This window comes from Budorcas taxicolor, chromosome 19 (genome assembly GCF_023091745.1).
Source record: "Budorcas taxicolor isolate Tak-1 chromosome 19, Takin1.1, whole genome shotgun sequence".
NCBI classification, from domain to species: Eukaryota; Metazoa; Chordata; class Mammalia; order Artiodactyla; family Bovidae; genus Budorcas; species Budorcas taxicolor.
This window is the reverse complement of record NC_068928.1, coordinates 19,413,459-19,485,031: the sequence shown is the minus strand read 5'-3', so window position 1 is coordinate 19,485,031 and position 71,573 is coordinate 19,413,459. Positions and strand designations below refer to the sequence as shown.

At 46.2% G+C, this 71,573-nt stretch overlaps 1 protein-coding gene across 3 annotated transcripts; it reads left to right on the top strand.

Annotated features, from left to right (window-relative positions):
- The first annotated feature begins 43,165 nt into the window (after positions 1–43,165).
- LYRM9 (LYR motif containing 9) lies at positions 43,166–58,437 on the top strand. Of its 3 annotated transcripts, none has more exons than XM_052657678.1 (5): positions 43,166–43,185; positions 52,606–52,759; positions 53,612–53,754; positions 55,241–55,333; positions 56,183–58,437. In XM_052657678.1, exons 3-5 carry the CDS (start codon positions 53,629–53,631, stop codon positions 56,192–56,194), a joined length of 231 nt encoding a protein of 76 aa, XP_052513638.1. In that variant the 5' UTR covers positions 43,166–43,185; positions 52,606–52,759; positions 53,612–53,628; the 3' UTR covers positions 56,195–58,437. The 3 variants fall into 3 exon arrangements, with proteins under 3 accessions (XP_052513638.1, XP_052513639.1, XP_052513637.1); XM_052657677.1 differs by lacking the exon at positions 43,166–43,185 and adding an exon at positions 51,970–52,104; XM_052657679.1 differs by lacking the exon at positions 52,606–52,759 and having other exon boundaries at positions 43,170–43,185.
- Positions 58,438–71,573: the final 13,136 nt, after the last annotated feature.

The window sequence follows — 71,573 nt, the reverse complement described above, 5'->3', positions numbered from 1 at the left end:
GTGGCCCAGAAGGGCCCTTCTTGACCTCTAGTTCTAGCCCATGCATCAGGGCTGGCCCAGAGCAGCCTCCTCTCCCTCATTGGTCAATTCCCTTCATCAATCAAAGAAGAAAGTTTCTCTACTTGCCTCGAGTTGCCGTCTTACTCTTGCCCTCCTCTATTTCACCTCGTGAGTCTGTCTTTCTTCATGAGAAAATTGAGGCTTTCAAACATAGGAGACTCCAACCTTGCCCACTGCACCCCATCCTTTCCTCCTTTCCTTAGGAAGCTCTTTCCTCCCGTTCAGTGCCTGTCCTTGGTTCTCAATTACATCCCCTCCCATTCCAGTTTGGGTCATAGCCTTATCAGTTTTGGAGGGGCTTCCTTGGTGGATCAGACAGTAGAGAATCTGCCTGGAATGAGGGAGGCCTGAGTTTGATCCCTGGGTCAAGAAGATCCCTTGGAGAAGGGAATGGCTACCCACTCCAGTATTCTTGCCTGGAGAATTTCATGGATAGAGGAGCCTGGCGGGCTGTAGTCCATGGGGTCCCAAAGACTCAGACACAACTGAACAACTAACACTTTCACTTTGATCAATTTTTGCACTCCTCCCATTTCCCGTGTCTCTAACCGTTTCTACTGCTCAGCCTATAAATATGGTCAAGATTTTTGCCTTATTTTGCGTGTGTTGGCTCTTAGTTCCCTGAGCAGCGATGGAATCCATGCCCCCTGTAGTGGAAGCTTCCAGTCTTAACCACTGGACCACCAGGGAAGTCTCCATGTTTCTTTTCCAATCTTATTTCCCCTGCATTCAGAATCCATCAATGTATACATTAGGGTGGGAGAAATATCTTGAATTAAATTAATGAAAGTCTATTTTTAAAACAAGATTTTTGCTTTTTAATAAAACTCTCCCTAACCCAAGGCCCGCTGTAGCCACTCTTCAAAGTTTCTCCTTTCTTTGCCCTTCCAGTTCCTCAGAAGAGGTCTGTTTACCCCCTGCCTCTTCTCAACTTTCTGTTCACTCTTGAACTCGCTGAAACTCACTGGGGTTCCAGCTCAGCTGTACTAAATTGCTCTCATGATGGTGACCACCTTAACTGACAAACCCATCAGACAGTTTTTGGTCTATAACTGACTCCTTGACACTGTTGAGTAACATCCTCTTCTGTGACAGTAAGCTTCCTTGATTCTCCTCCTAGACCCTTGACTGTATTGCTCAGGATCCTTTTGCTCACAGATGACAGAAGCCCAAGATGTATGGGTTTGAAAGAAAGATGTATGGATGGAACTCAGGAGTGACTGAACCAGGGACCACGGTGGCAGGACTCTCCAGGCCCGTCACTGCTTCTCCTTCCTCCATAGTGGCTTCATTCTCTCAGACCAATTCTCTGCATGTGATAAGAGACGTGGCCATCAACGGCTCCTGGATTTAAAAGTCTTAGAGAGTCTGATAATCGCTTTCTTTGACCTCAAGGTAAAAATCTCAAGGAGGGCCTCTGCTTTACTTACCTTGAGTCAAACACCTACCCCTGGACCAATCACTACAGTAGATTAATCACTGTAGTTAGGAAGGCAGGGTTTATAAAAAGATGGCAGTTTCTAATGGAAGCACCTGGTTAGAAGAATTATTTCCAGAAGAATGATGCTTCTATGAGCAAGTAGAGTGCTGCTAAGTCACTTCAGTTGTGTCTGACTCTGTGCGACCCCATAGATGGCAACCCACCAGGCTCCGCTGTCCCTGGGATTCTCCAGGCAAGAACACTGGAGTGGGTTGCCATTTCCTTCTCCAGTGCATGAAAGTGAAAAGTGAAAGTGAAGTCGCTCAGTCGTGTCCAACCCTCAGCGACCCCATGGACTGCAGGCTTCCAGGCTCCTCCGTCCATGGGATTTCCCAGGCAAGAGGACTGGAGTGGGCGCCACTGCCTTCTCCGAAGTAAAGTGCTAGATGCCCATTATATTGTTATTTTTTTAAATCTCATTTTCATCTTCCTGTACCACCCCCTCAATGCCAGTGTTCACCGAGTATGTTAGTCAAGATGTGGTATAGCAGTGAATAACTAGAAAAAACAATACTGACTTGAACAAAATATCAATTCAACTAACTTTCATACAAATGTCCAAATATCTGTAGTCCAGAGCTGGTACAGGATCTCTATTTCAGGAAGTCCTCTTTCAATTACTGACCTACAATTCCCTGGGATTGATCCTCATCTTTGTGATTCAAGGCAGCATCCAAGTTCCAGGGAGCAGGACAGGGGAAAGTTGTCGACAAAAAGTAGAAAGGGCATAAACGGTCTCTTAAGAAAGTTTTCAGGAAGCTGACATCTGGCATCCCACTAGCCAGAATATGGCCACACCCTGATGCAAAGGAGCCTGGGAAATGTAGTCTTTATTTGGGGAGGCCATGCGCTCAGCTAAAATTTCTATTGCTGTGTATGGGAGAAGGAAAGAATGCAGATGGGTAGAAGTCTCTGCAGCAGCAGTGTTCCATAACCAGCCAGCTGGTTCCTACTCAGTGTATTCTTCCTGGTTCATCTCATTCACACTCAAGGTTTCAGTTTTTACCCATATATTAATGACTTCCATCATCTTTCTTGACCCTGACTATCTCCCTGAACTTTAAATTTTCATATATCCAACTATTCACTGGACACTTGGATATCCTCGTGCCCCTCGAACTCAAACTGACATCTTTCCCACACAACTTTCCTTCAGCTTAAAATATGTGATCACCATTAAGCCTGAGTTATAGATCATCCCAGGGTTTTCTATAGAGAGGAATTGTGACAGTCATAGTGAAGAAAACTGGGATGTTGGAATTGGTCAGACCTAGATTCAAACCTAGCTCTGCTTCTCATTGGCTTTAAGAATTTGAGTAAATTACTCTATCTGTTCAGTAGGGCTGCCGTACAAACTGGGTGGCTTAAGCAACAAAAAAGTAATAACTCACATTTCTGAAGGCCAGAGGTCCTAGGTCAAGGATTGGCTTTTTTAAGGGTTTTGAAGGAGAATCTGTATTGTTTGCTGGCAATTTTTAGTGTTCTTAGCTTGTAGAAGTACCATCTCAATCTCTGCCTTCATCTTCACATGGCATTCGCCTTGGGTGCATAGATCTCCAGCTTTCTCTTTTTTCATGAAGACACCAGTCATTTTTGATGATTTTAACTTGATTTCCTTTGTAAAGACCCAATCTCCAAATAAAGTCACACTCTGAGGATTAGGACTTTAACACACAATTTAGGGGGGTACAAAATCACTGCAGATGGTGACTGTAGCCATGAAATTAAAATATTTGCTCCTCTGAAAAAAAACTATGACAACCTAGACAGTATTAAAAAGCAGAGACATTACTTTGCTGACAAAAGTCGGTCTAGTCAAACTATGGTTTTTCCAATAGTCATGTATGGATGTGAGAGTAGGACCATAAAGAGGGCTGAGCCCCAAAGAATTGTTGCTTTTGAACTGTGGTGTTGAAGAAAACTCTTAAGAGCCCCTTGGACAGCAAGGAGATCAAAGCAGTCAATCCTCAAGGAAATCAGTCCTGAATATCCATTGGAAGGACTGATGCTGAAGCTGAAGTTCCAATACTTTGGCCATCTGATGCGTAGAGTTGATTCAGTAGAAAAGACTCCAATGCTGGGAAGAATCAAAGGCAGGAGGAGAAGGGAACAACAGAGGATGAGATGGTTGGATGGCATCACCAACTCAATGGACATGAGTTTGAGCAAGCCCTGGGAGATGGTGAAGGACACGGATGCCTGGCTTGCTGCAGTCCATGAGATTGCAAAGGGTCAGACACGACTGAGTGACCTAACAGCAATTCAGCATGTAAATTACTTAATCTATCCTTGGAAGCTAATAATACACTACATAATAAGGATGCCGATAATGAGACCCATGTTGCAGAGTTGTTCTAAGATATTGCAAGTGAATATTCTAGGCAGCAGGTTAGTGATAGACACCAGTTTCCTTCTACCTGACTATTTGCTACATTGCAATTTTGAGACTCCTGGAGGAAAAAAAGAAGTTTCAGGGCTATTATGTAAACCAGAGGATGAAACTGTAGTGAACATTTATTATTCTCTTTGGCCTTCCAGCTTCTGGCCTTCTCCAGTGTTTGGGGCACTTTCCACCTAATGAGTTTTAGTTTTTAGTTTTAGTTTACCTACCTCTGGAAGTCAAAAATACCAGCTCTCTGATCATCTCAGGTCAGTTGAAAGTGTGATCTGCACACTTTCTGTATACCCTTCAAGCCTGGTTTCCTAGCCTCTCCAGAGAGGCCGTGAACTACCAATATCCTTTAATAAATTCATTTTCTGCTTAAATCACTCAGAGATGCAGTTAAGAACATGAACTGATATGAAGCCCAAAAGGTAGAATTTTAGACACCAGAGACTGCTCTGTCATGGGAAAAGCCTGCGTAGGGCACCTGTCTATTCAGCTGAGGTACTGCCTTACACTCAGTTGTTGTTCAGTTGCTAAGCCGCGTCCAGCTCTTTGCAACCCCATGGACTGTAGCCTGCCAGTCTCCTCTGTCCATGGGGATTTCCAGGCAAGAATACTGGAGTAGGTTGCCATTTCCTTCTCCAGGGGACCTTCCCAACCCAGGGATCAAAACTGTGTCTCCTGCATTGGCACCTGGATTCTTTACCATTGAGCCACTTTATTGGTATCCAATTAAAGTGACCACTTATCATTGGAAAGACAAAGATGTGATCAACAAAAACAAGGTGGTATCAGTCACCCTCAGAGAAGGCAATGGCACCCCACTCCAGTACTCTTGCCTGGGAAATCCCATGGACGGAGGAGCCTGGAAGCCTGCAGTCCATGGGGTCGCTAAGAGTTGGGCATGACTGAGCGACTTCACCTTCACTTTCCACTTTCATGCACTGGAGAAGGAAATGGCAACCCACTCCAGTGTTCTTGCCTGAAGAATCCCAGGGACAGAGGAGCCTAGTGGGCTGCCGTGTATGGGGTCGCACAGAGCCAGACACGACTGAAGCGACTTAGCAGCAGCAGCATCAGTCACCCTATCAAAGTGACAGGTGCGAGGGTGATGCTGGATGGTCTGGCAGAGCTGATAGGAGAACTATTCTGGTATGCTTCTTCCACCAAGTATATAGAACCAATGACAAGTCAAGTGGTGAGTCCATCTCACCAGCTCAGAAAATTGGCAAATAACACTTAGGAATGGAGTGAATAGGGTAGAAGTGAAAGAAATACTAACTTGCAGTCCAGGAAGGGGGAGATTATTCCAACTTGTGATGCACTTTGCAGAAAAATTCTAGCATTTGGACAGATTTCTTAGATTATAAAGCATCATTTTCTTTCCCGTTGCCTGAGATTTTATAATTGATTCTGTAATTTTATCAAATCTTTAATAATTGTATGAGAACCTGTATAAAGTTTATGGGAGAATTTTAAAAGTGGAATGTGAATGGCAGAAACTCAAGAATCTATGTGAAGTTAAATAAAATCTTCGGTCTCTAGAGAGGTCTGATGTGGAGACTTACATAGATATAGAATTTCAGAGTTGGATTGGGCCTTCTCAGTCATCCATTCAGGTCCTTTTTATTTTACAAATAAGTAAATTAAAGCCCAGAAAAATTAATAGCCCAATGTCATAGGGCCCACTTGGGACCTGTGCCTCATTCTTGAAGAATTCTGATGCTCACATGATGAGCATAATTAAATATTTAATTAAATAATTAAATATTCTTAATTATATCACTGTCTCCAAAACCTACCAACCAATAAAACCAATCAACCAACCAGCAGATAACATACTGGAGGGAATTCCCTGGGCATCCAGTGGTTAAGTCTCTGCACTTTCAATGCAGGGCATGTGGGTTTGGTCCCTGATTGGGGAACTAAGATTACCACATGCCAGTGAGGCCAAAAAAAAAAAACAAGAGAGTGGCAATGCGGTCAGTGCAGGCCGATTTTCTGTGCAGGACATTTCCAAGGAAATGGCAGGATTAGTGTGTTTGAAGTTGGATGTGTGAGTCTTATCCTTAGAAAGTTCCTTCTGAGTCCCACATGTTATCAGACAGGCAAGGACATTTCTCATTCCAAGCTGTTTGCAAAGATCTTAAAGAAGGTGGTTATTAGACAAACAAATTGCAAACTTTTCACTAACATGAGATGAGTGTGCTTGGTCATGTCCAACTTTTTGCAACCCCGCAGACTGTGTAGCTCACCAGATTCCTCTGTCCATGGGGTTCTCCAGGCAAGAACACTGGAGTGGGTTGCCATTTCCTTCTCCAGGGGATATTCCTGACCCAGGGATTGAACTCAGGTCTCCTGCATTGCAGGCCAATTCTTTACTGTCTGAGCTACCAGAGAAGCCTAACATAAGATATAAGAATATAAATTATCTAGCTATTGTCTACTGTCTGGCTAGCATCATGTGAGCATCAGAATTCTTCATGAAATGTGAGCTATAATCAATCCTCCAGCCTCTTCAGCCTGGGCATAAAAAACACAGCCCTCTTATCAAGAAGTAATATTCTTTTTCTGCTTCGACTTTCACTGGGTAGGTCCAACCTCTGGCTGGTCGTTCCTGGCAGGGTATTAATATGTGTTCTAATTCTCTTGTCCAGCTCCCCCCACCTCAGTTCCATATTCCTTCTCTGAGACTCCAGCTTGTCATGGGTGTTTCCTGCTGATACCAACAGAAGACGTGTGGCTGCTCAGGCCTGTCAGCATCTATGCTGAGGTTGCCAGTGTTCAGTGTTGAAAGCTGTTGTATCTGTGCCAAGGGTGCTGTTTCCTGTGGCAGTCAGATCCATTTCTGAGTCATTGCTGGTTGTCATCTAAGCTTTGAGAACCCAGGCTGGAGTATCAAAGGCAACAGCTTTTGCTGACTTCCTTAAAAAGTCATTAGAAGTCCCTTGACCTTGGAACTTACTTGATCCCCATACGAATGGGCTGACCCTTCCAGGTAACCATATGAAGGACAACCCTGAAGAGTCACTTGACTATCACATCACCCCTCTAATCTCTGTGTCTTTGAACCAAACTGGGTTGCCTTAACTCTCTATAGTAGAGTCAACTCCTGTTAGCTGTGTGACTTTCAGTAAGCAGAGTAACCATTCGAGGTCTTGTATTCTCAGTTTTGAAATGGAAAAAATACTTATCTCATTGGGTGGTTGTGAAGATTAAATGAAATCAAGTATTTCACGCACCAGGCATGGAGTAAATATTCAATAGCATTATAATAAGTTATTCTTAGAAAACCCTTTAGCCCAAACCAGTTTTCTGAATACATTTGACTCCTCAGGTTACTGTTATTATTTTTTCCATCTGTGAGCTCCATGTGCCACGCTCAGTATTATCATTCACTGTCTTGTGTATTTCTCAAGACAGCCCTTGGAGGCAGGTACTATTGAAAGTCTTGGTTTAAGGCTGAGTAAATTGAGGCCCTTAGAGACCACATGGGCTTTCCCCAAACCATCTATTTGGTAAACGATGGAGCCAAGATTTGAATCCAGAACAAATAAACTGCAAGCCTTGTGACCCTTACGTGCTTTGATATATTGTCACTCTAGGATAAACACAGCTTGGTCTCAAGCTAGTCCCATGCTGTAAGGCTTCTTGTTTGAGGGTTGACTTTTTAAAAGACAGTTATTTATTTGGCTGCCTCAGGCCTTAGTTGCGGCGTGCTGGATCTTTGCTGCCTCATGAGGGGTCTTCCGTTGCGATACGCACTCTCTAGTTGTGGTTCACTGGGTCAGTAGTTGCAGCGTGGGGGCACACAGACTTAGTTGCTGAATGGCATGTGGGATCTTTGTTCTCCAAGCAGGGATTAAACTCCAGTTCCCTGCGTTGCAAGGCAGATTCTTAACCATGGGACCGCCAGGGCAGTCCTGGGAGGGTTGGTTTTGTTTTAGTTTGTTTTGTTTTTCGGACTACATAACTGAAGAACATTCTGTAATGTCTCATTAGTTTAACCAGAAAATCCCCAAAGCTGGGGTTGTGGTCTTCTAGCTTGTTTGTCCAGCTATGCTGGGACATGAGTACCTCTCTTATTTTCTGATTCAAGCCAGAAAAGGCGTCTCCTTAATTTTTCTCAAAACTAGCCTTGGCTTTCTTCTTTCTTGGCAAAGGTACAAGGAAAGGGGCAGACACTTCACACTCCTCCCTCCCCACTTTTTAAAGAGATTTGCACAAATGAGATGTTAATTTGTTTATGAAATTGTCATGCTTTGCTTTATATTTTTGGAATAGCTTTTTGGTTTGATATCATTTCAATGTTGCAAGAATAGTACATGAAATTCGCGTATAACCTTCCCTCAGATTCACCAGTTACTCACACTTTGTCCCATTTGTTTTCTCTTTCTGCCTGTTTTCCTAAACCATTAAGAAATATAGCTGAGACATCAGGTCCCTTTTACTCCTAAAACCTTCAGCGTATGCTTCCTAAGAATAATCACGTAACAACAGTGGTTACCAAAATCAAGACATTTTACATTCATATAAGAGTATTATCTAATCAATAAATTATACCCCAATTTTTTTATATTATCAAAATAAAGTCTTTTACAAATATCTCACCAGGTCTCTAATCCTCTTCAGGATTTCATAGTGTGTTCAATGAGCAAATAATCTTGGACAGTTCCTCAGTCCTTCTTTGTGTTTTTTGTTACTTTGACACTTTTGAAGGTCAAAGCCCAGCAATGTGGCAAAAGGTACCTGAGTTTGTACTCATCTACTGTTTTCTCACCGTTTGGTTCAGGTTATACATGTGCAGCAGAACCATCACTGAAATAATATCATGTTATCTCTGGTACATCATATCAGTGGGTACATGATGCTGTTTTGTTTTTTTTTTCATTATTGGGAATACTAACTTCGATTATTTCATTTTTCTTTAGTAAACACTTACCATTTTCTCTTTGTAATTAATAAGTAATAACAAAAAGAGCCTTTCTTAGTTTCAGTTTTTTCTTCTTTGCCAAAATGTCTACAGAAGCCCTGATATGTGATCTAAAGTGGGAACTGAGCTTCTTCTAGAAGGTAATCCCAGTCTCCTCGGTCTATTGTCCTCTTTCTCTTCTTTTTCTCTTGCTTTTTGATTGAGGTATAATTTATATCTTAAAAAAAATTTTTTTAAGATTTTGTTTGATGTGAATCATTTTTAAAGCCTTTATTGAATTTGTTACGGCATTGCTTCTGTTTTGACTTTTTGGCTGCAAGGCAAGTGAGAAATTAGCTTCCTGACCAGCATTTTTACATAGGTTTACACCAATATATCCACCACCACAAAATACAGAGTATTGCCTGCCAACTCGCTGGCTAAGTTCTTTGTGCCCTTATTAGGTAATTCTCTTTCCACAAAGGCAATCACCATTTTATTATTTTTTTGAGTGAAAAATTCTTTAAATTCTATAGTGCTTCACAATTTCCAAAGGTTTCCCACAGATGATTTCATATAATTCCATAATAACCTCCTTTCCCCCCCGCCGACTCCTGTATTTCCCATCCCCTATTCTCCCTCTCTCTGATAACTGCAAGTTTGTTCCTTATATCTGTGAGTAGTAGGCACCATTTTAACCTTTGCCATTGTAGATGTCTTTTGCTGTTTCATAGATGTGTTTGTTGTTGAACTTCATTTAACAAAATAATTCAGATGTACTTTTGTGCCTGGTTTCTTTCACTCAGCATTATTTCTGTGGGATTCATCATGTAGAGCGTGTATCGGTAATTTAGTCTTTTGCACTGCTGCGTAATATTCCACAGTATGACCGTATCAGAAGTTATTTGTTCTACTATTGTTGGACATTTGAGTACTTTCTCATTTCTGTCTATTATTAATAAAAAGCACTATAAATGTTTGTAAATTTTGGTTTAAAATATTTACTTATTTATTTGTTGGCTGCCTCAGATCTTAATTGTAGTACACAGGATATTCTCTGTGGTGAGTGGGCTCTTTAGTTGTAGTGTGTGAGCTTAGTTGCCCCTTGGCCTGTGGGATCTTAGTTCCCCGACCAGGGATTGAATCTAAATTCCCTCCACTGGAAGGCAGATTCTTAACCAGTGGACCACCAGAGAAGTCCCCAGTTGTACGTTTTAAAATGCATATCAACACTTTTTTAAACACGCATTTGTTGCATATCCAGGAGCAAAATTTCTAGGTCCTCTTTATTTACTTTCCTTCACTGATGAGCTTCTCTAAAGGTTGATCTGTCCTCTTGCTGTTGCCACATCCTCGTTTTCCATTAACGTCTCATTGAACTGTGCCTGGCGTCTGCCTTTCCTATTGGAGTTACTCCTGATCAGGCCAGCAGTGAACTCCCACTGGCTAAATCCAATGTCCCTTTTGGCTTCTCCTCCACCTGACCTATCTGCAGCACTTGATAACATTGACTACTTTTTCTTCGACTTCTGCACGTGACTTTCTCTTGGTTCCTTCCCACCTCTCTTGTTGCTCCTCCTCAGTCTTGTTCATATGATTCTTCATTCCATGCCTGCCCCTTAATGTTGTTTTCCCTAGGGTCTAGTGACACAGCAAAACCCATCTTCTCATTCTCCATCAGGGGTCTCAAATTAGTGGACCACCCAAGACCTGTTTTGATTGGCCCCCTCAGTGTTTTAATAATGTTTACCACGAATGTCTTTAGACATAGGAAATATTACCTTCAATTCTCACTGCGGTAACCACCGCTTTTTATGGTTTTGATCTGAGCTAGTTCGTACGTCTACATGATTTTCCTAGCCTCTGAAAGCATTAGAATCTACAACTCCTCCTTTAATGTTTGGGTTTCCTTGGTGGCTCAGTGATAAAGAATCTGCTTGCAGTGCAGGAGACAACAGGCTTGATCCCTGGGTCAGGAAGATCCCCTGGAGGAGGACATGGCAGCCTACTCCAGGATTCTTGCCCAGGAAATCCCATGGACAGAGGAGCCTGGTGGCCTACGTCCATGGGTTTGCAAGATTCAGACACAACTTAGTGACTAAAGGACCACCACCACCTTGAAGTTTTTCCTTGGGAGATGTTATCTTCTTCCATAACTTCAATTGCACATGCTCTAGATCTTGAGTTTTCAGCCCTCTCTGACCCTCCAGACCCATGTTTTTAGTCCTTTGTTAGGTGTCTCCATTTAGACATCCCACAGGCTCCTCACACTCAGTATGTCTGCACGAACATATCCTCTTTCTGAAACTCCCCTTTCCTGTGCTCATGGTGAATGGCACATGATTCCTGCAGGGTTCCGAGCTTGGTGTCACCTTGGACACCTCCTTCCTGTCCCTCACCTTCCACATCTCTTTCGTTGTCTAATACCATTGATTCCTCCTTTCAGATATTTTTCTGAAAGCTTTCTCCTTTCCATTGCTACTTGTGTCGTCTTCTTTTGTCTAGATCATTTCTCATTCTGTAAATATTTATCAAGTGCCTACTAAGAGTTGAGCAATGTTCCAAGCCCTGAGGTCAAAGCAGGAAGCACAAAATTAGCAAGTTAAAAAATACATCCCCTAGAGAGCTTTAGGAGAAGGCAATGGCACCCCACTCCAGTACTCTTGCCTGGAAAATCCCATGGACGGAGGAGCCTGGTGGGCTGCAGTCCATGGGGTCGCAAAGAGTCAGACACGACTGAGCGACTTCACTTTCACTTTTCAGCTTCATGCATTGGAGAAGGAAATGGCAACCCACTCCAGTGTTCTTGCTTGGAGAATCCCAGGGACAGGGGAGCCTGGTGGGCTGCCGTCTATGGGGTCGCACAGAGTCGGACACGACTGAAGTGACTTAGCAGCACTGACAGCAGCAGAGAGCTTTAGGTAGTTATCAGTATTACGAAGAATGACTGGGGTGGTGGGTGTGTGGGTAAGGCTACTTGAAATTGGGTAGTCACAGAAGACTTCTTGGAGGAGCTGATTGTTGAGCTGGCACCTGAATAGCACTGATAACAAGTGAGCTACACAGAAATCTGGGTACAGAGTTCTCCAAGCAGAGGGAAAGCAAATGCTTGAGACAGAAGACAGGAAAAACTCCGTGTTTGAGGGACAGGAAGAGTGCTATTAGAATGGAGAGATAAAGCAGGGACCACATAATACAGGACCTTGCACTTTGCTGTAGATTGAATGTTTGTGTTGCTCCCAGATTCATATGTTGAAAAAGCTAATGCCCAAGGTGATGGTGTTTGAAAGTGGAGCCTTTGTCAGGTGATGAGGCTATGAGGGAGGAGCCCTCACAAATGGGATTAGTGCCTTTATAAAAGAAGCTATGACCAACCTAGACAGCATATTAAAAAGGTCCGCTTAGTCAAAGCTATGGTTTTTCCAGTAGTCATGTATGGATGTGAGAGTTGGACTATAAAGCAAGCTGAGCACTGGAGAACTGATGCTTTTGAACTGTGGTGTTGGAGAAAACTCTTGAGAGTCCCTTCGACTGCAAGGAGATCAAACCAATCCTCAAGGAAATCAGCCCTGAATATTCATTGAAAGACTGATGCTGAAGCTGAAACTCCAATACTTGGCCACCTGATGCAAAGAACTAACTCCTTGGAAAAGACTCTGATGCTGGGAAAGATCGAGGACGGGAGGAGAAGGAGACGACAGAGGATGAGATGGTTGGATGGCATCACCAACTCGATGGACTTGAGTTTGAGCAAGCTTCAGGAGTTGGTGATGGACAGGGAAGCCTGGCGTGCTGTAGTCCATGGGGTTGCAAAGAGTCAGACGTGACTGAGCGATTGGAACTGAACTGAAAAGAAGCCTGAAAAATATTCCTTGCCCCATGCATCTTGTAAGGTTACAGATATTAATAGAAGGCACCACCTGGAACCAGAAAGTGGGCCTTACCAGACACCACATCTTGTGGTGTAATGATCTTGGACTTCCCAGCCTCCAGAACCATAAGATAGAAACGTTTGCTGTTTATGAAACACTCCGTGAACAGCATTCTGTTGCAGCAGCCTGATGGACTGACATACAGCCCATAATGAAAAGTCTTGCCTTTTTATTCTAGACATAATGGGTGGCCATTGGAAGGTTTTGAGCAGGGCAGTGATCTGCTCTGACTGATGTTGTCGAAGGCCATTCAGGCTGCTGTATGTCAACAGGGACTTCCCTGGGCGTCCAGTGGTTACAACATCCCTTTCCAATGCAGGGAGTGCAAGTTCAATCTCTGGTCAGGGCGCTAAGATCCCACATGACTTGAGGCCAAAAAACCAAAACATAAAACAGAAACAATATTGTAACAAATTCAATAAAGACTTTAAAAATGGTCCACATTAAAAAAAAAATCTTAAAAATCTTTTAAAAACAGCCAACAGTAGGAGGACAGGGAGATAGGCTGTGAGGTGCCTTAAATCCAGTTCACCCAGAAACACTGTGTCAAGCATTAAGTGTGCAAAACTTATACACTTTTGGGGAGGGAATCCCAGAAAATGCCAGTGGAGACATAGGGAAGGGGGACAGGGGAGGGAAAGGATCAATGAAAGATGCATTGAATTACCACTGTGGATAACCAGAGCTCGTGTGCCCGAGGCGCTCTGGGGGCCAATGCCGAGCATGCACCCTCAAGTTATCTTGTCCTGGGGATGAAGAAGGTGGGTGTTTATACCAGCTCCCTGCAGTCAGTGGTTGAGGCAGCTGCTGGAGTGGCTGGCAGAGGTGTTGATTCTCTGCCCCATGCTGCTCTGTGGGGAGTGGGGGGTCCCCCTACCTGAGAAACCCCTCGGGCAAAGAGACGCAGGTGTGGCAGCAGGCCCAGCAGAGATGCTGAGCACCGTGTGATCTGGACACATGGGAGGCGGATGGCATGGATGCCGGAGCTTGCTCTCTGAGAGGGTGGAGATTCCCACAGGGAACCTCACAGAAAGGATCCTGGAAAGGGAAGCCTCATGGTTGTTGCCTGTTTGAAGAGCACCCCGTAAGAACTGCTAGGGACTCCTGGAAATGACTGGAAGATGCACTAGGCCTGTCTTTCAGCGGCCCCGTGGCTCTGAAGTTGCTGACGGGGAAGAGAACCAGTGAACCGTGCTCCATTACGTCTCATGCACTTCATTCTTTCTCTAGCCCCAGGCCCAGGAAAGGAAGTTGTATTTGGAGTCTGTTTTTCTCTGTGACTGGCCTGGATCTCAAGTTCAGACCACTCCTCTCCTGCCCAGTTTACGTTTCCAAACACTGAACGCATTTACCTCCCCCAGCCTCTGACCTCAGCTCGATCCTCTGGACTCAAAGCGCCACCTCCGTCCCCACACACCCCTCTTTCTCTGTCATCTGACCTGGTCACGACCTCCTGCCGGCACACTGCCTCATCTTGCCAGCCTGGCATAACTCCCAGAAAGGCTGCCCTTGGCTTGTCCTATTTCATTTCTCTCCCTAATTTGACACTGACATTGACAGATAAAGACAAGGGAGCAGCCAAACGCCAGGGCATAGCCGTATCATTCAAGCGCCGCCAAATTAATCCTCGGGATTCAGGATCACATCGGCCTGCCTTGTGAATCTCCACCGCGTGGAATGGAAGTATAGAGAGGCTTCTGGAACTGACGTCTGGAAGAGCCATTTGCCCAACCAGACAACCCTGATCTCTAGGGTGTGGGCTTCCAGAGCCTGGTTTCTGGAGAGGAGAGAAAAAAATCTTGACATCAGGGAGGAATGAGAAGAGACAAAGTGTGAAGCGCTGTAGAATTAAGATGTCTGTATGTCACGGTTGTGCCCAAGCATATCCCACAGTCCATGTCAGATCTTTCTTATTCCAAAGGGCAGTAGCACCTGGGAATGTCTTACATTGTATTTACTATCCCATCCCTGCCATATGGCATATTGGGCTTCCCTTGTGGCTCAGCTGGTAAGGAATCCGCCTGCAATGCAGGAGACCTGGGTTTGATCCCTGGGTTGGGAAGATCCCCTGGAGAAGGGAAAGGCTACCCACTCCAGTATTCTGGCCTGGAGGATTCCATGGACTGTATAGTCCATGGGGTCGTGAAGAGCTGGACACGACTGAGCAACTTTCACTTCACCCTGCCATACATACAACTCTATACCAAGACATATGGAGTTGTCTTCTGCCCCTCCAAAAGCAGTCACAGGTAAGAACTCCTTGGCCCTTGATCTTAACATCTTTATTTTGGCATTCTGTTTTACTATTACATTTCCAACACATTTCCTCCTTCCCCAATCATCTATCCCTTTGTTACTTTAAAAAAAAATTTTTTTTAATTGGAGTATATTTGCTTTATAATGTTAGTTTCTGCTGTACAACAATGTGAATCAGCTATATGGAAATAAACATCCCCTCCCTCTCTAGCCTTCCTCCCACCCACAATCCTTCCCACCCCACTAGGTCATCACAGAGCACCAAAGTGAGCTCCCTGCACTATACAGCATCTTCTCACTTGGTATGTCACACGTGATAGTGTATCTATGTCCAGTCCACTTTCTCAACTTCTCCACCTCCAGCACATTCTTGAAAAGAGAAAAAACACCTACTATGAGAGAGGATTCCAGCTAACTTCAAATTGGTAGAGGAGCTGGCTTGAATGCCCTTAATGGTCGTGATGGGAGCAGAATTGGGGGGGGGGGGGGTGCTGAGAAACCTTTTGGACACAAAGGAGCATCCCCAGAGTTGCTCCTGGACTTGACCCAAATCTGGCAACTCTGAAACTTGCTGGCTGCCTGCCATTGTCGGTAATGACTGGCCTTGGGGAAGCACCCATCGTCTCAGAGCCTTGTTTTATCCTCATCTCCTTCCTAATAAGCCTTTATCTACATGCTAATGTGATTCCAACTTTTTGATTAGGATATTATATAGTCATCCATTCCAGAAAGACCACAATTAACAAGTGATTTTATTTCTGACTCAACATTTCTTTGTTTGGAAAGTTCATCTGTTGTGTGATGATCCTAGTGGAAGTGGGTAGAAGAAGCCACTCCTTATGGGTGGGGGGACCTCTGCCAAGTTTTCTTAAAGGAAAGGTGTTGACTTTTTATCATCATGGGTAGGGGGTGATAGTGGAGGGGGTGTGTGGTGGTGGTGTGATATTTTACCCGAAAATATTTTTCTAAAACATGTTGGCAGCTAAATTTGGCCATGTCTGTGGGATTGGGTGGAGTTTTACTTAAAGGGACAAGGCAGGCTGTGCATTATCTCAGAATTTTTACTGAAACTGAGTTATGCAAGCTAAAGAGACCACTAAGCGACAGTCTGATTCATAAAGGCAGTTATGTGCATCCTGTCTTACTGCATGCTAGCTGTGTGACTTTGGGCTACTTACCTAATCCCTCTGGACCTTTGTTTTGTCATTTAAACAATACTACCAAACTCCTGGGTTTCCCTGGTGGCACTAGTGGTGAAGAACCTGCCTGTCAATACAGGAGATGTAAGAGACGGGTTCGATCTCTGGGTCAGGAAGATTCCCTGGAGGAAGGCATGGCAACCCACTCCAGATTCTTGCCTGGAGAATCCCGTGGACAGAGGAGCCTGGGGCTACAGTCCATAGTGTTGCAAAGAGTCAGACATGATTGAAGTGACTTAGTGCATGCACACACATACACACACCAAACTCCTATGGTAGTTGGGGGGCTAAAATGAAATGAGTTAATCTTTGTAAAGCATTTAGAATAGAGCCCAGTGTACAGGACATCCCATGAACTGTATTATCTTTTTCTGCCTCTAAGATAGTCTTCCATCTATAGAATACCTACTAAATGTCAGGAGCTGTGCTAAGAACTTTATATTGATTTACCTTGTTTAATCCTTAAGGATACAGAGTAGTATTATGATTTCTGTGATAGTTTTACGTGTCAGCTTGGTTATCATATAGTACCTGGTTATTTACTCAGACATTCATCTAGGCATTGATGTGAAAGTATTTTGTACATAAAGCTAACATCTACAGTCAGTTGATTTTCACTAAAGTAAATGACTAGCAATAATGTGGGTGGGCCTCATCCAATCAATTGATAGCACAAATTGCGAAATCTTTCCTGGGCTTTCCAGGTGGCGCTAGTGGTAAAGAAGCTGCCTGCAATGCAGGAGACGTAAGAGACATGGGTTCAATTCCTGAGTCTGGAAGATACACTAGAGGAGGTCATGGCAACCCACTCCAGTATTCTTGCCTGGAGAATCCCATGGACAGAGGAATCCATAGGGTTACAAAGAGTTGGGCATGACTGAAGTGACTTAGCACAGAGCTTTCTTGCAGAAGAAACTCTGCCTCAAGACTGCAAAATTGGGACTTCCCTGGGGGTCCAGTGGTTAAGAATCTACCTTCCAATGCAGGGGACATGGGTTCCATCCCTGGTGGGGGAACTAATATCCCACATGCCACGGAGCAACTAAACCCATGAGCTGAAACTAAGATCGGATTCAGTCACATAAATAAATACTGGGAAAAAAAAAAAAAAAGACTGCAGAATCATCTTCTGCCTGAGTTGATAGCCTGCCCTACAGATTTCAGACTTACCAGCCCCCACAATTGTGTGAGCATATGTGTGTGTGTGTACACATATGAGAAAACTCATGATCAGAGAAATTAAGTAATTGTACAAGGTCACATAGCCAGGATTTGAACAAGTGGCAGGATTTGAATCCAGGTCCCTCACACTATGAAGCTTACTTTCCACTATAGGATGTTGTCTATTGGGTCATAATATTGAGGGTTAGAGGACTTGTGATTTCAGGTCATTTAATGAAGAATGGATGGAGGAGAAAATGGCAACCCACTCCAATATTCTTGCCTGGAAAATTCCATGGACAGAGGAGCCTGGGTAGGGAGCGGGAGTGGGATGGGACAGTGCAGTCCACGGGGTTGCAAACAGTTGGACACGACAGAGTGCACACACACACACACACAGTGAGGAATGGAATGTTCTCTTACCCTCCAACTCTGAAGAAAGAGTCTAGAGGAGTGCAATTCCTCTGACAATTTGGGCTGTTCTATGTTCTGGTAGCACGTGGAGCTGGGAGCAGGAAGAAAGAAAAAGGAGGGATAAAGATTTTCATCACTGGGGTTTTCGGTTGCAAGCACCAGAAACTGATTTCCCCCAAGTTGCACAAAAAGGAAAGGATTAGAAGAATATTGTTGAGGGGACTTTTCACGGGCAAAGGTGCTGTGCGGGCCAGACCACGAGAGCCCTGGCAATAGCCTCACCACAGGGACAGCCTGGTGAGCCCACCACAGCCTCAGAGACTCACCCGGAATCTGCTCTTCCTTCCGTGGGTGACATGCTCAAGAGGACATCTGTCCAGCTGAGCAGCTTAGGTCATACTTGCCCCAGTCTGTACCTGGACCCAGAACCAGGAGCTGGGCTTAGACAGGGAGGGCTGCTAGGGATTCCCATCCACAGAAAATAAGGGAAGGTCTATTTCCCTAAAGAAAATTGGGGTCCTAGGAAAGGAGAGATAGTTGCATTGCTTGACAGCCAAAACGTAGCTTGTTGTTATTCAGTCATGTTCAATCTTTGCGACCCTGTGGACTGCAGCACTCCAGGCCTCCCTGTCCTTTTCTATCTCCCAAAGCTTGCTCAAACTCACATCCATTGAGTCGGTGATGCCATCCAACCACCTCATCCTCTGTCGCCCCCTCTCCTCCTGCCCTCAATCTTTTCCAGCATCAGGGTCTTTTCCAATGAGTTGGCTCTTTGCATCAGGTGGCCCAAGTATTGGAGCTTCAGCTTCAGCATCAGTCCTTCCAGTGAATAGCCAGGGTCGATTTCCTTTAGGATTGACAGGTTGGATCTCCTTGCTGTTTAAGGGACTCTCAAAAGAATCTTAGATTAAAAATATTTCAGGATAGGGACTTCCTTGTTGGTCCAGTGGCTGAGACTCCATGCTCCTCAATGCAGGGGGCCTGGGTTTGAACCCTGCTCAGGTAACTGGATCCCACATATTGCAACTAAGAATTTGCATGCCACCAAAACAAAGATTGAGGATCCTGAGTAGGACCAGGCACAGTCAAATAAATAAATATTTTAAAAATATTTCAGGATGCACAACACTGTAAAGCAACTATCAGTTCAGTTCAGTTCAGTCGCTCAGTCGTGTCCAACTCTTTGCAACCCCATGAATCACAGCATGCCAGGCCTCCCTGTCCATTGCCAACTCCCGGAGTTCACTCAAACTCATGTCCATTGAGTCAGTGATGCCATCCAGCCATCTCATCCTCTGTCGTCCCCTTCTCCTCCTGCCCCCAATCCCTCCCAGCATCAGGGTCTTTTCCAATGAGTCAACTCTTCCCATGAGGTGGCCAAAGTACTGGAGTTTCAGCTTCAGCATCATTCCTTCCAAAGAAATCCCAGGGCTGATCTCCTTCAGAATGGACAGGTTGGATCTCCTTGCAGTCCAAGGGACTCTCAAGAGTCTTCTCCAACACCACAGTTCAAAAGCATCAATTCTTCGGCGCTCAGCCTTCTTCACAGTCCAACTCTCACATCCATACATGACCACTGGAAAAACCAGAGCCTTGACTAGATGGACCTTAGTCGGCAAAGTAATGTCTCTGCTTCTGAATATGCTATCTAGGTTGGTCATAACTTTCCTTCCAAGGAGTAAGCGTCTTTTAATTTCATGGCTGCAATCACCATCTGCAGTGATTTTGGAGCCCCCCAAAATAAAGTCTGACTCTGTTTCCACTGTTTCCCAATCTGTTTCCCAAGAAGTAATGGGACCAGATGCCATGATCTTCGTTTTGTGAATGTTGAGCTTTAAGCCAACCTTGTCATTCTCCTCTTTCACTTTCAAGAGGCTTTTTAGTTCCTCTTCACCTTCTGCCATAGGGTGGTGTCATCTGCATATCTGAGGTGATTGATATTTCTCCTGGCAATCTTGATTCCAGCTTGTACTTCTTCCAACCCAGCATTTCTCATGATGTACTCTGCATAGAAGTTAAAAAGCAACTATACTTCAATACAAATTAATTTTATAAGAAGAAAAATATTTTAAGATGGGTCCTTCACCAGTGTCCAGAAATGGCTCTTAGGTATATGAAATAATAAGGATCACATCTCTAGGGTTTGCATGCGTGCTAAGTGGCTTCAGCCGTGTCCGACTCTGTGTGACCCCATGGAGTGTAGCCTGTCAGGCCCCTCTGTCCATGGGATTTTCCAGGCAAGAGTACTGAAGTGGGTTCCCATGCCCTCATCCAGAGGATCTTCCCAATCTAGGGATTGAACACACGTCTCTCATGGCTCCTGCACTGCAGGCAGATTCCTTACTGCCGAGCCATTGGGGAAGATTTTGGGGTCCAGGAAGAGGCTCTTGGGGTAAAAGCTCATGTTAAACATAGATAACAATAATAAGAATAGCAACCACCCTCCACTGAACACTCGCTGTGTGCTGGACAGGGTTCTAAGTACATTGTTTGCTGTTCATCTCGTTTTTACAACAATACCGAAGTAGGTACAGTATCACACGTTTCATGTGGGAAAACCAAGGGATGTGGAGGTTAACTAACTTGCCCACACAGCTAGTGAGTGGCAAGCAGGACACAATAGCATCCCTTTACAATTGTAATCCTAAAATATTAAGCTGCAGAGGAGGCTGACTGATAATCACAAGCAGCTCAGGTCCTCCAGGCAAGCCTTCCTCCTAGCTGGAGAGCTGACAGGGTCTGATGCTTGCTTGATAAAGACTCTGCCTTGATGTCTGATCTGAGATGTTCAATGCCATTTTCTTAATGGCTGTCAATCAGTTCCCCACTGTTTCCCCTGAGGCTGGGCCCAGCAGGGGTGTCGTCAGCACTCAGGAGCAGCATTAAGAACAAAGCCTGATGGGGCTGTTTGTTTTTCCCCTGTGAGAGGGCACCATTCCTCAGCACAGTCAGGAATGAGCTCAGATGTCACCGAATGAATAGCTTCCCAAATCATTGAGCTTCCCAAGGTACCCAGTAAGACCAGTGGGTGCGTGTGTGCCAAGTCCCTTCAGTCCAACTCTTTGAGGTCCTATGGACTGTCGCCCACCCGGCTCCTCTGTCCATGGGATTCTCCAGGCAAGAAACCTGGAGTGGGTTGCCATTTCCTTCTCCCGAGCAGATGGAAATGAGATACGAATTTAAATGAAGTTGGTCACCTCTTCCGGTTCCAGGGATTTCACTTTTAGACCAGTGATATCCAGGAAAAATATAACATGGGCCACACACATTGTTCAAAATTCTCTAGTAGCCATGCATTTAAGGGGAAATTAACTTTTAAAATGTATTTTATTTAACATAACAATCCAAAATATGACCATTTCAACATGTCATGGATAGAAAAATGTGTTTTAAAAATGTATTAATGAGGTATTTTCACATGCAGTTCAGTTCAGTTCAGTTGCTCAGTTGTGTCTGACTCTTTGTGACCCCATGAATCACAGCACGCCAGGCCTCCCTATCCATTACCGACTCCCGGAGTTCACTCAAACTCACGCCCATTGAGTCAGTGATGCCATCCAGCCATCTCATCCTCTGTCGTCCCTTTCTCCTCCTGCCCCCAGTCCCTCCCAGCATCAGAGACTTTTCCAATGAGTCAACTCTTCCCATGAGGTGGCCAAAGTATTGGAGTTTCAGCTTCAGCATCAGTCCTTCCAATGAACACTCAGGACTGATCTCCTTTAGGATGGACTGATTGAATCTCCTTGCAGTCCAAGGGACTCTCAAGAGTCTTCTCCAACACCACAGTTCAAAAGCATCAATTTTTCAGTGCTCAGCTTTCTTCACAGTCCGACTCACATCCATACATGACCACTGGAAAAACCATAGCCTTGACTAGATGGAACTTTGTTGGCAAAGTAATGTCTGTGCTTTTGAATATGCTATCTAGGTTGGTCATAACTTTCCTTCCAAGGAGTAAGCGTCTTTTAATTCATGGCTGCAATCACCATCTGCGGTGATTTTGGAGCCCCCAAAAATAAAGTCTGACACTGTTTCCACTGTTTCCCCATCTATTTCCCATGAAGTGATGGGACCAGATGCCATGATCTTCGTTTTCTGAATGTTGAGCTTTAAGCCAACTTTTTCACTCTCCTCTTTCACTTTCATCAAGAGGCTTTTTAGTTCCTCTTCAATTTCTGCCATAGGGTGGTGTCATCTGCATATCTGAGGTGATTGATATTTCTCCCGGCAATCTTGATTCCAGCTTGTGCTTCTTCCAGCCCAGCATTTCTCATGATGTACTCTGCATATAAGTTAAATAAGCAGGGTGACAATATACAGCCTTGACATACTCCTTTCCCTATTTGGAACCAGTCTGTTGTTCCATGTCCAGTTCTAACTGTTGCTTCCTGACCTGGATACAGGTTTCTCAACAGGCAGGTCAGGTGGTCTGATATTCCCATCTCTTTCAGAATTTTCCGCAGTTTATTGTGATCCACACAGTCAAAGGCTTTGGCATAGTCAATAAAGCAGAAATAGATGTTTTTCTGGAACTCTCTTGCTTTTTCCATGATCCAGCAGATGTTGGCAATTTGATCTCTGGTTCCTCTGCCTTTTCTAAAACCAGCTTGAACATCTGGAGATTCACGGTTCACGTACTGCTGAAGCCTGGCTTGGAGAATTTTGAGCATTACTTTACTAGCGTGTGAGTAAGTCCTTGAAATCCATTGTGTACTTTGCACTGAGCACACAGCTCAGTTTGTACCAGCTACAGTTCAAGTGCCCAGAAGTCCCACATAGCTCGTGGCTAGTAGCTGCCGCATTGGAAAGGCAGTTCCAGAACGTAATTTTTTCAACAGCTTCATTCCTCAGATACAAGCACCTTCAAGGTAGGTGCCTACCTGGTCTGAGACCTTGTAGGATTTACATTTTAGAGTGGCTGATGTAGTGAACAAGCATACAAACAAACAAGACAATTACTGATTGTGATGAGCAGCTTCCTCATGGTGAGTTGGGAGGGCATTTGAGTGTGGTAGGTGGGGATGGGGTGGTGGGGAGCCTTCTCTCCAGAAGGGACATCTGAACCTGAAGGACAGAAGGAATCAGAGTGAAGACCGAGGCAGGGACTTCCAGGTGAGGCGGAGGTGAGGGCAGGAAAGTCCTTGGCTCAGGAGCTGCCCACAGAACGGCTGTGTGGTTGGGCACAAGTAGCTGAACAGCTGAGTTGAGGCAAGGACCAGAGTGCTCTTCAGGGTTTGCGATTTTGTTCTAGAGGAGAGGGGAAACCACTGACCTGCTTTAAACTGGGGAGTGGTGGAGTCTGATCTCAGTTTTAAAAAGATAGTCCTGGGGACTTCTCTGATGGTCCAGCGGTTCAGACGTGTGTTTCCAATGCAGGGGATGTGGGTTTGATCCCTGGTTGGGGAACTAAGATCCCACATGCCGAGTGATGTGGTGGCCGGGAGCAAAAAAAAAAAAAAAAAAAACTGGCTAGGAACAAGATAAGTTAGGCCATTAGAGACCCCCTTTACTCCCCATACCTAGAAATGCCTTTCATTAAAAAAAAACTATAATGTAAATATTAAAATATAATATAAAACATATTTTTATAAAAATATAATAACCTATAATGGAAATAATTTCAAAAACAATATATGTGTGTACATGCAACTGAATCACCTTGCTGTGCTTCTGAAACATTGTAAGTCAACTATATTTCAATAAAATATAGATTAAGAAAAAAATGACAACAAAATTAAACTGAACTATATATATGAGTTTGATAGAAAGAGACAAATAACCTTGGATCAGAGACTAAGAGGGAAGTTAAACACAGAACAGGAAGATTCCAAGTGGACTCTGGCTGCTGGGGGTTGGGGGTATGGGAGAGGGGCCAAGAGAAAGTTCCAGAATACAAACCCTAACGGATGGTGGCTGGAGTTTTCATGCCTGTGCTGGGCAGGAGACAAGCCTTGAGCCCTTTTGAAAAGGGAACTCAGAATGAAACCCCTTCATAAATGCAGGCCTCTGAAAGAGGTTTCCTGGTAGCTTAGCAGTCAAAGAATCCGCCTGCAATGCAGGAGATACAGGTTTGATCTCTGGGTCGGGAAGATCCCCTGGAAAAGGAAATGGCAACCTGCTCCAGTGTTCTTGCCTGGGAAATCCCATGGACAGAGGAACTTGTTGGGCCCCAGTCCACGGGGTCACAAAAGAGTTGGACATGACTTAGTGATTAAACAACAACAACAAAAAGCCTCCAGTGAAATGGCTCAAGATACTTTCCCTCATTAGCTCAGGGAAGGAAGAAGAACTCGTGTCTTTGTCTTGCAGAAAAAAGAATCTGTAAGAAATTAGAACTGCAATCCTATGCCACGTGACAGGGTAAATTAAAAAAAAAAAAAATTACACTATCTGAGTGGTATGTCCTCAGTCTCTCAGTCGTGTCTTACTCTTTGCGACCCTTTGGATTGCAGCCTGCCAAGACCCTCTGTCCGTGGATTCTTCAGACAAGGATACTGGTGGGGGTTGTCATTTCCGTCTCCAGGGGACCTTCCTAACTCAGGGATGGAACTGGTGTCTCCTGCACTGCAGGTGGAGTCTTTACCAGCTGAGCCATCAGGGAAGCCCCTGAGTGTTGCTCTTGTTGTTCAATTGCTCAGTTGTGTTCGACTTTTTGCCACCTTAGTGGTGTGGGAATTGACAAGTTGGCCCCAGACCAATGGGTTAGAATTAGGTAGGATGAGGAGAGGGAGACCACATTAGGAGGCTCTAGGTTCTTGATCTTTAAAGTACAAATGTGGGACTTACCTGGTGGTCCAGAGGTTGATTCTGAGCTCTCAATTCAGGAGGCTTGGGTTCAATCCCTGGCTGGGGATTTTATTAAAATGCAGATTCTGATTCCCTGGGTCTCGGTGGGGTGTGAGACTCTGCATCTCCAACAAGCTCCTAAGTCCTGCCACTGCTGTGTGTGTTTGTGTCCTCAGTCATGTCTGACTCTTTGCAGCCCCATGGACTGCAGCCCACCAGGCTCCTCTGTTCATGGATTTTCTAGACAAGAATACTGGGGTGGGTTGCCATTTCCTTCTCCAGGGGACTGAACCCGTGTCTCTTGTATCTCCTGCAATGACAGGTGGATTCTTTATCACTGCACCCCTGAAAACCCTGCTGTCAATGCTGCTGCCCTCCAAACCATTCTCCGAATGGCAAGTCTGTATGTAACAGACAATGGTGGCTTGGACTAGGCTGCTGATGAGAGAGACAGAGGAAGATGGATTCAAAAGATAGGTTGGGGGAGAATTGCTACTGAAGGATAGATGTGAAAGGGAGAGAACTGTTACTGAAGGACAGATGTGGACAGAGGGGAAAGGGAATCAGGGGAACCCAAGGCTGGGTTTCTGGCTTTGGTAACTGAGTGTTGGTGGTGCCATTTACTGATATAGGGAAGACCAGGGCAAGAACAGGCTTTTTTTTCTTTTTTTTTTGTGGGGGTGCGGGGAAGGGTACTGTGTTTGGGAGGATCAAAAACTCAAGGCCAGGCAACTGCAAATACCATGCCTTATCTGCTTTCTCCGAAAAATGTTACTAGGAGGCATCCAGGATATGAATGATCTGTTTTCCCAGCTTGGGTTGCTGACAACAATCTTTGCTTTGTAGGTCCAATCTGGCAAGTCTTAAAAGCTTACTAAATAGCCAGCTTTGTAAACGAGGTCCAGAAATGACCAGCAAACTCCTCCTATCTGCCCCTCACACCTTCAATACACGCTTCCCTTGCTTAATACTGGCTATGACCAGAACACAAATCAGTTGAATTTAGGCTCTATCTATGAGGATCTTCCAAACTGCTCCACATGCAGTCAGTTTGAACGAGCAGACTGCTTGTGCATTGCACTTTCTAATCAGTGATATAACGTGCGGAGTTGAGGATTCTTTTTCGGACAAGTATTTCTTTAAAAAGGAAAAGAAGTTATCTTTGTGTCAGGCACTCTGTTAGGTACTTTTACACATATCATCCACTTCGGTTGCTTCAACAGTTTTTCCAGGTAGGTACTGTTATTTCTCTTTTCACAGATGAGGAAAGTTGGAAAAGACCCTGATGTTGGGAAAGATCTGGGGCAAGAGGGGGAAACACAGGATGAGATGGTTGGATGGTATCACTGATTCAATGGACATGAGTTTGAGCAAACTCTGGGACATAGCGAAGGACCGGGAAGCCTGGTGTTCTGCAGTTCATGGGATCATAAAGAGACAGACATGACTGAGCGGCGGAACAACAATTGTTATTCCCTTTTGCACAGATGAGGAAACTGGGCTCGGAGGGACAAGTAACTTGTTCAAGGTCCCACACAGTCAGCGAATGGAAGGGCTGAACCTCTGTCAGCCTCGGTCTAAAGTACAAGTTCTTTTTACGCTGCTCTGGGCTCCCCAGTTTCCAGGGGAACTAATTTAGTTTTCTAGTTGCTAGTTAAATCCCAGTTGTACGATTAAGCCACCCAAGATGGCTATTCTCTTGCTCTTCCTACTCGACCAGTACCTGGTTCACCTACATCCTGATTGATCTTCCCTCTTAATCATAGAGCCTAACCAGTAAATGCCTATGTACTTGCCCCCAACCCCAGCTAGTGATTGTTCTAATCTTTAGATCAGAGCCATCTCCACTATGATAGTTTATCAAAGGGGCAATGAGAGGCGTGCCCCTCTGCTGGTTTCTCTGGCAACTGATGAACAAATCTGATATTAATTAACCCTATAACTGGTTACCTCCTTTCCCTCTGGTAGCAAAGACTACTGCCACGTTCTGCCGGCTGTCTGCTGCACACACTGGGGCATTGCTCCAGGACCTTGCTTCAGTCATGTAAGATCCTCCCTCCATTAAACTATTGATGTCTCTGTTACTGACTCCAGGCTTTAGTCTTGAGGCTGGGCAAGCACAGGGCTTGCAGGCCTGTGAGGTGCAGCCCAACACCAGTGTCTTTGGAGATATTCTTTCAGAGTCAGGGTGAGGGAGGCTCAGAAGAGTGTTCTAGAGAAGGTAGCACTTTACACCATGCTTTCAAGAATGGCGAGGACCTGGAAAGACAGGGGACCCTCCCAGTAGCAATTCCAGGTTGTGAGACTAAACACAAGCCGGGCAAGCTGGCAGCCTCTGCTCACAGGCTTTCTTCCACTCCCATCTTCCCTACCAACATCCAGGTTTCTCCTGGCCCAGGTTAAATGCCTAACGCCTTTAGGCTGAAAGAGATGTCCATCTCCTATTCACTCATGACACCCTGTGATTATTTCTATCACTGCTACTTCCTTATTAAAAGATTCTGCATTCAACTGTATAGAAAATAGATAACGAATAAGGACCTACTGTACAGACCAGGAATGCTACTCCATAATCTGTAATGGTGCATATGGGAAAAGAATCTAAAAAAGAGTGAGTATATTTATATATATAGCTGATTCACTTTCTGTACACCTGAAACTAACACAAATTATAAAATCAATATACTCCAATAAAATTTTTAAAAAAATTCAAAATGACTGTGTTTTGTGTTCCCTTCTTGAGGTCAAGGATTTCATATATTTTTGAACCCCTAGAGACAAAACAATGCCTAGTACATAATAAGCTCTTGATAAGAAAAAAGTTTTTTGGAAGAATTGAATGTTTTTTCATGATGATTTTCCTTCCCTCTGCACTGTTCTGTTAGTTGGTTTGTTCCACGCCACGCTGGTTGGGATATATCAGTGATTTCAACAAGATAATGTACTGCTTCCATGTAAGAGTCAGTAGCAGCAGGCCATACTGATAAGGTGCCTTTGCGGGGTGGGAGGGGAGGTCGCCCAGGATCCTGCTGGCTGGTAGCTCTGTCATCCCTCAGATGTCCCTTTCATTTATTTGCACAATTGGAGGTGGCTCACCACCCCATCTGGAGGAGGCAATGGCACCCCACTCCAGTACTCTTGCCTGGAAAATCCCATGGGCGGAGGAGCCTGGTAGGCTGCAGTCCATGGGGTCGCTGAGGGTCAGACATGACTGAGCGACTTCACTTTCACTTTTCACTTTCATGCATTGGAGAAGGAAATGGCAACCCACTCCAGTGTTCTTGCCTGGAGAATCCCAGGGATGGAGGAGCCTGGTGGGCTGCCGTCTATGGGGTCGCACAGAGTCAGACACGACTGATGCGACTTAGCAGCAGCAGCAGCAGCAGCACTTAGTTGTGGCACTAGGGATTTTTAGTTATGGCATTCGGGATCTGGGCTTTCCTGGTGGCTCAGTGGTAAAGAATCTGCCTGCCAATTCAGGAGACTCAGGTTTGATCCCTGGGTCGGGAAGATCCCCTGGAGAAGGAAATGGCAACCCACTCCAGTAGTCTTGCCTGGAAAACCCCATGGACAGAAGAGCCTGGCAGGCTACTCTACAGCAAGAATCAGACACAACTTAGTGACTAAACCACCACCACCACCACCACGTGGGATGTAGTTCCCTGACCAGGCATGGAACTCAGGCCCCCTGCATTGGGAGTGTGGAGTCTTAGCCACTGGACCACTGGGAAGTCCTGTTGCTTCCTTTTTAAAGGTGCACCTCTCCCATCTCTTCACATCCCATTTTCAGGACCTGGTCCTGTGACTGGAGATGGCTACAAAGGAGACTGGAAAAGTAGTTTTCATCTGGGCAACCATCTAAGGCTAAAATTTCCATTACCAGAGAAGGAAAGAACAGATGTGAGTGCGGGGAGGGCAGGAAGAAGTAGCAGTGTCTGTCTGCCACTCTTTCTTTTTTAAAAAAAGTTTATTTTATTGAAGTATTATTGATTTACAATGTCGTGTTAGTTTCTGGTATACACCCAAGTGATTCTGTTATACATATATACAGATTCTTTTTCATTATGGTTTATTACAGGATATTGAATATAGGTCCTTGTGCTAGAGTAGGACCTTGTTGTTTATACTCCATTCTTATACTGGTGTATTGTAAATATCCAGACAGTTCCATATGATATGCTTGACCTATTTTTTTCTTTCCAAGGTGCATTTTCGATTGAATTACTCACCAATCATGCATAGTCATCTTATGTGTCCTCTGAGAGCATGAAATCTTTCATCTGTATCTTGCACAACCTTGATCTTATAGCTTGCCTGGTACCTAGTTACTTAATCAATAGTTGCTGAATGAATACATGGGTGAAGAAGAGAAGAGCTTTGTCATTCCGCCATGCCCTGTCTCTATGGAGCTGGATTTATCAATCACATTAGGTCAACAGTACAAATAAATCAGTATTATCTGTGTTGAGTTATTACAAAATGTGGAAGCATTGAGGGACATCAACATCGTCTCCCCTGCCCTCTGGTGGTGCTCTTGAGCCACAAGAGTCAGACTGAGGACCAGTGACTTTACTCCCAGGACACACGTCACGAGGTCAGCTGTACCACCACCATCTTCTCCCCCTTTCCTCTAGTTCTCCTTCAGAAGAAGGACCCCGTTTCCACTCTGCAGTTCTAGAAACACTTCTTTTAAGTTAGAATGCAAATACCAAGGAGTTGTGTGTGCGTGCTTAGTTGCTCAGTCCAGGGTAAATAAATAATCCTGAGGATTTCCATTTTCTAATACTGCCCTCTCTGCACATTTTGATCAGTGGCTTTGGCTTTTTGCTAGGCTTCTCTGTCCATGGACTCCTCCAGGCAAGGATACTGGAGTGGGTAGCCATTTCCTTCTCTAGGCAATCTTCCCAACCCAGGGATGGAACCTGGGTCTCCTGCATTGCAGGCAGATTCTTTACCATCTGAGCCACGAGGGAAACCCCAGCTTTATGAAACCGGATAACATTTTGGCAATGTCAGGGCCAGCTGGCCCCCAAGAGTCTGTTACCATGACAAACAGTAAGGTCATATAAGGATTGCCCACTTGACCCGAGCTTGTTATGTCTAGACACTCATGCTGAGGGCAACATCACCCAGGAAATCAGGGACTCATAGGCCTGCCCTCGTTTCTCGTTTGTCACATTTTCCTCCAGCATCCTGGAAACCCCTAACAGGATTTCCAGCTCCTTTCAGATTCCTGTCTGGCATTTCCTCTCTCTCTGCTCTCCTGGGGACAGGACTGCTTTTGGCAAACAGACGCTACCCCTCCCTCCCCCAATCCAGGAAGGGCCCTGGCCTCTATGACAGCAAATCCATTGCACCACTTAGGTTTAATTAGAGCACAATGACGGATGATTAGTTTACACATCAAAGCACTGAAACAACTTGACAAATTGGCCCCATCCCAAAGCCCAGCGAGGGAGCTGGCCTTGAACTCAGAGGTTCTGCCCATGGGGGCTGAGGAGGTGGCCGTGAAAGCTCGGGAGCCCCAGGCAGGGGCACGCAGAAGGAGTTCCGTTTCTCAAGAGAAGAAATGCATCCCAGCTGTTTCCAGCCCTGATTATGCCTCTCCGTCTCCCTCACCTTGACTTTCCGCCTCCTGGCTCTCCCCCAGCTGCTGCTTAAAGTTCATATGTGGTAGGCTCCTGGTAATTTGGAGACAGATGATCAACCCATGAGTTACCCAAGCCCTTTGCTAGTTCTCTTTTTTACCCTGTTTACCCTCCAAGTGGGATTTGGACTGTTCTTTAGGATACCTACCAAGGAAGGAGAGAGAAACAAAATTCATCTTCAAACCAGCTACTTGGTTACGAACTGATGATTTCTTTTTGTTGGCAAACTAATGGAGGAAAGAGATAGAAACTATAGACTGCAATGGAGTAAAGGAATTATTTCTAGGTCTCCTTTCTGTACACTCTCTCACACCTGTATATGACCTGAAGTCAGGTGAACCCAGGAGAGCACGTGGGATTAGACTGTTCCCAAGGTTTATCACATATTTCAGATCTCTGATTGTCATGCTGAGTCCCAGAGAGGCTGATGGTGTGTTGGAAGCCGTTTGGGTTCTTCTGGCTCAAAAGACCAGTCTGTTCATACTAACAATCACTTAATTCAGTGATTAAACCAACAAAAAAAACCCCTAAATGTCCACCCAGTAGTTGAACTGAATCAACCCTCTCACTTGGTCTACACTCATAGCCTCATGGAAGAACAATTGGTGTGTCCTGCTTCAGAGTCATCTCATCAAAGTCAATGGCAGAGCCGAGACTTGAATCAAGGTCTTCCTCAGTAGCCCTTATCCCTCAGGACTACGTAATCTTTCCAGTGGTTGGAAGGATACAGGGCTGCGGTCACATAAACATCTCACGGAGCGTGAAGGCTCAGGCCTCTCTCCTGAACAATTGATGGAGACGCAGTGCATGGTGGGATTCTCGTTTCCTTGCTGTGGGCCTCCGGGGTGAGCGGGCATCAGCCTCACCACTGTGATGTGGGCAGACAGATGAATGCTGACTGCCTGTAGCACGGGACAGTCAGTGGGCGGGAGCTGGGTTCAGACTACTGTAAGCGAAGCACTTCAGACGGAGGATGACACGGCATTATTACCATAAACCAGGAGCCTATTGATCGGGCTGATTAGAAAACCTTCCAAGGCACGGGGGTAATTAGCACAATTTACAGCGTAGCAGTTATCAGCTTCATTGCTTAATTAACAATGTAAATATCTTCCTAAATGACATTTTATAATCATGATCAGACCCTCTAGCGTTTGCCCTGTTCACTGCTTAATTCCTTCCCAGATGTACAGATAGCCAGCCGCCTAACATATCGTTGCTGCATCTTATAAGATAAAACAATTGTTCACGCCCCGCGTCTCCTCTTTTGGATCTTACTAGGGGTCTGTTCTGCCTTCCTCTCTCCAGCCTGAAATCCACAGTCTGCCAATTGAATTGCCAATTAAAAGTACTTAATTAGACGTGAAAGGGGAGTTCTGTCATGTTCTGGATTCTGAACTATTTTTTATTTATGTGCTTAGCAGGATAAGTCATCTTAAATTAGCATCACATTTTTCCCTCTGAAGAGCATGTGAGAAATGAGGCTATTAGGAGGAGAGGTTTAACACAATATTTGTGTACACTAGTCATGGGTGCAGGGAATCATCCCAAGCACATATGGCGTTTTGGCAAGCAGGGTTACTCTTCATCTTTATTTTATTTCCTTATCATGTCTTGTTGAATTAATGTTTGCAATAGAAATTTTGGCCTTCCTTATCAAACATATGTGCAGACAACTTATTGTTTGATTTTTTTTAAACTTTCAGTTCACCTCTTCTTTTGAGTATCAGGGCCATACTGAAAGATTACTGTTCCACATCTAAGTTCCCAACGGCATGCAAACAAATTCAAATCTTAATGCAGCCCTGCGGGTGAAAAGTTCAGAGGCTTATACTCCTCCTTGGAAAGGATGCCCCCTAAGCTTTCCATTCCTGGAGGCCTGATGATTTCACCTGGTGAATGATCCACTTCTGATCCTTCTGCTCCTACTCATTTGATGGTGACCAATACAGTTACGTATCTACACAATGTGCAGAAAGGGGCTTTAATACAAACCAGTGCAGAGTATATTGGAAAAATGGCAGGGAAGGCAAAGATGAATTTTGGAGGAATTTGCTGTGGGTTTTAATTAACCATCTTGCCCTTGTTCCCCATTATCATTGATTTGTGTGATAAGTGCCAATTATACGTGTCATAAGTATACTGCTTTTCGCTGAAGACAAGAGATCTCATGTGTGATGCAAATCAGGACTCTCAGAATGCTAATTTTGTAATGAGCCAATGCATTCTTCAAGGAGTTTATAGTCTAGAGGGGGAATAAAACATGTGCATAAATAACTATAATGCAAAGTAGAGAACTGGTGGGTCATGAGACAGCGAAGAAAGAATTATGGCCAAAAAAGAGGGTGGAGGAATAAATTATAGTTGGGGGATTTAGGAAGGCCTGCTTGAAGATTGGGGCAAACTGGCTTAAAAGCAGACTGAGTGTATTGGGAGTGGTTTCCAGATGAGGGGAACAGCAGGAAGAAAATACAGAGGTGGGACAGCATGAAATTTAAATGAGGAACAGGATGTTTACCATGGCCTTTACAGGAGGGATGCGAAGGGAAGCAGTGGCGGGAACACTGCAAAGTTAGGTCAGGGCTCCCTGGTGCAGAATCTAGCATCCAAAGCCAAAACAGCTGCATTAATTTTTTAAAATATATCTTTATTTATTTGGCTGTGTTGGGTCTTAGGCACCGCACACGGGATTTTCACTGCGTTGTGGCTCTGTAGGTACAGGGCCCTGGCTTACTTGCCCAGAGGCATGTGGGATCTTAGTTCCCTAACCTGGGATGAAACCTGTGTCCCCTGCGTTGCAAGGTGGATTCTTAGCCCCTGGACAACGAGCGAAGGCCCTGCACCGAGTTTTGCAGATCACAGATTGGCTATTTTTTTTCTTTTTTGCTAAAGGGTCAGAGAGTATATTTTAGGCTTTGCAGGATATGTGATCTCTGTCACAACTGCTCAGCTCTGCCATTGGAACACGAAATCAGTCAGAGGCAACATGTACATGAATGGGCATCATGATGTTTCAATAAAACTTTACTTATGGACACTGATTTCCTTGGTGGCTCAGACGGTAAAGCGTTTGTCTACAATGCGGGAGACCTGGGTTCGATCCCTGGGTTGGGAAGATCCGCTGGAGAAGGAAATGGCAATCCACTCCAGTACTCTTGCCTGGAAAATCCCATGGACAGAGCAGCCTGATAGGTTACAGTCCATGGGGTCGCAAAGGGTCGGACACGACTGAGCGACTTCACTCACTTCACTATGGACGCTGAAATGTGAATTTGCAGGTGTTACAATACATTCTTCTTATGATTTTATCAATACTACTCTCCCTCCGCTATTGGGGTAGGCAGAGGCATGAAGCTGTGCGTTATTGCTAAGTCACTACGGTTGCGTCCGACTCTTGGCGACCCTACGGGCTGTAGCCCGCCAGGCTCCTCTGTCCATGGGATTCTCCCGGCAAGAATACTGAAGTGGGCTGCCATTTCCTTCTCCAGGGGATCGTCCCAACCCAGGCATCGAACCCGCATCTTTTATGTCTCCTGCACTGGCAGGTTGTTGTTGTTGTTGTTGTTTTACCACTAGCGACACCTGGAGAGTCCACTGGGGTAAGGGGTATGGAGCTGTAACCATCTCCTAAGCTCTGAGTTTTTCTTTACTTTTGAATATATCGCCATAATCACAGAGAACCAAGTGCTGATGAGTTGGGATCCAGGGCGTCAGAGAACCACAGAGTCAGGGCCTCAAGTGATGGTGATGGCACACGCGTGCACCAGTGGCTGTGGTTCCATTCCCCTGTTGGCCCGGACCAAGCTTCAGCATGTAGCACGAGGGCAGCACTCCCAGTGGGCTTAATGGTATTTGGTAGTTAAAAAGGAAATACCTAGGTCACGAGTTTTGACAATCCCTGTGTGGGTAGATGTAATACACAGACTGTCCTCTACTTTTATGAACCCACATTCTGGTACACTATACATGGACATTCCTAAACCAATTTCCCTGTATTGAATTAGGTCTTTCTGTACATGAACAGGCTAATAACTTCCATCCATCTCCTGGGTGAGATTCTGTGTGTGCGTGTGTGTTCAGTCCTGTCTAACTCTTAATGACCCCATGGACTGTAGCCTGCCATGCTCCTCTGTCCATGGGCTTCTCCTGACCAAGAATGCTGGAGTGGGTTGCCATTTCCTCCTCCAGGGGATCTTCCTGACTCAGAGATGGACACTGCATCTCCTGCCTCTCTTGTATTGGCAGGTGGATTCTTTACCTCTGAGCCACCTGGGAAGCCCCATGATTCTGTAACTTCCAGAAAATTGTTTTCCTCCTCCCCAATGCCCCTCCCCCTGACTGCACCAACCTGCCCTCCAGGACTGGGATGGGAATTTAGACTCCGGGAAGCCTCCTAGCCCCCTCCAGCTTTCCTTCCCACCCACATTCCCTGTGAGTTAACGGAGGCAGGTACAGAAGGAATGCTGAACCAGGCTTTTCTTCTGTGATCTGGATCAAAGTATTTGTCTCTCATTTCCAATTACAACTGACATGACATAGAATTTTCTAAAACCATAAAATGTATTTTTTTCTGATTTGCAATTACATGTTTATGCTTGAATAGAATGTATCTTATTTATCTCTTCTTTTATCTTCTCTGCCCTCTCTTACTCAGAAATGTCTTTAATTTTTTTTCTAACAAGAACTACCGTTGAACAATATACGGCGAAGAAAAGGTTTATTGCTGCTGCTGCTGCGAAGTCGCTTCAGTCCTGTCCAACTCTGTGCGACCCCATAGATGGCAGCCCACCAGGCTCCCCCATCCCTGGGATTCTCCAGGCATGAACACTGGAGTGGGTTGCCATTTCCTTCTCCAATGCATGAAAGTGAAAAGTGAAAGTGAAGTCGCTCAGTCTTGTCTGACTCTTAGTGACCCCATGGACTGCAGCCTCCCAGGCTCCTCCGCCCATGGGATTTTCCAGGCAAGCGTACTGGAGTGGGTTGCCATTGCCTTCTCCGAAAGGTTTAATAGGTAACTAGCAATGTTTCAAGAAGGAGGGTATGGTCAGGTGACCCAAAGGCTGCCAGGAGCAGAGGAAGGAAGCTAAGGACAGAGTGGAAGGAAGCTTATCATAACGTGGAAGCCACTGAAAACCTTGTTAAGAGCAATTTTGGTGGCATGACGATGGAAGCCACCTGTATCCCCGGAAGGGTGAATGGGGTAATGAGTGAAGAAGTGAGATAGCCTGTGTAGGCAATTAATGATGGCTTCGTCACTTAGATCTCAGTTTAAATGTCACCTCTTTGGAGTGATCTGAAGTAGCCATTTGATGACTGTCTGTGCTTAGTCACTCAGTCGTGTCCAACTCTTTGCAATCCCATGGACTGTAGCCCACCAGGCTCCTCTGTCCATGGGATTCTCCTGGCAAGAATACTGGAGTGGGTTGCCATTTCCTTCTCCAAGGGATTGAACCCAGGTCTCTTGCATTGCAGGTGGATTCTTTACAGTCTGGTGACTGTCACAAGGCTATATTTCTCACCAAAGCACTTATCTATGACCTGATAGTGTCTTCTTTCTTTCTTTGCTGTTCTCTGCCACCAGGACACCACATATGCACAATAATCATATCATGTTTTATTTTTGTATATCTCCAGAACCTAGAAGATTGCTTGGTTCCTGTAGGTATTCTGTAAACATTTGTTGAATGAATGGATAAAAGTTTGGCTGTGGTAGAGGGTGGAGCAGTATAGCCCAGAGCTTCTCACACTTTAGTGTGCCTGGGGATCTTGTTAAAAGGCAGACTCTGATTCTGTAGGTATAGGTAGGAGATTCTACATTTCTAATAAGCTCCCAAGCGAGGCCAGTGCTTCTGGTCTGTGAATCCCATTTTGAGTAGTGAGTACCCTGGGTTACTTTGGTATTTCGCTCAGAGTGAACAGGTGGAGAAAAGAGGGGGAAGGCAGAGGGGACAGAATACAGAGACCCAGCTGGTGGAGGGGTTGGTTTTTCAAAGGCAAAAGGAAACTTTCCCCTGTTTAATAGGAAAAAAGCAGAAGAGGTGAGGAGAGGAGGAAATTCTTGACTGAGGGTACCTAACTTTTCAATGAGGTCATCATCGGAGAGAGAGGGTGGAGGTGGGCTGTGGGTGTTCCAGAAACAGTCATTTTCTTCCCAGATATCTTCCAGCACCTGACCTGCCTCTTGAGAAATCTGTATGCAGGTCAGGAAGCAACAGTTAGAACTGGACATGGAACAACAGACTGGTTCCAAATAGGAAAAGGAGTACGTCAAGGCTGTATATTGTCACCTTGCTTATTTAACTTATATGCAGAGTACATCATGAGAAACGCTGGGTTGGAAGAAACACAAGCTGGAATCAAGATTGCCAGGAGAAATATCAATAACCTCAGATATGCAGATGACACCACCCTTATGGCAGAAAGTGAAGAGGAGCCAAAAAGCCTCTTGAGGAAAGTGAAAGAGGAGAGTGAAAAAGTTGGCTTAAAGCTCAACATTCAGAAAACGAAGATCATGGCATCCGGTCCCATCACTTCATGGGAAATAGATGGGGAAACAGTGGAAACAATATCAGACTTTATTTTTTTGGGCTCCAAAATCACTGCAGATGGTGATTGCAGCCATGAAATTAAAAGACGCTTACTCCTTGGAAGGAAAGTTATGACCAATCTAGAGAGTATATTCAAAAGCAGAGATATTACTTTGCCGACTAAGGTTCATCTAGTCAAGGCTATGGTTTTTCCTGTGGTCATGTATGGATGTGAGAGTTGGACTGTGAAGAAGGCTGAGCACCAAAGAATTGATGCTTTTGAACTGTGGTGTTGGAGAAGACTCTTGAGAGTCCCTTGGACTGCAAGGAGATCCAACCTGTCCATTCTGAAGGAGATCAACCCTGGGATTTCTTTGGAAGGGATGATGCTAAAGTTGAAGCTCCAGTACTCAGGCCACCTCATGCGAAGAGTTGACTCATTGGAAAAGACTGATGCTGGGAGGGATTGGGGGCAGGAGGAGAAGGGGATGACAGAGGATGAGATGGCTGGATGGCATCACGGAGTTGATGGACATGAGTCTGAGTGAACTCTGGGAGATGGTGATGGACAGGGAGGACTGGCATGCTGCGATTCATGGGGTCGCAAAGAGTCGGACACGACTGAGCGACTGAACTGAACTGAACTGAACTGATGACTGAGTTTGCATCAAAAATTTAAAGTGAAACATCAGCTCTCTTGTGTCATTTCCCCAACATTAATCTGCTTGGGTGCAGGCTGGAGAAAGAGGATGGGAGGGTCATCCAGAGAGAGCGTGACAGAGGGCAAGGGGAACCAGGAAGTTGTAGGTGTTGGTAAGGGGGAGTGAGTTTAATGATGGAACACAGGAAGTGGGGCAGAGACACTGGGACACTGAGACACTGTTACTCAGTCCTGCTCTCATGGGGCTCTAGTGGGGAAGACAACATACATATCTATTGTTGTTGCTCTTCGGTTGGTAAGTCATGTCTGACTCTTTGTGACCCCATGGACTGCAGCATGCCCGTCTCCTCTGTACTCTCCACTGTCTCCTGGAGTTTGCTTAAATTCATGTCCTCTGAGTTAATAATGCTATCTAACCATCTCATCCTCTGCTGTGTTTCTTCTTTTGCCTTCATTCTTTCCCAGCTTCAAGGTCTTTTCCAGGGAGTTGTCTCTTCGCATCAGGTGGTCAAAGTATTGAAGCTTCAGCTTCAGCATCCGTCTTTCCAATGAATATTCAGGGTTGATTTCCTTTAGGTTTGACTGTTTTGATCTCCTTGCAGTCCAAGGGACTCTCAAGAGTCTTCTCCAGCACCACAGTTGCAAAGCATCAATTCTTTGGTATGTATGTATGTAACCAGCAGAACTGTCAATGCCTCACCCATAATTCCTTGAGCCTTCCATCATGTATATCTGGCTGACTTGCTGCTTCCAGCATCTGCATCTCTGCCTGAGAGCATTGCAAGCCAGAAGTAGAACCAGGGGATCAGTGCTGCTGAGAGCATCAGGCAAACAGTAACTAACAGGATCTGATGTATAAATACCCTGGCTCCCACAACCCTCCAGTGGGATAACTGATGTGTGTGTTCTATTTTAGTTCCTCAGCAGGATGAAACTTAGTGCCCTTGGTGGTAACTTGCTGAGCAAGATTCTCTTTATGGGTTGCCTTCCCTGTCTCACTGCCCATAATGGATATTTTCTAGGCTCATCTCCTAAACAGATTACTTGCTCTTGAATCCTTGTTTCAAAGTCGTCTTCTTCTGGGGGAAGATGAACGAAGGTGTATATAATTATAAACTGTGATGCATACCCTAGAGACAAGTACAGGCTACTTTACTATTTGGGAGGAGAGGGGTATCTGCCCCAGTATCTAGTGGGAGTGGGGACAATGGGGAAGTTGATTTAAAGGAGGCAAAAGATGGAAGGAACATGGGGCTTTTGAGGGTCTGAAAGGCCAAGATGGGCCCAGCAGGGAACTAGAGACACTAGGTAAAGCCTAAGAAAGAAGATCCTGCAGGGTCTTGCTGAATGTGGTAAGGCATTCAGCATATCTATTCAGAGAACGTTGAGAAGCTGTTACAGGAGCTAAAGAGGACAGTGTCAGGATCAGATGTGCTTCTAACAAAAAGTGGAGAAGGACAGGAGAACAGGACTGGGAGAGATGGAGCTCAGAGGCTTCTGCTAAGACCCTGGGCTTTGCATGGAGGAGTCTCAACAAATGTTTGCTGAAGTGGAAGGTAACTAACCATAGTCTCTGTGTGTAAGTTGCTCAATTCGTGTCTGACTCTGTGACTCCATGGACTGTAGCCTGTCAAGCCCCTCTATCCATGGAATTCTCCAGGCAAGAATGCTGGAGTGGGTAGCCATTCCCTTCTCCAGGGGATCTTCCTAACCCAGGGATCAAACCCAGGTCTCCTACCTTATATGCAGATTTTTCACTGTCTGAGCCCCTAAGGAAGCCCTGCTAATGCTAACCCTATTTGATTGATCAGAATGCCTTACTTCTTGGGCCAGAATGATAATGGTTTCCCTTAACTGATGATGCCCTTTTGTTCAGGGCTACTTCACTTAACTTTATCAGGCTTTGGGGGAGGAAAAGATAACTTCCTTTAATTTTTTCTCATTCTCCACTTCCTTCCTTTTTTTTTTTTAACCTTCTCTTCTCTCTCCCACCTTCCTCTCTACAGTTTGTCTATCTTCCTCAAAATTATACTTTTAAATAAAGTGGATCATTTCATACAGTCTCCACTTCTATTAACCATGGCATTTAATTCTTCTTTGTGGCCAGCTTAATGCTCTGCAGATGTAGTCAATGGAAACAGGATTACACTTTGTGAACAAGGTGATTTTAAAGCGGATCGTGAGTAAAATGCCATCAACATGATCCTTTGTGAATATCTCCATATACACACCCTGCAGGCACTTACACTTTTTATGGGGAAAATTCCATTCCAAAACTGATTAATACAAAAAATTGCATGCCCGTGTGTGTGCATGTTATTTATAATCTGAAATCATGAGACATTGATCATAGTTTCAAATAGAAAAAATAAAGACTCCGTATTCAGAGATGACACGCACCTGACCATCAGCGTGGTCTCACGTGTGGCCACTGTGGATGCATGACTACGGAACACACTGAGAATATAGAGTGATTTATACTGGCCAGCAAGTTTAGACTTACAGAGATGCAGAGAGAAACACAAGACAGAGAGAGGTCCAGAAAGGCTAAAACCCAGGCGGTAAATTACTCTCCTAGTGTAAACAGTCCGGAGAAGGCAATGGGACCCCACTCCAGGACTCTTGCCTGGAAAATCCATGGACAGAGGAGCCTGGTGGGCTGCAGTCCCTGGGGTCACTAAGAGTCGGACACGACTGAGTGACTTCACTTTCACTTTTCACTTTCATGCACTGGAGAAGGAAATGGCAACCCACTCCAGTGTTCTTGCTTGGAGAATCCCAGGGACAGGGGAGCCTGGTGGGCTGCTGTCTATGGGGTCGCACCGAGCTGGACACGACTGAAGTGACTTGCAGCAGCAGTGTAAACAGTCACAGTTGTACCCTTCTTCCTCTTTTACTCTTATGTGTTTTAAATCCTTGCTCATCCCCTTGTGCAACCCAGCAATTAAAGAAAAAAGACACTAGTCCTCTGAGATTTCACATAACCTTTTATACCCAATATATTCGTTGTCTTTAAGAAAATCTTTAGTAGTCAGCGAGGGTTGTTTTGCAACACCCCAGGGTGGAGATCTGTTCCCAGGGATTTCCATTTTCACCCTGGTGTCCTCTTTTGGCACATTTACCCGTCACCCCAGGCCCCTCACCCTGAGTTTTGGCAGGATTTGAGACATGCAAATGGCAAACTGGTAAACAGCGACTTTGCATATTTTGAATAGAAGAGAACCTCGTAGTACTACTCTTTCTGTTCATAGGGAAATCTGAGATAATGGGGAAGGAGAACAAGGGCAGACCAAGGGTCCTGAGTGTTTTCTTCAAAGGGTTTATTATGCTTATTAAATCTATTGTACAGTGATGAATGAATTTGAATTATTTACATGGTCAGCTTTTGAGACAATAACCTGATTTAATCAGAGGATGCAAATGTATCATGTCTCTTTGAAATCTAAAAACAGGTTTAAACTAGAAGAAGCTTCAGGACTTGTAACTTCTCCCACAAATATGGTTACAAACCTGCAGTTGTCACGTTAAATGACATATTGTCAGAGGTCAAGAGAATAGAATGATGTATTTCTTAAGAAAGTCGATAAATGCCCCTGGGAGAACATGTCCCCTGAACCGCCAATTCTTAGGTAACAAAGTTCTTAAATAAAAAGACTTTCAATTCTGTTTGTCTCTAAATATCACTCACGCACCGTCTGACATGAGGGTGTTCATCTGCTAAAATGTCAGTGTAAAGGAAGATGACATGGTAAGAATGGTTGGATTTTCATTAGATTGTGTGCCTGGTATAATTTTAGTGACTGTTTGGACTGTAAGAATTCTTTAGTTTTACTACTGAAGTTGTAAGAACCTAAAGGTTGCTGTCCCGTTAAAAGCATTATAATCCAATTAGTTCAAAATCTAGGTTTCCATCACAATTTGGAAAACACTGGACATTATTATCCAAGCCTACTCTACTTTGGATTATTATTATTTTTTTCCTGGATGCTTATAAGGAAATTTTTGTGAAAGGTTAAAATTGTTTGTAAAGACAGAAGAGGCACCAATGATTCTGAAGGTGGAGTCTTTCTGAGGTAAAGTGAACAGCTTGCATCTTGAATATTTTATAAGATCTAGGTATTAGAACAATGTTTGTGATGCAGGAACACAGCGACCTAGGAACAAAAGGGAGATAGGGCCAAAGAACAGACTGTAATGTTTCATCAAAATATTAGGCGACCTTAAGACCGAAAACAGGTATGGATGGATGGTGATCCTGCAGATTGTTCCTAATAAAAGCTTTAAAAGCTTCATGATGTATCAATTGGACCCACACTGATGTGCCCTTGACTCTGTGTATGTAAACAAAGGACTGATTTATGAGGGTATAATTGTATCTTTGATATATATTTGGTCCGGGTCTACATATGGAAAATAAGTTGAAAGATTGAGGTCATTATCTGAATATTTCAGGGGAGCAACCCCCACCTGATTTGGAGGGAGGCTAGTATATTAGGTGAAGAGGAATAAAAAAGCAAAGAAAGGAGGGATGGAGGGAGGGAGGAAAATAAGGAAGGGAAGGAGGAAGGAAGGAGACTCTAAAGGTAATTAGGAAAAAAGAAAAAACTTTAAAACAACACTTCTGTTAAGAAATATCTCCTACTTTTCTCATCCTAAAAGAAGAAAAAGAGATTCCCAGGTGCCATCAGGGAGCAATGTTTCCCTTCAAAAATAAACTAAAGAAAGAAGGAGAAAGAAAAAGAAAAAAGTTAAAATAAAAAGCTGTCTTGTTAAATCAGCTACCCATGGAGTCTGTCTGTGTAAGGAAATCAGCCTTTTCATTCCAAATAGGTTTAAAAAGCCCTGGAGAAGGGAGATGTGAGCAGAAGCAATATTACCCACTAACAACCTAACTCCCTTTTCGGCATCAGCTGAGAGAAGATCAGCAGCATCATTGAACGGCGGGTTTGTCTTAAGATAAAGACTCATCTTTATTTCCTTCAGGATATAAAACTTGTATTTAAATCAATTCAGAGAAGCACTTTAGCTCTAAACATTAGAGAGCAGGGAGAGCCTACTTAATAAAACAGCATTATTTCATTTTCAAAGAAAGATACTGGCAGTCGCTATGAGTTTAAATTCTGTATTCTTTTCCTCAATTATAATTATAGATGGGTCTGAAAGGAAGCATGACTATTACTGTCATATTTATTCTTTTGACAGGTGTTATGGGACTGTAATTTGATGAAATGACTCAATACACAGCTTCCCATCCAAATACAATTCCGTCATCAACACGAGTGGCTTAGGAAAAGTCCTCCTGCAAGCCTTTTCGCAGACCTTGAACACCCATATTTTAGCAGCAATTCATATTCAGGAAAATGGGGGGAGCCCTGTCTCTGAGGTGGCAAAAGCCAAAAGGAAGAGTGGGTGTTTCAAGAAGGCTGTTTCTCAGGCAACTCGGTCATGTCCAACTCTTTGAGACCCCATGGACGGTAGCCCGCCAGGCTCCACTGTCCGTGGGCTCTCCCAGGCAAGAATCCTGGAGTGGGTTCCTATTTCCTTCTCCGAGAAGAAGGCTGTTAGTCGGACAGTTTTCTTTTTTCACTGGGTGGGCTCGGATCAGGGAAAAGGGCACCCAATACACTTCCCCCATGAACAGACGCGCGGCCGGAAGAGGGCGCTCGGCGCACAGCCGCCTGGCGGGGGCGGTGCTTCGGCGGCGGGGGCGCAGGCGCACTCGTGGCCGCCGCGTGCGAGGCGGCTGTTCCCCAGCGGAGGCGGGTGAGCCGCTCGGCGCAGGCGGAGGGCGGGAGCGTGGGCGGGCGCGCGGGGACCGGAGACACCTGGGGCGGCAGGGGTGGACTGCAGTGGGAGGCCTCGGGGCGTCCTCGACCTGGCGCGGCCTGTGGGAGACTCGGCGCCGCTCTCTCGACCCTCTGGCCTCCAGAGAGCCGTGTCGGCCGGAGTGCGGCGCCCTGTACACGCCGCAGGCCTCGCGGCAGGGGCAGGCTGAGGACCGGGGGTCGGGGGAGAAGGCCCCAGACTTCGGGGAGGGGCCCTGGGGGCGCCACGAGGAGCCCAGGGGTCTGCGGGCGCCGGGCCTCCTGGTGAAATGTACCTGTCGGGCCTCGGTTTGCCAATTTTTCAAAGCAGTCATGGCCCCTGCGCGGCCCGAGTGCTCGCAGCACCCCGTGAGCGCGCTGACCTGGAGTCACCTTTATCTACTCTTCTGCCTAACAGATCGAGTCCGTGGCCGGAACTCCTGAGCCCTTAGGACTTAATCTTTCCTTTTGTTTGTTTTCACACGGCATCCAGTTCACCCCCTTAAAGCGCACGGCTCAGTGTCTTTTTAGTTTAGTCACGAGACACAGGCCTCGCTCCCTGCCTTCACCCAGCCGCACTCTCCTTGTCCCTCAGATTTAATGTCCCTTTCTCAAGAAACCTTCTCTGACCCTTGGCTGGGTGAGGGACCCCGTGTGCCAGTCTCTCAGGACCTGAATTCCACTTTGTGGTGTGCGTGTGCGTGCTTAGTCGTGCCCCACTCTTATGGACTGTAGCCCAGCGGGCACCTCTGTCCATGGAATTCTCCAGGCAAGAGTACTGGAGTGGGTTGCCACTTCCTTCTCCAGGCGGTCTTCCCAACGCGGAGACCTAAGCCGCATCTCTTGAGTCTCCAGCTCTGGCAGGGGAGTTCTTGACCACTGTGCATGCTCGGTTGCTTCATTCAGCGCGTCCGGTTCTTTGTGACCCTATGGACTGTATCCTGCCAGGCTCCTCTGTCCGTGGGATTCTTCAGGCAAGAATAGTGGAGTGGGTTGCCATGCTCTCCTCCAGGGGATCTCCCCAATCCAGGGATCGAACCTGGATGTCCTGCATTACGGGTAGATTCTTTACTGTCTGAGCCACTGGGGGAAGCCGGCACCATCTGTAGTATTTAGCTAATGCTTGGGTTTTTTTTTTTAATCCTCTGTTAATGTGTAAATTTCTTGGGGTGAAGGGTCACCTTGATTGTTTCTGTAACTCCAGCATCTAGCACTTTATGGGTGCTTGATGACTGTTTCAGCACACACACGTGCCTTCTGTGTGTCAGACACTGTGCTAAGGATACAGCCATGAACAAAATTAACTCCCTGCTCTTGTGGAGCTTACGTTCCAGAGGGGGAATGAATACAAAGAGAAATAATTAAATATATACCGTGGTGAAAAATGCTGTGAAGCAAATTAGGCAGGACTGTCGTGTGGTCAGAGAAGGTCTCAAGTGAGGCTTGGGTACACGGGTGGGTGAGCCACGTGGGCGCCCTGAAGCGTGGTTAGGTGTGTGAAGGCCAGCAAAGGAGGCCAGAAGGAGGAGGAGCAGGAGAGGCAAACGGTGAACTAGGAGCCTTTGGCTCAAGGGCCCTTGGAGACAAGCCCTGGTGTGTGTAGAAGGAGCCTGAGTTAAGAAGAGAGAGGCCCAGCTGTGGCTCTTACCAGGTTCTTCTGTGTGACCTTGAGCCTCAGTTTAGCCCCTTTGAAATACCCAGCCCAGTATCTGGCACCTGGTGGCCGTGCCAGTTCCCTTCTTTGACCCTCGAATAGACTGTGGTGGCCTGTGTGGGCAAAGCTGGTGGCACCAAGCAGTCTAAATATCACTAGATTCAGCTCAGGTTGCTGGTTGCTCTGCTCTGCAGCCAGCGTGTTTACCTTTTGGGTGGTGTTTCTGGTTTGCTTTTGGGGGATGACCTCACCAGGTTCACCCCTAACAGGTGAAGGCCCAGGGTGGTTTGGGCCTACAAATGCGATGTTTGAGATCCTATGAGACAGCACATGTGATAGAGCTGTGGATTCAGAGCCCGAGGACCTGAGTTTGAGACCCGGCTCTGCCACCTGCTGGCTTCCTGTCTTCAGGACAGTCCCCTCCTCCTGCCTTTAGTTCCCCTCTGGTAAGTGGGACACCATTAGTATTCATTGATTGAGATTTCGTTATGTTCCCGGGCAGTGTTGACTACGGAGGGGTGACTAATACAGTAGAGTCTGTGTCCCCCAGAAGCTCACAGACATCTATGGGTAGCCGGTACGGTAGGGAGGGGTAAGACGTCCAAGTGCCCAACTGTGCCAGACCCTGCCCTAGGCACCGTACTGACGTGAGTTTGTGTGATCTTTGCAAACACCCCCCCCCCCCCCCAGGCCCCGTGAAATACATATTCCATTGTCCAGGTACAGAGGAGGCAGGAGGCCAGAGAAGGTGAGTTTCATAAGAGAAGATGGAAACAGACTTCATCCAACCAGACTTGGATAAAAAACATTCCACAGAGGCTGGTGCAGGGTATGTTTTTTGTAGGATGTGTCTGTGGGCGGCACTGTGGGGGCCCGACTGGAAGCAGAGAGTCTGATTAGGAGGCATTGTTACGAAGCTGGGAACAGAAGTAGTATCTAGGGAGGCTGCAAGGCTCAAGGGTGGGACATGGGGCTGGAGCCTTGACCGTGTGAAAAGAGACTGGAGGAGCAAGGGTTGTTCCGTTTCCAACTTAAGAGAACTTGCATGCAAGCTGGAGCCCTGGAGTTGGGGGGAGCAGAACCATTCTGTTCCTGTATTGCGACTTTCCTCATCCCGAAGAATAATTGCATATTTAAACAATGGGCTGTTCAGGCTTAATTTAGCTTGTATCAGTGCTCATTGGGGCAGAATTTGATTATTTTCTGTAGTTCCATTCTTTCATTTTTAATGTATGACTTTTCCCCCCATTTATTTTTAGGTGTCTTTTTGTCAGGACACAGGTTAGGGGAAGAGACAGTGGGGTTAAATGGAGCCAAAGCTCTATTTCTCAGCATCTCTGATGGTGATATTGTGCAGCTCCCAGGAAATTCCCTTTGTGACTTTGTTTTCATTCTTTTTCTTTATTCTGTCTCATTCTCCTGTATTCTGTCATCCTCTTTTGAAGAGTCCATAAACTCTTCAGAGTTTCCTAGGAGCTTTTTTGTTTGTTTTGTTTTGGTATTTCCCTGGTTACTCCTTTGGTTGTGTAAGTGACATTAGTCTTGGGACTTGTGTTTTCATCTGTATTCAGGGGGAAGCCATAGATGAGGTTCTTGGGTTTCTGAAAAGCATGGAACAAGGGTTTATGGAGAAGGTTGGAAAACAGGAGCTGGACATAGTATAGTCAAGTGCTTCCATGGATGCTGGGACCTGGTCTTGACAAGCCCTGGGGAGAGTTCTCGTTGGGGTCCTTAGCACTGATCTGGACATTTGTAAGTGTCTCAGATATGGACATAGGTGGTGTTAGGAGCAGGTAAGGGCATGGACTTTGGAATAAAATAGGCCTAGGTTTGATTCCTCACCTGACTGTGTACTAGCTGTGGGGCCTCTGGCAAGTTGCTTACCTCTAGAGTTCCAGTCCTTGTCTGTAAAATGGGGCTAATGATACCCAGTCCTTTAGACCATTCTGAGGATACATGACATAACACATGAAGAGCTCTCAGCACCTCCCTGACACACGTTAATCACTCCCTGAGTGGTAGGTGGTAAGACGCCATCAGCTGTGCAGAGGCTCAGGGTAGGAGAGCCAGGTAACCCATCAGGTGCTCCCCTCTGTGCTCCTAGGGCTGAGTCCAGAGTCACACACGGGCTAGATGCTCCGAATGGCCTTGCAGGAGTGGCTGACAGAGCTTGCTGAAGTTACTGTCTCTTTGTGCCCCATTTGTGCCTCGTATGTGATTGTTTCTGTGCTTTTGTTGTGGTGAATTGAATTGAATAACAGACAGGATCTGGTACCCCAGAGATTATGGCAGATTGTGACTCCGGACGGAATTAATAAAAAGCAAGACGGGGAAACAAAAGCTCCTTTGAGTCAAGTGCCAGGGCCATATGAGGGCCGGAGCGGAGAAGGCAGTCTGGGTTGCATTCCTTGCATTCCCAGGTAGAGGAGCTGGGAATGGCCCCATGAGCTCCAGTGCCCACGGAGCTGGTCAGAGCACAAGCAAACTGTGGTTTCTCCCTCTGGAGTATGTTTAAGAGTGAGATGGATAATGAGGGGGTGTGTCCAGAGAGAGGAGGGTCGGTGAGATGGGTGTTACAGCACTTTCAGCGAGCTTATCTCGGAAAATATAAGGCTGGGGTTCTGGGATGACTGACCTTGAATACTGACAGTCTGGGCTTGGCAGTAGGTTAGGGAGACTTTAGCTCCAAAAGGCGGAGCTCAGAACAGTGAGTAAAATTTTCCAGAGCAGATCTTAGCTCCGAAGTAAAAGGACTTCAGTGCACTGCTGAGAGGGAAGTTGAGGGAGAAAAACTGGGTGACTGCCCACCAGTAAGAAGAGATGTTTTGCCACCTGGTGTGCGGAGGTCGCTTTTAGGGCTTTGGCATCCTGGTTTTGAAGGGTGACCTACTTTACACTATTTCTATTCATTCAAGTTAACACCTTTTCCCGTGAGCCTGCTACTTCGGGTGTTTCTGTAAGTTTCTAATTCATTAAAGGCTGCAGGATGAGTAACCAGAGCTCACTTCTGATTTGGGAAAAAGCTAAATAAATTTCACCTGATCTGCAGTTTGATTTAAAAGGAAAAAAGGTCTATTTTTTTCTTCCCCTCTGATGTATGGAGAGCTTACTGAGTCGATGAAACCCACAAACGTCTCTTGATCTCAGTTTGCACCAAAGGCTTCCTTTAGCAGGCCATTCCTATTGTGGACATGTGTGCTCAGCCGTGTCCAACTCTTGGCGACCTCATGGACTGTGGCCCACCAGGCTCCTCTTATCTGTGGAATTTTTCAGACAAGAAGACTGGAGTGGGTTGCCGTTTCGTCCTCTAGGGGATCTTCCCAGTCCAGGGACTGAACCTGCATCTCTCGTGTCTCCTGTATCGGCAGGCGGGTCCTTTCAGATAGAAGCGCGAAAAGGGCATCTTGACTTACTGTTTTTCCTTTTGCTGCTCCTCCAGGGTCAGAGCAGGGCCCGGGAGAGGGAGGTCGTATCCGTGTGCTGCTGCCGTAAACCAGGCACGCGTGTCTCTTACTCCTCACATCAGCCTTGCCATGGCATGGGGCCCGCATGCTTCACGGTTCTACTCAGTCAGGACTCGGGGGCAGAGAAGTGGCCTAACTGTTGTTGTTGGAGAGAGGGAGGATTCAATCTTGACACCCCTTTGTGGAGTGGCCACTGCATGCCAGGCACTGTGGGAGGGACAGAGGAGGCAGAGCTGGGAAGAGTGGGGAGTGTGGGGATTTGGTTGCAGATGGCGTGGAGATTGGGGTTGATTGGGGAACGTCTTCAATACCCCACTCCACCACAAACACACACATACTCGAGACCCTTGGGTTGGTTCTGTGGATGCCATGTAAGGATATCAAGCAACGGGCTCAAAGATGAGAGAGTTTTGTTTTCAGAGGCTCAGTCTGGCTGAGCATAGGGAGGGATTGAAGAGGCAATGGTTGAGAAGGGTGTTAGGTTAATCCAGGCCTAAGGAGTCCTTGAAAAAGGAAAGGCCCCCTTTTCTCCAAGAACTTAGGGAGGTTGGGGCACTGGAGCTGGAGCCAGAGCCCACAACCCAGCTCCATCACTCACTGGTTGTGTGTTCGTGGGCACGTCAGCCCACTTTTCAGCCTCAGTTTCCACATCTGCAAAGTGGGATAATAATGCTTTTCATCAGAGGGTTGTAAAACAACCTGCACTGTGCTTAGCGTCTTGGTTGGCTCTCAGGTGAAGACAGGTTTTTGTGGTGGAGGGGAGTTGAGGATACTCTGGTCTGAGGGCCTCTCTAGACTCAGTGAAATAGGAGGTGTCGGTGACCTGCAAGAGTTCCTGTGGATGAGCTGGAAGCTGGAAGAAGCCTGGAGTATCTGGGTGGGAAAGTAGGGTGTTTCTGCCAGAGGTGATGCCCAGAAGTACCGAGGCATGGAGGAGGCAGTGGTCCTCACTTTACAGTGGGCAGGAGAACAGGACCGTCTGTTAACCTTTGGACCGAAAAGGCAGGGAGGAGGCTGAGTTGTTGTTTTCTCAAGCTTGGGGAGTGCTTGGATTTTGAGGTCATTCAGTCAGCAAGCACTGATGGAGGAATCCACTGGGTGCCCAGGGCTGTCCTGGGCACCGAGGCGGAGGGTCTGACACAGGCCTTGCCCTCGTGGGGTTTGATTGGGCAGGGAGATGGACAGGAAAGCAGAGGATGATTCCTACACGTACAGCAGGCTGTGGGCAAACAGATAAGGAGGTGAGTCTCATTCCATGTTGGGGTAGGAGGAATTAGCCAAAAGGAAATGATTGAAAGAGTGTTAGAAGCTCAGAGATCAAGGGAAATCCCTGGAGGACTGGGTAAGGATCTAGACATTTCTGGAAGGCCAGGCAACAAGATCTTCCAGAAAAGTTCAAAGCAGGAAGAGGCTGATTCAGTCCCACATAGGGATGCTTGACAGAGAAGGCAGTGGCACCCCACTCCAGTACTCTTGCCTGGAAAATCCCGTGGACAGAGGAGCCTCGTAGGCTGCAGTCCATGGGGTCACGAAGAGTCAGACACGACTGAGCGACTTCCCTTTCACTTTTCACTTTCATGCATTGGAGAAGGAAATGGCAACCCACTCCGGTGTTCTTGCCTGGAGAATCCCAGGGATGGGGGAGCCTGGTGGGCTGCCGTCTGTGGGGTCACACAGAGTTGGACACGACTGAAGTGACTTAGCAGCAGCAGCAGGCATGCATGAGCTCATTATCTGGCTCTTTGTAACTCTCCACAAGAACCTGTTTCCGAGGCGGCGGATGTCCACGTGACCTGTGCCCAGGCGGCCTGTGCTCAGTGTGCCCAGTCGCTCAGTCCTGTCCGACTCTTTGTGACAGGGTGTCTGGAGTGTGTCATCAGAGCGCGAGTTTGCCTGGACTCAGTAGCGAGTCGTGGGTGATGCGTTGAGGTGTGCTGGGAAGGGGCCAGATCAAGAGGGGGTCTTGGAGGAAGGCAGTATGGAATCTATTCTATAGACCAGTGCTTTTCCAAAGTTCAGTACTGCTTTCATGACTCTTGGCATATCCAGATTTCAACTGCATTCTCACTTGCTTGATACATTTTAAAAAATCACTTTTCTGCCCGTTCATTTTTTAAACTGTTTTAAGCTGTGATACCTATGAGATGATGGAATTTTTTTCTCATTACACATGAAAATAAATATCAAAGCATGACAATAAAAAGATGTTGGTCCATATACTGCTTAAAATATTTTCATCTTCGTCCCATGTTTTGGGGAAAGTTGTCATGAGTGATGAGGCTGGAGTGGACATCAGGGGCTTTAAGCAGGAGCATGACTTGCTGTGATGTGTGTTTTGGAAAGATTCACCCTGGCTGTTGATTGCAGAATAAATTGGCAGACAGTAGATTGCTGGGAACTCTTGCAGGTGTCTGCCTGAGCTGTGATAAGAGTCTGAGCCAAGTGTATGCAGCGGAAATAGGAGGGGACAGATTTGAGGGGGTGTCCAGAGGTAGAATTTGTTAGGATTCAGAGACCAGTGGTGGGCTTCCCTGGTGGCTCAGTAGTAAAGAATCTTGCTGCAATGCAGGAGACCTGGGTTCAATCCCTAGGTCAAGAAGATCCCTTGGAGAAGGGAATGGCTACCCACTTCAGTATTCTGCCCAGAGAATTCCATGGACAGGGGAGCCTGGCTGGCTACAGTCCATGGGGTCACAAAGAGTCGGAGACGACTCAGCGACTAACGTGCATACACACACAGAGACCGGTGGCGCAGGGATTGAGGAGAAGGCGGGCTGTCTCTGTGATGGCTTTGGGAAGTCAGAGGTGTCTCTGATGAGGCAGGGAGCCAAGGTAGGGGCTAAGGTCAAATTCAAAGAGCAGGATGTGAGAAGTAAGCCTTCCTAGCTGCAGGGTTTGACTACAGGTTTAGCAATGGTGATATGAAGTTCCTTGTGCCTTAAATAATAGCAAACCCATGCTTTAAATTAAATTAAAGCATTTTAAACTCTTCTGAGTGGACCCACACAGGCATTCTCTGCTTGTTATTACTGAGAATGACTAAGTATTATAATTGAGCTGAAAATAATCTCCCACCCATACTTGCTGGGTTGGTTTCTAAGTATTGAGTTTTTAAGTAATGTAACAAAGTTGCATTCTCTCCAAGTGTTAATTTTAAAAACTGCAGATGGTAACCATCTGTTACACGACTAGCATTTTACAATGTTTGATTAGCACTTTATATAGTTTGGGGAAGCCTGCCCAGGGAGTCTGCCCTGCCCATCAGGTTGGGGATTTCGGGTATGTTTTCTGTGGGTGGCCCTTGAAAGTCTTTGTCCCCACCATATGTGGTTCCCCTCTCTGCTGTGCTGAAGTGTGGCTAGTTGGACTGGCAGGTTGCACCCTGCCCTGTTCGCACTCTTTCTTAGAGCTGGAGCCATCGGAGCTCACTGGGGATGCAGAATGTGGGAGGGCTGGATCTCTCCATCAGTCAGGACTCTCTTGGTTGCAAGTGACAAAACAGCGAACCCAAATCTAGGGGTGGGACTATCTTCAGGGGCATGGTGTTTGGGCTCAGGTGACTTCTTCAGACTTGGTGTCACTCAGGGTCTCAGGTCTGCCATCTGCCATGTGGCTTCAGTCTCAGGCTTCAAGAGGAGGCAAGATGGCTTCTTTGAGGGTGAAGACCTCTCAGCATCAAGTCTAAGTGGAGCCGTTTCATTCACCCCTGCAGAGGCAGTGAGATCTGCTCTGATTGGACCAGCTTGTCACGTGCCCATCTGTGAGCCAGTCCCAGCGACCACGTAGATGAAGGGCTCTGAATGGTCAGGCCTGGAGTGGAGCCCCATCCAGACCTTGGGGGCAGAGACCTGGAAGGGTGGATCCCCAGTGGCTTGTCCCAGGATGTTACCAGGTGGGAGGATGGGTGGTGGGGGCCAGCAGCCACTAGCCCACCCCAGTATGAGAGTGAGAGGCCAAAATACAAGGAGCACTTGGGAAATTTAGCTGTGGAGATAGACAGACATTGTTACCAGGAAGATAATATGCTGGAAATGGAATGAAAGAGCTTCTGAAACTAGCTCCTTAGTAAGTTTCCTCTCCTAGTTTGGCTCTTCCTTAGTTTCCTCTCCTAGTTTAGCTCCTTAGTAAGTTTCCTTTCCTAGTTTAAGATAGATTAGATTTAGTATTCTAGTTCTTTATTTTTTAGAGGGGATGCAGGTTGTGTGTCTTCTTTTTATGTTACTTTTAAACCAAGGCCAACCACTTAATCTTGGTCTTTTAGCTCCTCCATTTGGAACACAGTGAGCCTCTCTCTAAGAGGGGAAATCTGTGCAGAGGAGATAACAGGAGATAACAGATTCTGTTCAGTCCAGTTCGACAAACGGCATGAAGTGAAGTGTTGGGGCCCGGGCCAGGCTCTGGAGGCCTGGCAGCAGGTGAGTCCCCGGCAATATGGGAAGTGCTATAACAGCTTCAGAAACAGGGCACTGCAGCCCCCCCCCCCCCCCCCCCCCCCACACACACACCAAGCAAGGGACAGTCATGAAGGGCTTCCTGGAGGAAGTGATACTGAGCTGGCCCTGGAAGGACAAGCACGGGTTCCTCAGGTGGAGGAGATGGGGAAGGGAGCTCCAGGCTAAGGGGGCCGTGTGTGCATAAGCATAAGAGGTGACCTACTTGCTGGCTCAGGGGATCTGGGAGAAGATCCTTGCATCTGACAGTGGGGTGAGCCCAGCACACTGGTTCCAGAGCTCATCCTGGTGTCAGTGTGGCGGCGGCTGGGGAGTGACAGGCTACAGGCAGGGACATCAGGCAAGATGCTCTGGTCGAGGTCCAGGCAGGATCCTGTGCGCATCTTGTTCCATTGCAGGCCTGGTTGTTTTGGGGTGAGATTGTGTTTCTAATTAGCTGCTGGTGATGTCAGTGCTGCCGAACCACACTTTGAATAGTGAGGCTCAGACTTCTGGACATTTTCTCCACTCTCCGCTCCATCCTCCTGAAGTCAGCTGGTTTCTCCATGATTGCGATGCAGGCTCTTCTCACTTGTCAGTCTCCAGAAGAAAGACCCCAGGATGCAGCTGTGCCTCCCACCTTCGTCCTTGTGGGCCTGCTCGGGGATGAGCCTTCTGCAGGGCTGATGCCCAGCCTGAGCTCAGGGGCTCGGTTCTGTGGGGATCTGGCCTCCATTCACACTGGGTCAAATACGCCTGCTTCCCAGAGTGCTGGGAGCTGGGGACCAGGGCAAAGTATTGGTTGGATGCCTAGAAGTGATGCTGTGTGTTTTTCAGGGTCTGAGGTCTGGCGGATGGCCCCACTACCGGGGGCAGAGCTGGTCCAGACGCCGCTGCAGCTCTACCGATACCTGCTGCGCTGTTGCCGGCAGCTGCCCACCAAGGGCATCCAGGAGCATTACAAGCATGCCGTCAGGCAGGTGTGAGCAGGGTACACTGGGCTTGGGGTGGCGGTAGGGGTTCCTGTGATAGGGGGCGCGTCACAGGGTTGGGGGCCAGCGGCAGCGGCAGGGCTGGTCTTTCAGGTGGTGATGGTGTGGGGTGGTGGCATTTGAGTAAGAGCTACCAGAAAGCAGTGCTGGGCAGCCCAGCTCCTCTCTGGTTTCTGTTTAGGAAACGGAATGCATCATCTGGGCATGCCCACTCTGTGCCAAGGCTTGAATAAGACAGCTGAAGGGATAGTGAAAATTGAGTGCGAGACACAACATCATTTTGACAGGAGTGATCCCAGATTGGATCCCGGACCAGAAAAAAAGATGATAAAGAAGATGACTGGGAAATTCATAAAGCTGAAATATGGACTGTAGATTAGATAATAGTATTATGTCAGTGTTTCTGATTTTGATTGCTGTGGCCAAGTAAGAGAATGCCCGTGTTTACACATCTGAAGTATTCAAGGATGAAGGGCATGATACCTGAAACTTTTAAATGCTTTCTCAGATTTTTATACAAACCCATATAGAGAATGATAAAGCCAGCGTGGCAAAATATTAACAGTTGGTGTTTCCAGTAGGGAATTCTTTTCGTATTATTCTTATGGCTTTTCTGTAGGTTAGAAATTATTTCCAAATAAAAAGTTAAAAACTAAAATGTATAGAAATATGATGTGGAAAGTAAAAAAGTAGCAACAGAGAGCTGTTGGAAATATGGAGAAGGAGCAATTAACTATCTGAGGGAATCAGAGAGGACTTCCTGCAGGTGAGCATTTGAGTTGCTCCTAAAGATAAGTAGGAGGGCATGTAGGGTCGAGTGGCAGGTCAGAGGAAGTAACCAGTTCTTTTGAAGGGCTGCGACTGCCACACCAGTGAACCTGAGTCTCATGTTGGTCCTCAAAGGTGAACATCTGGCCAAAGCAAACAGCAGACCACTGTTTGGTGGCCACAGTGGCCACACATTGTGCCACTTTGGGCCTGGCTGGATTTTCCAAAGCCCCCTTCCCCACTCCCCTTCCTTCCCTGCCTGGCTTTCCAGCAGGGGCCCAGAGAAACTGTTCTTCCCCGGGGAGAAGGCATGCGGCGAGCTCAGCCCGCTGACAGCAGGCTTCCTGGGAGCAGCAGAGAGATGGAAGCGTCCGTTAGGCCCCTGCTGCCTGATAACCTTTGGACCTAGCTTGATTTGGGGTTAACTCGGGGCCAGTCTTCCCTTTCACGGCTGCCCTGCTGGTAGGAGCACAGGCTGTGTAGTCAGACAGTCCTGGATTCAGATGCTGCTGCTCTTGCCTAGTGGTGAGTTAGGGTTTTGGAGCCTGTTTGCTCACCTCAGGGCGGGATCGTAATAACTGTGTGTGGAGGGGAAAGAGCAATGCCAAATACCCTGTGCCCGCCGCATGCCTGGCCCTCGACTCAGCTCTGAAGCTGCCAGTCCTGGTTTTTGCCAAGTCATTGTGTCTTATCCTTAAACCCCCAGAGTTTCCGGGTTCATTCGGATGAGGACAACCCTGAGAGGATACAGCAGATTATTAAGAGAGCCATAGAAGATGCCGACTGGATCCTGAACAAAGTAAGCCCTTGGCTCCTGTTTCCACCTTCAGGTTGGGAGTTGAGGGCTATAATCTCCGTGACCACTAGGGGTCGCCCCAGCCCCACAGTTGAGACTGATGAGTGTTTCCCCGCCCGCCCCTGCCAACTCCCATTGCAGTTTCTGCAAAGGGGTGCACATCCTCAATCCCTAAAGGCAAACTTCTGCCCAACATTGCTGAATAAGCTAAGATGAGGCTACAGGAAGACGGAAGAGAGGAGTCTCTGGGCAGCAATAGTACCAAAGCCGACAGCCGCCTTGTGACGGCTCAGAGAGGAAAGCTGGGTGGGTGAGGCCGGGTTACTGAGGAAGCATTCAAGTATCTGTTTTGGTGGAGGCAGGAAGGGAGTCAGAATATAGACAGGCTTGCCGGGCCTCACACTTTGGTATTAGAGCAGCCTGAGAGCTGGAACATACCCCACCTTCCGGTCCTTCTGAGTCAGATCCTCCAGCTGTGGGCTCTAGGATTCGTTTTTCAAACTCAGGGATCAGACCAGATGGTTTCTGAATGTTGTCTTCTAGAACCTGAGATGCTTTTTTTGCCCTCTGAATAAGACTCAGCTTGAAGAGAAGGCCGGACCCACCACAGTTTTCAGTTCCAGTGTTCCGGTGTCATTCTTGTCCCCTCTCCCCAACTCCATCAGCTTCCTTTTCCACTGGTACCAGCTAGAGACTTGACCATCTGCTGCCCGCTGACAGGGTCCTACCATCTCCATGAAGCCCCTGCAGGAGGCGGCTGAGGCCTAGTGACCACAGTTCTCAGGATTTCCTGGGTCCTCCCTTCCCTGCCGGGTTCCCTCACCCACTCCTAATGATCTCTCTGTCTTACAGTATAAAAACTGAGACTCCAGGGCGTGAAGAGTGCAGCTGCCTTGGAGACGCTGACATGGAGAGCCTTCGCTTCGCCCAGCCCTAGCAGCAGCAGCAGCAGCCGTGCTGGGATATCCACGCTTCACCCAGCCCTAGCAGCAGCAGCAGCCGTGCTGGGATATCCACCGGCCTGGTTGGCTGGGAGCAGGAAGTCAGCGATAGGAGAAGCTGTCGTTTGCTCAGACTGCACTTCCTGCCACATTTGTGTCCCCAGTGTCCTTCACATTTGCTTTTCCAGCTGGTGATGAGGTGAGCTTTGGGGAGAAGGTGTTTTCTCACTTTGCTCTGAAAGTGATTCATTTACTCTGGACATCGTCGTTTGAGAGGCGGAGCTGGCGTCCCCTCACACAGCAGCCTGTGCAGAGCACAGGGCCTGGGCTTTACAGTCAGGCTGATCTGGGTTTGGAGCTCAGCTCACTGGCTTTTCAAGGGTGTTGGCTTCAAGTCCATTTCTTCCTTCATTAGGATTAGATGAAATCAAAGAGCCTGACACAGGACACGGTATGTGGTGGGGCGGGTGAATGTCCTTCTGAGGAAGCCGGCCTCTGGCGCTCTTGCGGTGCTCACGCGTCTCTCTGGCTCACTCCACATCAGCTCTTAGCTCTCTGTGTGTCTTCTGTCCCTGCTTGTCATCCCAGGCCCCGAGCCCTCACAGTTGCACTGTGCCCGGGCATCCGCCCAGCAGCTGCTCTTCCTGACACCGACCCTCCCAGCCCAGAGAGACAGAAGCCCTGGTCCTTATCTTCGTGGGATCTGTTGTGTCTCAGAGTGCCGAAACAAAAAATGCCAGGGCAGCTGCAGTAGATGCCGATGGGTTCAGGCTGCGTGTGACCAGCCCTTGCCTACTTCGGCTCCATCTTAGAAGGCGAGGGAGGAGGAGCAAGCAAGCAGTCATGAGGGTCGTCGTGAGCCTGAAGTCCGTGGAGAAGGCAGACCTGGGTCATGTCCCAGCTCCACACAAAGTGCTCTCGGGTAACTCACCTCACCTCCTTCAGTCCTGGTTTCCCATCTATCCAGGCAGTAATGACCGTACCTACCTCATGGGGCCGCAGTGAGGAGTCATAAGCCCTAATGTATACCAAGTACTTCACCCAGGACCTGGCCTGGGGAGCCAAGGAGACGGGAGCTCCTTTTCAAGAGATTGAGCCCTTTTCAAGAGATTGACTAAGTTGGGTCTGTGAATGTACCAAACCCTCTACATTTAAGAGGGGAAGGACAGCAGCAGGGTGAGAGGGAGGAAGCGGGGAGGGCAAGCAGGGAACATTGGGGTGACCGGCTGGAGCGGATGGAGCAGCGAGAAGATGCAAGGAGAGACCACACCAGTGGTGAGTGTCCCCCGAGGACTCCCAGCCAGAGGATGAGCTTGCAATCACGTGACTTACAGTGACCCGGATACGCCCATGTGCGCTCAGCCGGTCAGCAGATCATGAAGTAAATACGTCAGAGCTCTGGTGTAGGTTCCCTACTGTGTGCTGTCGTGTTTGATGTTGAGGGTTAGAGGCAGGCAGACAGAAAGCTGCCAGGAGGGATCATTCTTTCATGTTTCAACTCATTACTTGAAATGTCCGGTCCTAGGTAAAGATAACATTTCAGAACTTGCGTGAAGGTTGAGGCATCTCTCTTCCAGGTGGGATCTGCCCCCGTGGGAAACCTGCTGTCAGAGGAGGGGACCACGGGCAGGCCGCCTTTGGTAGCTTGGGGTTGGGGAGTGGCAGGGGGCGCCTGGCAGACAGGCAGTTTCACCAAAGGCTCAGAATAGCACCGCTTGCTCAGGAAGTCCCACGCCGTTCTGTGTGGGTGAGGCGGCGTGGACTGAAGAGATGGTTGTGCAGCCATCTCTTCGTGTACTTGTCTCCTGTCTGAGGGTGAACCCCTTGCGGGCAGGGACCGTGCGCTGGCCAGCTGTGTGCCTGCTGCCCCAGTGGCGAGCTTTGAGCATTTGCTGATGGGAGGATGATAAGCCAGGCAGACTGATGTGCTGCTTCTGTTGGAGTGTCTATTGCTTGCTAATAATGGGGGATGCTGGGAGGTGGTGATTATTTCCTGGCCAACCACTGACATATGTGTGTGTGTTCTTATCACTGATGCTCAAATAAAGTCTTATTACTACTATGGAAGCAGTTTTGACTTCGAGAATCTCCTGAAAGGATTTTGGGGATTCCTTGGACTGCACTTGAAGGTCACTGTCTCTGTGTGTAATCTGAATAAAGCAGAATACTAAGAGGATTTTTACCTCCTTTCTTGATACCATGGCTTTGTTACTTTGCCTAAGATTGTATTTTTTTTTTTTTTAAAGAACCAGTGTCATCTGATTGCTTTGCATTCAGCGTTTAACATGAAGAAAATCTTGGAAGACATGATGTGAGGGGAAGCAGAAAACACCTTCGTCATGCTTAAGCTCAGTCTTCATAGAGGAAAGAATGTTTTTTTCAGGTGAACAAGAGAGGCAAGAAGAGCATGCCAGATAGAAGGAGACGTATGAGCAAGGACAGGTTAGGGTGCTGAGGAGGGTGAGGAATCTAATTGCAAGGGACAAGGGTACCGGATAACAGCATCGACAGGGCAGGAGGGAGGTTAGCAGTGGGGGTAAGAAAACCCACATTTGTTTGGGAATGGGAACAGGTGAGACCGGTGATTCAAGAGGCCTGCTTTGGTCCAGTGGCTGAAGTGAACAGGCATAGTGGCCTCAGGCTCAGCCAACCTCAAGGTTATGAGCCCTAGTCAGTTTCAGAGGTCTAATGAAGCTCCTCTTCTGCATTCATTGCTCAAAGCTGAACGAGAACAGCGTACCTCCCCAGATGTCAGTGAGAAGGGATCCACTCTCTCCACAGATGCTGTGTCTCCATGGTATTGACAGCCATTGATAGCAGTTAGGAGGTAGAAATAGATTCTGATGGTTTGGAGAACCCGGACCTTGATGGCGCTAGTGGTAAAGACCCTGCCTGCCAGTGCAGGAGACGTAAGAGATGTGGGTTCTGTCCCTAGGTTGGGAAGATCTCCTGGAGGAGGGCATGGCAACCCACTCCAGTATTGTTGCCTGGAGGGTCCCAGTGGACAGGGAAGCCTGGTGGCCTATAGTCCATAGGGTCTCAAAGAGTTGGGCACAACTGAAATGACTGAGCGCGACCTTGAATGAAGCTCAGTGCCTTCTCAAGGGCATGCCCCTCCTTTGGGACACACTGCTATCCATGTAGACCCCTGGACTCAGACTGGGTATTTATGGAATTAAAGGCCTCACTACTTTACCAGTGAGTTCCAGAGGCAAGGATCATGACTTCAATGCATGCAACAAATGTCTGTGAAGCTGCTACACTGTGCAAGGCATTTGCTAAATGTTGGTGAAAGCGAAAGTTGCTCAGTTGTCCAACTCTGAGCAAACCCCAACCCCCAACCATGGGGTTTGCGACCCCATGGACTGTAGCCTGACAGGCTCCTCTGTCCATGGAATTCTCCAGGCCAGAATACTGGAGTGGTAGCCGTTCCCTTCTCCAGGGGATCTCCCCAACCCAGGGATCCAACCCAGATCTCCTGCATTGCAGGCAGATTCTTTACCATCTGAGTCACCAGGAAAGCTATAATTTCCTTGCTGAGTGTTGGTGGGTACCTTCGTTTAGGGCCTTAACCTGGATCCCAATCACATTTTCTTAGTTACTTAATTCATTGGTTCAACAAACATTAAGCACCTTTTATATATCAAAAATTCCATCTGTAATTCTGTTAGGGTTGGGTTCAGTTCAGTTCAGTCGCTGTCATGTCCGACTATTTGCGACCCCGTGAGCTGCAACACGCCAGGCCTCCCTGTCCATCACCAACTCCTAGAGTTCACCCAAACTCATGTGCATCGAGTCGGTGATGCCATCCAGCCATCTCATCCTCTGTTGTCCCCTTCTCCTCCTGCCCCCAATCCCTCCCAGCATCAGGGTCTTTTCCAGTGAGTCTACTCTTCGCATGAGGTGGCCAAAGTATTGGAGTTTCAGCCTCAGCATCAGTTCTTCCAGTGAACACCCAGGACTGATCTCCTTTAGGATGGACTGGTTGGATCTCCTTGCAGTCCAAGGGACTCTCAAGAGTCTTCTCCAGCACCACAGTTGAAAGGCATCAATTCTTCAGCACTCAGCTTTTTTCACAGTCCAACTCTCACATCCATACATGACTGCTGGAAAAACCATAGCCTTGACTAGATGGACCTTTGTTGGCAAAGTAATGTCTCTGCTTTTAAATATGCTGTCTAGATTGGTCATAACTTTCTTTCCAAGGAGTAAGTGTCTTTTAATTTCATGGCTGCAATCACCATCTGCAGTAATTTTGGAGCCCAGGAAAATAAAGTCTGACACTGTTTCCCCATCTATTTCCCATGAAGTGATGGGACCAGATGCCATGATCTTCGTTTTCTGAATGTTGAGCTTTAAGCCAACTTTTTCACCCTGCTCTTTCACTTTCAGCGAGGCTTTTTCGTTCCTCTTCACTTTCTGCCAGAAGGGTGGTGTCATCTGCATATCTGAGGTTATTGATATTTCTCCCGGCAATCTTCATTCCAGCTTGTGCTTCTTCTAGCCCAGCATTTCTCATGATGTACTCTGCATATAAGTTAAATAAGCAGGGTGACAATATACAGCCTTGACGTACTCCTTTTCCTATTTGAACCAGTCTGTTGTTCCATGTCCAGTTCTAACTGTTGCTTCCTGACCTGCATATAGTTTTCTCAAGAGGCAGGTCAGGTGGTCTGGTCTTCCCATCTCTTTCAGAATTTTCCACAGTTGATTGTGATCCACACAGTCAAAGGCTTTGGCATAGTCAAAAAGGTTGGGTTATGGGTGTTTTAATTTCCTCTCCTTATTGATCTGTATGGTTTCTGGAGATACGGAGAGATTTCATTTTGGGCACTTTTGACTATCCACAGCAATCTAGTTTTTAATCAAACTAAATAAGTTTGTTTTTTTCCCCTATCAAGTTTCTGTTTATAGACATTAACCCACATTTATAAACATGACATAACATTTGCTGGCTGAGAAGTGGTTAATCACTTTCAAAATATGTTTTTCTGATGTTTGCACCTTTGGAAGGAATGATGCTAAAGCTGAAACTCCAGTACTTTGGCCACCTGATGCGAAGAGTTGACTCATTGGAAAAGACTCTGATGTTGGGAGGGATTGGGGGCAGGAGGAGAAGGGGATGACAGAGGATGAGATGGCTGGATGGCATCACCAACTCGATGGACGTGAGTCTGAGTGAATTCCGAGAGTTGGTGATGGACAGGGAGGCCTGGCGTGCTGCAATTCATGAGGTCGCAAAGAGTTGGACACGACTGAGTGACTGAACTGAACTGATTACCCTGAATCTTTAAAATTCTTTAATGGGAGTGATAAGATTTGCCCAGGGAGCCAACCTGTCTTCTAGGTTCAACTTCCAACCTCTAGGCATGTAGGTAAATAAACATTCTTCTCTGATTCTTCATCTTAGCTATGCTGTTGATTTCATCCCTCTGGTCCGGGGGCCCCTGTACATAATTGGCTGTGTTAGAAACCACTGCTTGCGGAGCTTGGAACGTTGATATACTGCTGGTGGGAATGTCAAACATTGCAGCTGCTTTGGAAAACAGTTCAGAAGTTTTCCAAAATGTTAAATGTGGAGTTACCACATGACTCAGTGATTCTACTCCTGTGTATGTACCCAAGGGAAATGACACGCATCCACACAAAACACTTGTACATGAATGCTCATGGTGTTATTCGTAATAGCGACAAGAAAAGCAAAGAACCCAAATATCCATCAACTGATGAATAGATGAGGAAATGCAGTGTAGTCATACAATAGTAATGAAAAGGAATGAAGCCCGGATACACCCTGCGATACGGGTGAACCTTGCTATGCTAAATGAAAGAAGCTAGTCACAGAATGCGAAGCTGCATGATTCCATTTATGTGAAATGTCCATAACAGGCAGATCTATGGCGACATAAAGCAGGTTAACTTAGAGGCTTGGGACATAGGTGCTGGGAGGAGCAAGAGTGACTGCTAATTGGTACGGGGTTTCTTTATGGAGTGATGAAAATATTTTAAAATTAGATCATGATTGTACAACTCTTGAGTATGTCAGAAACCACTGAATTGTGTACTTTAAATGAGCGAATTGTGTGTTATGTGAATTACATCTCAATAAAACTCCTAAAAAGAAAATGAAATTAGATGCCAGGAGAAAACTGAATAAATCCCAGTGCATCTGAAGGGTACCACCCAGTCTATCATTAATTTCTAGAAGATACCCTCCTTGATACCTTACGCTAGTAAAGTAATGCTTAAAATTCTCCATGCCAGGCTTCAGTAATACGTGAACCGTGAACTTCCAGATGTTCAAGCTGGCTTTAGAAAAGGCAGATGAACCAGAGATCAAGTTGCCAACATCTGTTGGATCATCGAAAAAGCAAGGGAGTTCCAGAAAAACACCTATTTCTGCTTTATTGACTATGCCAAAGCCTTTGACTGTGTGGATCACAATCAACTGTGGAAAATTCTGAGAGAGATGGGAATACCAGACCACCTGACCTGCCTCTTGAGAAATCTATATGCAGGTCAGGAAGCAACAGTTAGAACTGGACATGGAGCAACAGACTGGTTCCAAATAGGAAAAGTAGTACGTCAAGGCTGTATATTGTCACCCTCCTTATGGAACAACAGACTGGTTCCAAATAGGAAAAGTAGTACATCAAGGCTGTATATTGTCACCCTACTTATTTAACTTATATGCAGAGTACATCATGAGAAACGCTGGGCTGGAAGAAGCACAAGCTGGAATCAAGATTGCCGGGAGAAATATCAATAACCTCAGATATGTAGATGACACCACCCTTATGGCAGAAAGTGAAGAAGAACTAAAGAGCCTCTTGATGAAAGTGAAAGAGGAGAGTGAAAAAGTTGGCTTAAAGCTCAATATTCGGAAAACTAAGATCATGACATCGGGTCCCATCACTTCATGGGAAATAGATGGAGAAACAGTGGAAACAGTGTCAGACTTTATTTTGGGGGGCTCCAAAATCACTGCTGATGGTGATTGCAGCCATGAAATTAAAAGACGCTTACTCCTTGGAAGGAAAGTTATGACCAACCTAGGTAGCATATTAAAAAGCAGAGACATTACTCTGCCAATAAAGGTCCATCTAGTCAAGGCTATGGTTTTTCCAGTAGTCATGTATGGATGTGAGAGTTGGACTATAAAGAAAGCTGAGTGCCGAAGAATTGATGTTTTTGAACTGTGGTGTTGGAGAAGACTCTTGAGAGTCCCTTGGACTGCAAGGAGATTCAACCAGTCCATCCTAAAGGAGATCAGTCCTGGGTGTTCATTGGAAGGACTGATGTTGAAGCTGAAACTCCAGTACTTTGGCCACCTCATGGGAAAAGCTGACTCATTGGAAAAGACCCTGATGCTGGGAAAGATTGAGGGCAGGAGGAGAAGGGGACGACAGAGGATGAGATGGTTGGATGGCATCACCGACTCAATGGACATGGGTTTGGGGAGTTGGTGATGGATAGGGAGGCCTGACGTGCTGCGGTTCATGGGGTTGTAAAGAGTCGGACACAACTGAGTGACTAAACTGAACTGACCCTCCTTGATGAGTTTCTGTTGAAGGAAACAATTGTCTTCTCTTTCCAGTGGTGTCCAAAGCTGAATTTTTCTACTGGGAACAAGGGCCAGTCCTCATGCCTTCTGCACTCAACTGTGCTCAGTTTATAATCCTGTGAGATGGTTCTCCCCTTTCTTCAGAGAGAAACAAGCTTACAGAAGCTAAGACATTTGTCCAGGGTCACATCTCAAGAACTCGCGTCTCCCAGGTTGGGCCCTTTCTAGAGACTGAAGGCTGCTCTTCCAGAGGCTCTGAGGTGATAACCTGTCTACATTGTTATGTTAAAAACTATAAAAAATTCTCATCCCCTCTTAGAAGTCTAAGAGATTCAAAGAGACTTGAGGAAATGAAGTGACTTTGGATTGCAAAAAGTTTAACTGAGTTTCCCAGCTGGAGTGCCCTAGGTTTGTCACCTCCACTTGAAGCAACCTCAACCCATTATCCCAGCATGCCATACTTATAGTGTCCCTTTTTACATATGCCAAGGAATGAAAAGGATCAGGAAGTGCTGAGGTCTTGTCCTTAGCATTTTCTGTGCCTGAAAGCACTGAACTGAGGTGTCTCTGTGATGTGTATATGGCTACCACAGCCCAGAAGATGTCTGATCTTGTTAAAAATGGACTAATAGCTATGTGACTTTGGGAAAGTTACTCAGTGTTACTAAGCCACACTTTTCTCATTTGTATGATGGAGACAAAAATAATAGCTGTCTCTCAGTGCTGTTCTGAGGATTCAGTGAGATACTGCATGTAACATACTTAAGAGCCTAGTACATGGCTAACACTAAATAAATGTAGCTGCTATGATTGTTAATTGCATGGGGTCTCCTTGCTCTGGAGGTTGTCTGGGGCCAATTTGATTTCTCTCTGTACATTATTTCCTGGGCTTCCCAGGTGGCACTAGTGGTAAAGAACCTGCCCGCCAGTGCAGAAGATGTAAGAGACAGGGGTTCAATCCCTGGGTTGAGAAGGTCCCCTGGAGGAGGGCATGGCAGTCCACTCCAGTATTCTTGCCTGGAGAATCCCATGGACAGAGGAGCCTGGTGAGCTGTAGTCCACAGGGTCGCACAGAGTCAGACCCGACTGAAGCCAACTTAGGAGACACATACATTATTTCACTGATTAGGGAAAGCAAACTCATTTTAACTTCCTAAAAACTTCTATCAGAAAAGAAATGTGAGGAGAAAGGAGGAGTTACATTTTCATGTCATGTGTGGGGGCTGGCATGTCAGGGCACATTTCAGAAGTGACCAGGGCTTCTGTTTGCACAAAGATCTTCAAGCCCTTCTGGGAAGCCTGAAGACAAGTTGAAACACAGCTCTGGCTGTGGCTAAGACGCTGAAGCAAGGAAAAGGGCAAAAGCTACCTCTTGAAAACCTGAAGGATTCTTTCCATGTTTTTCTTATCTATTGCTGGGTAACAAGTTACCTCAAAATTTAGTGGCTCAGAATGGCAACGAATTATTATTCCTCATTATTCTGTCTGTCAGGAATCCAGGCAGGGCTTGGTTGGGTGGTGGCAAGTAATGAGAGCTGGGCCACTCTGTGCTGTGTTCAGATGGTGGCTGGGCTGAGCTGAAAGGTTTGGGAAGATTTCACTTAAATGTGTGGCACCCTGGTTTTCCTCTGTGTGGCTTCTCTCCACATGGTCTGTCATTCAGAAGACCATGCATTTCTTTACTGTGTGGTGGCTGCCTTCCTCAGAGTACGTGAGTTTCACCGTTTGCATGTCCTCAAAGTCTGGACTGGAATGACGCTTCTGCCTCCTTCTGATGGTTGGAGCAAGTCCCAGGGCTAGCCCTGAGTCAAGGAAAGAGGAACTGGACTGTGCATCTCTTTTTTGGCTGCACCATGTGCAGCATGCGGGATCTGACTCCCCAGCCAGGGATCTGCTACAATGTCTGCTGCAATGGAGGTACTGGAACGGTGGAATCTTAACCGCTGGACCACCAGCGTAGTTCCTAGACTTTACATCTTGATGGAAGGAGTAGCATGCGCATACAATGGAGAGAGACATTGATGGTGGCCGCCTTTGGAGACCATTCGCCACACGCAGCGAGCTGAAAATTTAAATTTTGGGAAGGTAGAAACAAAACGCTTTAAGGCAGACCCTGGTTGAAGGAAGGACAATTTTGGAAGCAACACTGAGGTGCAACACTATAAATGTTCCCCCGACTCAACTCAAGCTATTCCCATCAGTCTTAGAGACTGAGAGAGAGTAATAATCAACGACTTGATAATTTAGGGTGCACTATGACATTGCAAGAGCCAGGCCATCTTGTTCGGGATTCTGATACAAGAATTACAACTCTGGTCAGAGGAGCTAAGTGTTAGCAAGGATTGATGGGAATTAAATTGGTTCAGCCACCATGGAGAACAGCGTGGAGATTCCTTTTAAACAACTAAAGATAGAGCTATCATGTGACCCAGCAACCCCGCTTCTGGGGGTGTATCCAAGGGAATTGAAATCAGGATATGGCAGAGAGATCTGTACTCCCCTGTTCACTGCAGCACTCTTCACAATAGGCAAGATATGGAATTGACTTAAGTGTGTTGTCAATGGATGAATAGATAAAGAAGATGTGCCATATGGAATACTATTCAGCCGTAGGAAGGAAAGAAAGCCTGCCGTTTGCAACAGCACGTGTGGACCCTGAGGGCACTGTGCTAAGTGAAATAAGTCAGACAGAAGGACAAATAACTATATATGGTCTCACTTACCTGAGAAATCTAAAAAAGCTGAATTCTTAGAGATAGTAGAGTGGTGGTTACCAGGGGCTGGGGTGTGGGATGAAAGGGGGGATAAAGGGTACAAAGTTTCAATTATAAGATAAATATGTCCTGTGGGGTCTAGTGTATAGCATGGTGATTACAGCTAGCAATACTTTTATAAACTATGCATTTTATAAATTATAAACTTGAAAGTTTCAAGGAGAATATATCTTAAATATTCTCAAAAATTTAAAAAATGGTAATTTTATGAGATGATGGGGTTTTTAATCATTAATGGCAGTAATCATTTTGCAACATATAAGTGCATCAAGTCCACATATTGTACACCTTAAACTATTACACAAGGTCGTCACGTGTCAGTTATATCTCAATAAAGCTGGGGAAAAAAAGCCCTCTGGTCAAGAGAGGGCCTTCTCTCAGTGAGAACAATGGTGTAATGATGGGAGGAAGAAATGATTGGCCACAGATATGAATGGGTTCACAGGAGTGAAGTGAAGGAGAGTGATGTGAGCATGGCAGCAAAAAGCCCCAGAGACATGGCTGGTCCCCTTGATGGGGAGCAGTGGTGGGGCATCAGACAGCTGAAACTGAGGCCACTTGAGGTGGGCATGGCGTGGCTTTGGAAGCTGTCGCAGAAGATCCATGGTATGGTTGCCTCTGAGACCATGTGGGCAGCCTGGAACCTGGCTGGAGGCAGGAGGACCATGTGAGGTGGGATGCCAGTGATGCGTACGTTTAGCCCTCTCTCAGTGATTATCTCCCAACAGGGGAAGCACATACATTAGGTTATATGTTTGTTTGTTTTTTTTTTTTTTGGAGGGGATCATATTCTCATAGGGAAAAATTAGTTAAGAACTGAGTGCATGACTGAAGACATTAAAAATACATCATTTGTTACTTGGAACCAATTGCTTTGAATTTCACTAAGGCAACCTTCACAAAAGAAATAGCACCAAGGATGCTTGTGTCTTCTCTTCAAAGAGTCCAAACATGGAATACTACTCAGCAATCAAAAGGAACTAACTAGTGATACATAAACCAACTTGAATTAATCTCAATGGCATTACGATGATAAGAGAAGCATAGTTTACATGTAACCAAGCTTACATAGGTTATGATTCCACTTACATGACAGTCTCAGACAAAGCTACGCTAACTGACGACGGATCAGTGGTTACCAGAGGCTGGGGTGGTGGGAGCATGTGTCTATCAAGAGGTAGTGTGAGGAAGATTTGGGGGTGAAAAGGCTGTTCTGTGTCCTATTGGAGTAGTGGTCACATGAGTCTGTACATGTGTTGAAATTCATAGACCTGTACTTGCCCCCAGAAGTCAATTTCACTGCATGGTTTTTCTTTAAATGGCCCAACCATCATTGATAGGATTTGGAGTCCTTTATGTCATAGCTTCCTGCATGATCAAGGGAGGGTGATCTCCTAACTTGTTCTCTGTCCTCAGAAACAAAATGAAGAAAGGCAAAGCATTGCTGAAGACAGGGATTCTTGAAAATACCGTCCTTTTAGGTTTTGCAAGGAAAACAAAAGACAGAGGGCAAGATAGTAGAGGGGGAAAAAAGAGAGGGAAAGAGGGTATTCTGGAATCACTTTTATGAATTATTAATACTTGTTACCTGCTAGGCAGTCAAGTTATAGGTGCCTTGCTTCAATTTTCTCTGAGAAGTATATACTATTACTAGCCTCACTTTGCAGATGAAAGAATTAAGGCCCAGAGAAGTAAAACAATTTGCCCAGGGTCACACAGCCAGTGGACAGTAGGACTGGGATTGAATTCAAAGCCAGTGCTCTTAATTCACATGTCTTTCATCCTACCTCCCAGGTCACATCATTTCAGCCCTGTATCTTTGAGTTCCTTGATCTCTGGGCTTAAGATTTATATTTTGTTTCCTCTTCTCTCGACCCTCAAGGATTTGGTCTTGGATGTTCTCTCCCTGTTCATTCCATCTCCCGCTTTTGCCGAGATATTCCTCCTGGACCAGCCTCTCAGCAGACCCTGGTGTGACTTGAAGTGTTACAAAGGTTTCCATCAGCTCAGAGGCCCTTATATTTTGGAGGGTTATAATATATGGCATTCAATTCTCATTATCCAGTTGCTAGTGTAATTAATGTATTCTGACTGGCCATTGCTGCAGAAATCTTACTATATGGTGGGCCAAACCATGTGCCCTACAACTTAACAATGACTCTAAAAGGCCCTTCTGATCTAGCTTCTTCCTGGCTCTGGCCTCCTCTCCCAAGCCTCCCTCCCCACTCCTACTCAGCTGCAGCTGCATCCTGTTACCTGCCCCACTGGGCCCAGGGGTTTGGGCTCCAGTCCCAGCTTTGTTTCTGTTCCCCTGCCTGGTGTGCCCTCCCCTCAGTCCATCTGCCAGATTCCTTACCCTTCTTGCAAAGCTCCTCTACAAAGTCTTTCTTGACCTCTGTCCACAGGCAACTCCGATCTCTCCCTAAGAATTCTACCATCTCTAGAACGTTTCTCATAGTTACTCAATATCTACCCTTTCTGCGTGTCTTTCGTGGGTACTTGATATGGAGGTGGATGCTTGGTGTATGTTATCTCGAATTCTGGCAGCCACCACGTGAGGAAGCATTCATGTTTCCATTGACTGATGAGGACACAAGCTCAGGGGAGAGGACTGGCCCAGGCTCTCACAGACGTTAATGGTAGAACCAGGATTGATGCCGGGTTTGTATGACTCCAACACTCAGTCAAGTTTTGCCGGTTGAATGGGAATACTCAGTCAGGTGGAGGCTGCCACAGGGGGTGGTGGCTGTGTGTTCTCAATGGTCGCCTGATGGAAGGGGCTTGGCATAGCAGTCTGGTTGGGAGGGGAGCAGCTAAAAGATAGTCTGATGCTGCCCAAAGGCAGCAATCATACTGCTTTTTATGGATTGTGTGTTTATGGAAGGGATCTTTAGAATGGCTTAATAGAAATTATGGGGGGACTGAAACCCCTTTATAAGCACTGTGGATGGAGTCAAGGAAAAGTTGAGGGTAGAGGACTGGGTCAGAGAAACAGAAGGCAGAAATGCAGCTGGGGGGGAGGCCTGTGTTTATATCAGGCTGATCAACCATCCTGCTTCATCATTCACACTGAGTCAGACCCAAAAGGCATTTCACAGAAAGTGGATGGTGCCATCATTCCCTAGAGGACTCTCCATTCCAAAAGAGATGTGTAAAAGAAGAAATTCTGTGGGTGTTAATAATAAACAGCCATTTAGAAAGCTCTCATTGAACAGCACTCCCTGCTCCTGAGAAGGGTGTAGCTATTTCTTTTTTTCCCTAAGAACAGGAAAAAAAAAAAAATATTAGCTGGGAAAAGCAAGAAACAGTTGCTGTTGTTAACAATAAAATCATGACATTTGAATATCAAATTTTCAACTTTTTCAAAGAGCTGTCCTATGTTTCTCACTTCCATTAAGTGAGATGACAGGAGAGCCTCTCACTCCTAATCCACAGGAAAAAACAAAAGCTCTCAATGATGGATCAGAACCTGATGGGGCCCTGCATTGCTCATCATCGAAATTAGAACTTACTCAGTGAGCTGTTGTGGGCACAGAGAGAGAGGAATTAGCCAGGTCCTTGCTGTTTGGAAGCGAATTGAACCTTGGGTCCTGGTAGACAGAAAACCATCACTGTGAAAAGGCAGGTAAGGTGTTGTGCCCTTTACTTTCCTTGTTGGTCATTTTGGATTTGTTCAGGTTGACAAAGACATACATTTTCAATGATCATTTTCAATGATAAATTACATCACCAATAGTACTAGGCAACATCCTTGTGTGCAGGGCAAAATTCAGCATCTTCTGGACCAACCAGCCAGAGACGAATAATTTGCTCGTTGATATTTGATCCCTGATACCTGCCAATCCAGGAGATACAGGAGACTCTTGTTCGATCCCTACGTCGGGAAGATTCCCTGGAGGAAGAAATAGTAACCCACTCCAGTATTCTTGCCAGGATAATCCCATAGACAGAGGAGCCTGGCAGTCTACAGTCCCTGGGATCGCAAGGAGTCAGACATGCCTGAGCACACACACGCGTGCACACCTTCATGATGTGTGCCTTCATCTCTTCCTTTCAGCCTGAATTAATGCTCCTTTCTGGGTAGCAATAGTTATGGATGCACAAGAAGCATTGATTTTATTAACATTATCTGTTTCTTGCATTCTTTTATCATACGTTAAGAAGTTTTTCTTAGGTCTAACACAAGTCCACACTGCTAACATAAGATTGTATCTCCCAGTTTTGTCTTCAAAAAGTCAAAAGACACAGTTTATGGGAAGTGAATACCCAAATAACCAGAGCAGCCAGATCCTACCTCCAGTCAGGGGCTCTGGCTGTCCTGGCACTCCTGGGAATTTTCTCTTTGTCTTCTGACTGATAAAACAATTTGAGGATCCCTCATTCAGCTCATATGGACTAACTCAAGGTGAGAAGGAAAGAAAAAGGAAGAATTCATCTTCCTTGTGTTGGAAGTGGAAATAATGTACAGATGTCAAATAGCACATTGAGATGCAATATTAGAAAAATGGCACAAGTTCTTGAAAGCTAAATGATTGTTTCTGACTTAAAAAGTGAATAGGGACTTCCCTGGCAGTCCAGTGGTTAAGATGCCGTGCTTCCACTGCAGGAGGCATGGATTCCATCCCTAGTTGGGGAGTTAAGATCCCTCACAGCACACACACACACACAAAGGAGCAAAAAATCTTGGCAAGGAAAGCTGTCTGACTTAATCAGATAGAAGGTTAAAAAAAATTCTAGTCTTCCTTCCTAAAACAAATTCTGATAAAAATCCTAAAGTGAATGAATTCTTGCGTTAGAGAGCCCTGGGCTCATTTCCTGAGCTGGACACGTGTTGTAAAGATTTTAGACAAGTTACTGCACTTTTCTGAGCCTGTTTCCTCATCTGTAGAGTAGGGTGGGCAGGATTTCTATAGGCATTGCTATAGAAATGATCACATTATAGTACAAATGGAGATGTGGGGAGA

Coding starts and splice junctions, on each gene's coding strand:
- LYRM9 (XM_052657678.1), top strand. CDS start 53,629: ATGGCCCCACTACCGGGGGCAGAGCTGGTCCAGACGCCGCTGCAGCTC. Junction 53,755..55,240: donor ACAAGCATGCCGTCAGGCAG/GTGTGAGCAGGG, acceptor TTAAACCCCCAG/AGTTTCCGGGTTCATTCGGA.